At 39.1% G+C, this 72,089-nt stretch overlaps 1 protein-coding gene across 1 annotated transcript; it reads left to right on the top strand.

Moving 5' to 3' along the window:
• The first annotated feature begins 31,069 nt into the window (after window positions 1-31,069).
• On the top strand, window positions 31,070-62,940 carry LOC110694474 (U3 small nucleolar RNA-associated protein 21 homolog). The gene is made up of 18 exons (XM_021871650.1): window positions 31,070-31,490; window positions 31,597-31,624; window positions 33,815-33,915; window positions 34,672-34,875; window positions 36,348-36,591; window positions 40,254-40,429; window positions 43,515-43,597; window positions 47,091-47,163; window positions 48,267-48,332; window positions 50,536-50,578; window positions 51,419-51,558; window positions 56,590-56,802; window positions 58,692-58,776; window positions 58,886-59,180; window positions 60,400-60,658; window positions 60,795-61,014; window positions 61,591-61,808; window positions 62,490-62,940. The coding sequence occupies exons 1-18, from the start codon at window positions 31,326-31,328 to the stop codon at window positions 62,637-62,639; spliced, it is 2,763 nt and encodes a 920-aa protein (XP_021727342.1). The 5' UTR covers window positions 31,070-31,325; the 3' UTR covers window positions 62,640-62,940.
• Window positions 62,941-72,089: the final 9,149 nt, after the last annotated feature.

Below are 72,089 nucleotides of genomic sequence, written 5' to 3'. Positions count from 1 at the left end.
TGGAGTTAACGATCTCTGTGATTGTGAATGGGGTGTAATTTCACCTTCACACCCGTGAACGGTTTACAAGTTCCTAAAACTTGTTGGCGACTCTTTTATCTCTAGCTTCTTTCCCTTTGGACGCTACCATGCTTAAATGTATGATCACAGTGGGGCTCAAAGTTGATGTTTGAAATATTCCCAACAGCTTGCAAAACTTATTTTTATTTTCTAAATTTTCGAACCAAATAATACGATAAAATCAATTTTTATTATCTCAAAAATTCCAAAAATTACATATTAATTTTCGGTTTTATGAAAAAAATTAAATTAGGAAATAATTAATTAAAATCCGCCCAAAATAAATAATTAAAAATCAGATTTTTATTTTCTAGAAAATCCAAAAATTATTTACTAATTTTTGGTTTAATAAAATAAATAATTAAGGAAATTCTTTTAATAAAATCGGACCATATAATATATATAATATATTTATAAACGAAAATTTTAATATTCTTCGAAATATTCGAAAATATATACTTTAAATACATAAGTTTAGTTTTTCTAATTAATTAAATGGATAATTATTTAAATCCAAAATCAAATATAATAAATAAGACTGAAAATCTATTTGGCGCCAAAATTCAAATAATCTTTTGGCTCCAAAATTCAAATAAATAATTAAATTACCAAAATACACTTTTTAGAAAATAATTAATACTTAATTAATTAGAAAATACTTTTAAAAAATACGGGGTATTACATTTATCATCATCGCGGAGCAACAGGACTATCAAGCCACATCAGCTCCATCGCGCCGCGATGTGCCCTGGCACGCCGCAACAGGTCTATTGTCCTGTGATAAAACTTGTTTTATGCCGTTCCAAATTCTGATCTTTTTGATTGTCTAGACTCTCTTTTTTCCCTATAAATAGAGGTCGTTTTCCCCATTTTCAAATCACCAACAATCATCATCAATTCTTCATAATTTTTCTTAAAAACCTCATGTTCTTAGCCTTAGACTAAACACATCCTTGATATTCTTTCCAAATTAGTCACAATACCTCATTCACGAGATTCTAATACTCCAAGCCATCCTCGAAGTTGCGTACGACCTCGACGTAAAAGGTTAATAGTTTGTCGTTCTGAGGGTTTGGTCCCAAATCTATATTTCAATTCATATTTGATTTTTTCACTTTATTGATTTAACTTTCTTGAAATTTAATAACGTGTGTATTGTTTTGATAGGAAGAAGGTTGAGGCATTAAAGTGAGTCATTCAATTATCTCTTTAATTAATCATTCTTTTGATTCTGGAGTAGAAATCATGTTTACAATGTTATTTTAATTCCTAGTATTATGCTTAGGATGTTTTTATGATTTCTAGTATCATGTTTAGGATGTTTTATTATGATTTCTAGTATCATGTTTAGGATAAAGCTTTGATTGATGTTCTTATGATGATGATTATTGTATTGATCATATGTTGCTTGATTATTCGTGATTTATTGTTATTGCTTGATCACCCCCTTTTTGCAGGTTTAAAGGGAATTTGTACTTGAAATCACACCTAATAAGATAATTAATAATTTGATTTTGGCTAAACATGATTGTAATTCAAGTGATCACCAATAATAGATTTGATTGTGCATTAATAATCAACCAACGTAGAATAAACAGGTTTAGGATTAAGTTGATGTATATATGTTGATCAAAAAGCACACATGAATATCATAAGAATTAAGTAGAGGCCATTAGGGCGGGTTTAATCTCTTTTAGATTGAATACGTACCATCATCCCCGAACATCCAGTCATGGTTCTAGACCACTATGGAGTTAGCAATCTCCGTGATTGTGAATATGGTGTAACCTTCACACCCGTGAACGGTTTACAAGTTACTAATACTTTTTTACGACTCTTTTTCTCTAGCTTATTTTCCTTGGAACGCCGCCATGCCTAAAAGCATGAACCACAGGAGGGCTCAAAGATGAGTTGAAAAATTCCCTACATACACCGAGATAGTTTTAAAAGGGTTCAACATTGAATCAAATATCGTCACTATTATTCAAGAATTAAATTGGAATGTTTGATTATTTGAATGATTCATTGTAATCCCCCATATTTTTCTTAGTAAATAATAATTATATATTTTTATGTATACGAATATTTTGTAATAATTTTATACTTATGTAAATATTTTGGAAGGATTTGACAAGATAAAAACTATAACTTATATTTCAATAGAATTTTTACTCACTTTGGGCCATGACTACCATTCTAACTCTACAAAAAAAAAAAAAAAAAAAAAAAAAAAAAAAAAAAAAAAACTTAAGCCCATATTCCCATTTTAAATTAAGTAAACTCTCCTCTCAAAACCCTCCTATAAACTTCTACTGCTTCCCCCTTCATTCACGACTCACACACAAAAAAAAAAAAAAAAATTCGCTGCTGCCCTACACCGCCACTGCTACCGACCACCACCACCGGCGACCTTTCGCTGCTGCCACGGTTGCCTGCCCTCAGCCGAAACCTGCAGCCACCGCCGCCCAGCCGGTTTCCTTCCCCTTCTCTTTTATCTTTCTCTCTTTCTTGTTTAATCTTCTTTAAAGTTTCAATCTTTACAAGAATTTTTCAATGTTTAATAATTATTATAGTTTGATTATGTTTATGAGTTATGAAAGATTGCAAATTTATGAGTATACTTCATTTGATTTATGAAAAAAAAATTCAGATTTGGTTTATGAGGGAATTGGGGGTTTAAACGTTGTTTTTTTCATGATTTTTGGGTTTAAAACGTGATGATTAAGTTACTTAATTATCGTGTGTGTAAATTATGTTTAAATTCAATTATCTTGATTATAAATTAAATTTCAGATTTTGAATTATGTATATTTTAGGGTCTAAGTTGTAAAATTTGAAGGTTTAATTGGGTATTTATGAATATAATTGAGTTCTAATTACATATTCTAAGTTTAGATTTCTGTATTCCTATATTCTACTATTAAAATGAAATTTCAGATTTTAATCTTAACTTTAAAAAGCTTTAAATTATGGTTTTGTGATGGATTTTTAGGCTCTCAACATACTAACGTACTATATAATGATTGTTTCAATTGAATATGCTTATGAGATTGTTTTATATGCTTAAAATGAATTTTCAGATTTATAACACCACTTTGAAGTTGCTGAAATTTTTGCTATAAACCATATTTTTATGATTTTAACATATAAACTTATAGTTGAATTACTAAATTTCTAACTTTGGCTATTTGGAATAATTTAAGAGCATTATTTCAATGATTTAAAAGGATTTTAAAGTAATTTGGTATTGCTGTAAAATATATTGCTTGGGTATTAATTGAGCTATTGTTGTTTTGTTTAGGAGAGGACTTCGTAGAAGGTGACTTCTAGCCTTAAAGTGGCCAATCAATTTGTGTACTCAAGGTACGTACAAGAATATACAAGGAACCTTGATTTTAGGAGCATGCTTAGGGACTTGGAAAAACCTAGAATCATGCTAAGAACTGTGGATTGGTTGAAATTGTTTGGTAATGAGTTGATTGATGATAAATGTGATGATTGGTTTAATTCATGTATGAGAAATTTGCATTGATTTTTCCTTATGAGCATTATTTATGCAATACTTTGCAAAGTGAGCTTAGAAGCAAAGCTACAAGAATATATATGGAATGAATCATTTTAATTACTTATTCATTTGTATTGAAATAGAATGAGTAAAGGAAGAGTTAAAGTCTTATAAGACGAGATTAAGGATTTGAGGTGCCTTATGCACTTAAGGTGTTTATACACCGAGGTAGTTAAAGGATTCAATAATAAATGTTGTTTACCACTAATAAATTAAGAATTCAATTGGAAACTTGAATGATTTGAATGATTGATGTATGGTTGGTTGTGTTGTTTTGCATTCGAGTCATCACCAAGTTTAAACTGGTAAATCACATAAAGTGCAAGAAGGATGAGCAATAAAACTCTAGATTTGTGCACATCTAGATTAATGACAAACAGGGGTTGGGGTTCACGGGGTATTAGCCGTGCACTTTTCAGAGGTCGTCTGATCTAAGAGTCTCTTGTTTTAAATTCTTTTAAAATTATAATGAGTTAGATGAGATCTCATACTAGCTATGGCCACGGAGTCGCGCCCGTCTGCCATTGGATGTTTATTAATGTCTTTCGAAAGGAGGCATAGGGTTTTCTTATTTAATGTTCCAGAATGGAGCACGGGGGGACAACCTGGTCTATTGCTTAATCCAATCAAATTAATGAAGTGATCAATGCTATCTAGAGAAAACTTAGTAATAAGTAACAATTGAGTCATGTGTTTGAGTCAATGATTATATTGTGAGTGTATGGAATGCTTGTTAGTATCATGTTAAGACTCTTTACTATATTTCGTAGCTTGTATGTACTCAGCGTTGCTGATTGCGTGCTTTTGTGTGTTTCTCTTGGTCATGGCCTTCGCCATCAATGACCCTGTAATGATCCAATTCTTACACTTGTAATATTGGGGAGAAGATTAATCACAGGTTTTTGCATAAACTAACTTGCATCAGGGTGATGGGATTTGAGTGGAGCGTTGGTTAATCACTTAGCTTGTTTCATATCATAGATTGAATTTTATTTTGGTTCTAATTCCATTTACTTCCTATTTTACTGGATTTTGAATAAGGGTCGTTATGGTTCCAACTTGTAAGACTAAATTGAGTTTTGACTTTTAGTTTTGAAACTTATATTCTTTTTAAAACTAAGTAAGTTTTCCGCTGCTGATTTCTTAAACTAGCCTTAACGTTTGAACATGTGGCGGTAGCACGCCAATAATTCTCGTACAGGTTATAAAAAAAAGTATTTACAGGGGATTACAGGTCATTACAAGTTTTAAAAAGAGAATTATTGGGGTGTTACATTCATGTTGGTGGATTGTGTTGATTGATTGAGAGTCATCACCAAGTTTAAAATGTGTAAACAACGTAAAGTGATAGAGGTTACGCACCAAAACTCTTGGAACGTATATACCTTAAGTATGAACATATAGGGAGACTTATGGGGTTTTATAGTTAACCATGGCTTCTACTAGGGGTACAGGACACTGTGCTTTCCTTTTTATAATCATTTTGCGTAGGACGTTCGTCACTCACAAGTGACATCTATGCCTACCCGGTTAGCTTCCGGAGTAGTTTACCCTAATTCTTTGGAGCAGGGATTTGGTTGGAAACCCGTTTCATGGATAATCAAAGTAAATAAAGAAATGAGTATGTAAAACCCCATATTTTATACGGTTTGTAAATTAAAGTATTATTTTATAAACGTATTTAAATAATTTGAAATGCATTATTTATGGTGTTTTGATGTTTTGAAAGGTGTATTTAAATAAAAATCCACCAAATTAACTATTAAAATGGTTTTGGAAATATTATATTTTTATATATAGAAACTATGTGGCATATTTAATTTATAAGAGAATTTAAAAGTTAAAGAAACTTTAAATAAAGTCAAATGACTACTTTGGGTGGAAGTGGGAATCATTAAGGGTATAAAGTTAAAGTTAAAGTAAGAGGGTTTTTGAGAGGGAGTATAAATACCCACCTAAGATCAAATCTAGACTTTGCCCAAGGTGGAGAATATCCAAAGGTAAACTCTTTCTCTCTCTCCTCTTATTTTTCTCTCTTAATTTTCCCCTCTCGTTCACACACACACTCACACACCCACACGGTGGCCGGCCACCACTACCACGACCCACTAGCCCCTCCCCCTCTTGTGTGTGCGTGCAGTTTTGTTAAAAGAAAAAAAAAACTTGCTTTGATTTTTAATTAAGATTTGATGATTGATGATTTTGGGTATTATGTAATGGAATTATGATGTTTTTAAGGGTGTTTAATATATATAATTTTCAGATTTGATGTGGTTCTTACCATTAGAGTAGTTTTCATATTAAGATGGTTCTCATACGAAGTTCACCCTATATATATATATATATATATATATATATATATATATATATATATATATATATATATATATATATATATATATAATGAAAGATAGTAATAAGTACTTCGTATTTAATATTTTTCTTTCACTTATAAATATTGTTCAACATTAGCTTTCTTTAATTAATTTTAATCAAACTTATAAATTTGTGATGTATCGGGACATCTCCATGGCCAATAACTAGTTTACTTTAAACTGTTATAAAGCTTTAAACCGTTATAAGGCCCGCATTGTCCCATAATTGGACGATGTTATATAGGATTATTAGGTTAGGTCCCGTGCCATGTGTTTCGGGGTTTTCTGATGTCCTGCGGGAGAGTTACAATTCCGAGACTGGAACCGGACGCCTGTACCTGCAAAATAACGGAGACTCCTGGTGGTGGAAGCTCCGCCTCCAACGGTCAAGTTAGTACCTGATTAAGGAGTAATTAATGCGGAAATTAAAGTGATTGGGTCTCTCTAGGTGAGAGTGTTTAATGTAGGTAATCTGCTTTGTTAGCGAGATCAGCCGGGTATTACTGTGTGTAATTAATGTGTTTTTTTCGTTCTCCCCCTTAATGAGGATTAAGGGAGGTATTTATAACCTTGGGAAACGTGCCCATCCTAGGTTTAGGTTAACCTAGGGCCGATTGGGCTTCCCTCGGAAGTTGGGCCTGGGTGGCCGGTTTCTCCATTAGGCATGGAGTATGCCACATGTCATGACATAATAGGTCCAAGGTGGACGAATAAGCGCGTGCCACGTGGCAAGCCCTGACAGTTCCAACTGAGGGACACTTGGCAGGACCTCATTGGCCCACGTGGCACATTCCGATTGGTGGGAGCAAAATCCCCTAATCATTTGCCCCTCACAGGTGGCACGTGATTGGTCACGTGTTACCTGTGACAGGTGTCGCACTGTAACAGGCGGCGACCTTCTACAGGTGTCAGTCGGCGAAAGGCCGAGAGATTTTCACGCCCAAATTTTGAATTCTGAAAGTGACCCTTCGCCTTCTCACTTCGCCTATATAAGGGAGAGTTGTCTTGAGTCATTTTCACACTTTGAGAACTTTTTGAGAACATTCGGACCCCTGAACTTGCTCTGACATTTCGGACCTTTTCTGCCTACCGCCTGTTCTGACAAGCCGACTGCACAGGATTTTCAGAACTTCATCAACCGTCACTCGTTCAGGTAACTGTCGGTTCTCTTACTCTTAATTTTCTTTTTATTTTTTAAAATGGCACCACGGAAGCACACGACACGACCTAGGTTAGTGATCAGCCGGTCACCGGGGACGGCTGAATCTAGGACTAGGAGTGCCGCCTGCCCTTTTCCGGACCCATCTTTGCCCTTTATACAAAGTCCGACTGTATCTGTGTCTATGCAGAGCAGGATGGCCAGAACGAAAAAGACTGCTAGGATCTCAAATTCAGACGGCTCCTCCCACAGGGTGCCGCTTAGTGAAACATCTGACCAGGCGCCAGATGTGGAAGTGAAACAAGGCGGCCTGAATGCCGGCAATTCTGTGGGGGGAGTCATAGTGACCCCTTCCCATTTAACAGTTAACAATTCTGCTCCTTTTCAAAGAGAGGAGGCGGGCCCCTCCGGGAGAGGGGAGGAGTCGTCCTCTTCGGACTCATCAGAGGGCGATTCCGAGTCAAGCTCTTCTGGCCATGCTTCTTTGGACACAGAAGAGAAAAACAGCCGCCTGCAAGAGGCGAGACTTTCTCACGCAGTTGAGAAGGGGGACAATTGGGCGGAGCCATCCGCCTCTTACCGAGAGCTAAATACCCCTATTACTGCACGGTACCTCGGGGCCGGATCACAGCCATGCAAGAGAAAGTGGAGAGCTTTATTGCAAACCACACCATGGGCCCCGACTTTCTAGTGTTTGTGCTGGATCCAGAAGACACAGTCGTCTGGCCGGCTGGTTCCAGTTATGATGGCGCCTGCTTTGGCTGCTACGAGGCGGCCATCAAGGCAGGGCTTCGCTTCCCATTACATCCGGCTGTTCAGCGGATCTTGGATGGGTATGAGTTGGGGTTATGGCAGTTAGCCCCAAACTCCTGGGTCAACGTACTCGGCTATGTGGCCGGGTGCGAACTGCACGGGGTGGAGCCGAGCTTCGAGGCTTTCGCCCATATGAACTACCTCAGCCGGACCCCTAAGACAGGCGGTACCAGCTGGTATCAATTGACAAGCCACAGGGGCTACCTCATGACGAGAGGTAAAGCAAACAAGTGGAAGGACTGGCGGAGCACCTTCCTCATCATTGAGAGTTCAGACATTGAGCTGAACAAGCGCTTCAATAGGTGGAACAGGAATCCGCCCCTTCTTGCAGGCGGCCGTAGCATGCCACCTGTTCCCCCCAAGGCTAGGAAAGAGATCCTTGATAAAGGACTCTTTAAAGTAGAGTCGAGGGTCGACTCTACTTCAGGGGTACGAGAGACAGTACCCCTGCACTGCGTCCCGAGCTTCAAATGGCTCTACGACGAGTACTTTTTGGCCGCCTTTGGCCTCAGCAGTCGGTTCTCAAGAGGTAGTCGGCCTGTCGAATACTCTGTTGTTCCATACATTTCTTGTTATGACTTTTATTAACTTTGCCGTTTGTTTTTGCAGCTGACGCCATGAGCAAAATCACCGCCTCCAAGACTGTGGCGGCCATGTTGCGGGCCTCTATCATGCAACAAGCTTCAACCGACTCCCCCAAGAAGGGGGCACCCTTGGTGAGCTCCGAACCTTTCACCCTCTTTTTGGAGTTGTGTATATGCATATACTGACTTTTTTTCTTCTTTTTTTTTTAGACGGGTGCTCCAAGAGCTTCATCTTCCCAACAGCCGGACCCCAAGGCCCGGAAGACGACTGTTGGGAGCTCTCCTGGTTCTGCCAGGAAACATGTGGCGGCTGAGAAACAGCCGGCCACTTCTTCTAAAACTCCAACTGGACCGCCTAGAAGTAAGAAGTTGTCCTTGTAAATTTTAGACTCGCTCCCTTTTTTACTAGGTCTAATCCGTTTGTTTATGCTTGATGCAGCCGGCCCTCAGGAGCCTGACTTGGTAGAGATGGCCAAGTCTATGATCAGGGCAGTTCCTCCAGCTGAAAGGGAGGCGGTCAGGGGTGTCGGCACCCTTGACCTAGACGGGATTGCAGGGGTCCTTGCTGAGGTATACTTAGCATATTTTTGAGTATTTGAATTTCTGGACGCCTGTTTTCTTTTTGTTTGGAAACTGACGCCTGTTCCTTTGTACTTAGGCCCTGCTCCGAGTGAACGGCCTTCGCAAGCCGCTTGATCGGAAGAACAAAGAGGTAAAGGCTGCAAAAGCTATGGCCGCCTCTGACTGTGATAAGGCAATGTTTCAAATTGCCCAAAATGAAGTTCTGACCATTGATATTCTTTATTATCAGGCGCAGGCTACCGCCGCTGTTCGGGCTCAGTTAGAGGCGGCCCAGAAGAGGAATGACGAGCAAGAGGCGACCATCACCAATCTCAAGGCCGAGCTGAAACCTCTTCGCCTAAAAATGTACTCTTACGAAGCCTTGGAGAAATCCTTGGCCAGCGTAAAAGAACGCCTGGTGACCCAAGAGAAGAGTCTTACCCAAGAGCTCTCGGAAAAGGCCGAGCAAGAGAAGAAAGAGCTGGTCCGGGAGATGATGGAAGACTCCGCTCAAATCCAGCGCATGACATGGGGCCGCCTCTTCCCCAATGCCGACTTTGCCACATGGGAAAAAACGTACCGCCAGTGTTCGGATACATATAATCAAGAGATCCTGGCGGCTGCTGAGGAAGAGGCGTTGGAGGAAGCGTTGGAGGAGGAGGAGCCGGTAGTGGCGCTTGTGCCGCTTGGGGGTAAGGCATCAAAAAAGGATGCAGCTGAAGCCGAGTCCAGCAAGAAGAGTGCTGACCAGGCGGCAGCTGCTAATATTGAAGATCTGCCCCCTTCTTAAGCTTTATGTATTCTTTCCACGGCCTGCGTGTCGTTTGTTTTGTATTTACCCGGCCAGGGGGCCGGGGCTTTGGATATTTTGCTGGTCTTTAATGACCGGCTTATTTTTAATGAATTTTTGTTTTGCCTCAAATTTGTCTAAGTATTCCATATTCTAATATCCAATTGTTCACTAGACCGACTGTTTTACATGGCCGATAGTTGCAGACAGGTACGGATAGTTAGTCACGCCGCCTTATGCCCCTGGACGACTGATTGTCTGTTTCCAGGATAGACGATCAGTCGGCCATTTATCCAATCGACATTCGAACTATTTTGTCTGGATCCTTTTTAGGTAGGCGGTCCTGTCATTTGTAAATTTAACCAAGTAGGAAAGTGGTCTGACCAAGTAAACATGAGTGTTACCTAGTCGCCAAGGAACTGAGTAGTAGAGATAACAAGCAGCGGGTACCGGTTGTTTCCCTTTATTCGCCAATGTTTGTTGGCTTTTAACTCTTAATTTGTTAACCTAGCAGGAGTAGTGATTGAGAGCCCCTGTTTGCTAAAAACAGGCGGACGACTCATACCTTTTAGGCTCCATACTAAGTTTGAGGGAGTGACTATAAGTTAACATAGGAGTTACTTAGTCTCCGTCACACTCTAGATTGAGTAGTAGAGGTACCAGGCGGCGGAGGCCGGCTGATCCCCTTGATTCGCCAATGTTTGTTGGCTATTAACTCAATAGGTTACCTAGTAGGAATAGGGGTTTGAGTGCCCCTGTTTTCCAAAAAATAGGCGGTCTACTCAAACCTTTTAGGTTCCATACCAAATTTGAGGGAGTGACTATGAGTTAACGTTGGAGTTACTCAGTCGCCGTCACTCTTGCTTGAGAAGTAGAGGTACCAGGCGGCGGATGCCGGCTAGACCCCTTGATTCGCCAATGTTTGTTGGCTATTAACTCAAGAGGTACCCCCTGCATTTATCCCAAGTAATACAGGCGGTCATCTGACTCAGATGTCAACTGCTACCACTGGTTTGGTTAGTGATAGAGTTATCCTTGTCTCAAAAACGGCTACGTGGTTGCCTTGGGGACAGTCGTATAGGTGCCGTGTAATTAGTTTATAGAGCAATGTTCCACCCAAAAGGGAGCTGCTCTCTGCGACGAATTTCATCCGGAGGGATGCCGCCGGACGCCTGCTATGATGTTGGGACAGGTCGTATTAGTCTTGAAGATTTGATCAGTTGGCTTGGCGCCTGGTCTGATCATTCGGCATGTGGCCTTGGTTAGTTCTTGGTGAACGTAGGTGCTAAGTAAGAGGAGGGTAGCCGCCTGTTAGGAACAGGGTCGGCCAGGCCCTAATCTTTTTAGCTAAGTATAAGGGGGGTGGCTATGTGTTTGGAACCAGTCGGCCATCTTCTTATGGAGATTAGCCGACTATATGTCCAGACGACATGCCCCTATTGTGAGTAAAATACTCAATGGAGAGTAGCCGACTGTAAAGGTACAGACGGCATGCCCCTCTGAAGATAGAGTGAAAAACTCAATGGAGAGTAGCCGACTGTAAAGGTACAGACGACATGCCCCTCTGAAGAGAGTAAAAATACTCAATGGAGAGTAGCCGACTGTAAAGGTACAGACGGCATGCCCCTCTGAAAATAGAGTAAAATACTCAATGGAGAGTAGCCGACTGTTTGTTAGTAGGCGTGCCCCTCTTAGTACAAAATTGAATATTAAGTATGCAAACTTTTATTAAGTAGCTCTTGACTATTTACATCATTCAAAAGAAATATTTCTTAAGATTATCTACATTCCAAGTTCGAGGCAACGGTTGTCCGTCTGGTGTTTCCAGACGGTAGGTACCGTCCCTGACTTCCTCACAGATTCGGTAGGGTCCTTCCCAGTTGGGAGTTAGTTTGCCAGACTCATTAGCCCTACCAACTGCTTCTATTTTTCTAAGTACAAAGTCCCCTACTTTGAGTGGACGCCTGTGTACTTTTTTGTTGTATGATCTAGTCATTCTCAGGCGATAGATTTCATGGCGCAAGACAACATTGCCCCTCTTTTCAGGAAGTGAGTCTAATGCCAGGCGCATGACTTCCCAGTTTGCCTCTTCGTCATATAGCATTACTCGAAGAGTCGGCTCGTAGTGTTCTATTGGAAGAACAGCTTCCGCACCGTAAGTTAGGAGGAATGGAGTTTCTCCAGTCGCCCCTTTTTCAGTCGTCCTAATGGCCCAGAGAACATGTGGTAGTTCATCCGCCCATAGGCCGCCTGCTCGTTCAATCTTTTTCTTGAGACCGTCTGAGATGATTTTATTAAAGGCTTCTACCTGGCCGTTTGCTTGTGGACGGCCGACAGATGCAAAGTAGTTTGCAATTCCTTGGTCACCCAACCAGCTTTTGAGAACAGGCGTCTCAAATTGGGGACCATCATCAAAAACCATAGACATGGGAACCCCGAACCGAGTGATGACATTTTTCCAAATGAATGAAATTACATCTTTCGTCTTGATTCCCTTTACAGCCTCCGCCTCTACCCATTTAGTGAAGTAGTCAACGACAACAAGTATGTACCTCCTGCCGCCTGTAGCAGGCGTATATGGACCCAGAATGTCCATGCCCCACTTAGCAAACGGTAGTGGGCTATGAATGGTAGTGAGGTCAGTAGCCGGACGGTGAATTAGTTTGCCAAACCTTTGGCACTTGTTACATTTTTTCACCATCTCCATTGCATCTTCTTCCAAAGTAGGCCAAAAGTAGCCCTGCCGCCTTGCTCTTTGAGCAAGCGTCCTACCGCCTATATGAGAAGCACAGTACCCAGAGTGAAGATCGTCTAGTATCTCTCGTCCCTTTTCTGGAGTAACACACTTTAAGAAGGGTTGAAGGTACCCCCTTTTGTGAAGTTCTCCCTTTATCATTTCAAAACAGGTGGCTCGTTTTTTCAGTGCTGCCGCCTGTGGAGGATCATCCGGCAGTGTACCGTTTGTCAGATATGCCCTAATTGAATCCATCCAGGTTGAGCTTCTTTCTAGGATTCCAATAGGGTTTTCCTCGATGCTTCTCTTCACCATTACTTCCCAAAAAACAGTTCGAGGAGTATCAGAGGAGGCGGATGATGCTAATTGTGACAGTGCATCCGCCTGGTTGTTTTCTGATCTCGGCACTTGGATCAGATGGAAATCCTCAAGGGAGCCGACTGCTTGTCGGACCGCCTGTAAATACTTGATCATGGCCGGATGGGTTGCTTCGTATTCGCCATTGTACTAACTCACTATCAATTGTGAATCGGAACAGGCGTCTATTTTTCTTGCCTCTGCCGCCTTGCACATGCGGATCCCGGCTAGTAAAGCTTCGTATTCTGCCTCATTGTTTGAAGCCTGAAAACTAAAGCGTAGAGCATACTTGTACCTGTTGCCCTCTGGCGACTGACATATGACGCCTGCTCCACAACCATTTGAAGTAGAGCTTCCGTCCACATATACCTTCCATACTTGGTCTGGAACTTGAGAGTCAGGAGGACGAGTCATCTCTACAATAAAGTCAGCAAAGGCTTGCCCCTTCACTGCTTTTCTAGGCTCGAAAGTAACTGCGAGGCTCTGTATTTCTATGGCCCATTTGATCATTCGGCCTGACGAATCCATGATGGTAAGTGGCCGCTTGATAGGTTGGTCTGTATACACGACGACTGCATGTGCCAAAAAGTAGGGCTTCAATTTTTTAACAGCCATGAAGAGTGCAAGACCAAATTTCTCCACTAGGGGATACCTCAACTCGGCATTTTTCAGTACGTGACTGACAAAGTAGACCGGGAGCTGACAGCCGTCTCTTTCAGCAAGGAGAACAGCGCTTAACGCATGATCAGAGACGGCCAGGTACATGTAGAGTACTTCTTTGGGCAAAGGGCTGACCAACCTCGGCAAGGAATGCAAGTGAACTTTCAATTTCTGGAAGGCGGCCTCAGCATCCGGCCCCCATTCAAACCTTGCCTTTTTCTTAATTGCTTGGAAAAAATATAGGCATTTGTCGCCTGATCGGCTTAGAAATCTTCCCAAGGCCGCCAGACAACCTGTTAACTTCTGAACCTCTCGGATGGTACGAGGCGACTGCATGTCAATGACCGCCTGCACCTTCTCAGGGTTCGCCTCTATTCCTCTCTGATTGATAAGGAATCCGAGAAATTTCCCAGACTCAACTCCAAAGACACATTTCTTGGGATTGAGCATGACATGGTGCCGCCTGAGTGTGGCGAAAGTTTCTCGGAGGTCCGACAGATGATCTTTCTGAAGTTTAGTCTTGACAATCATATCATCAATGTATGACTCGACGTTTCTCCCAATCTGATCAAAGAACACAGTGTTTATCATTCGCTGGAAGGTAGTCGGGGCATTCTTAAGACCAAACGGCATGACCGTGTAACAGTATAACCCCTGATCAGTGACGAAGGCCGTCTTCTCCTGATCTTTCTCCCACAAAGGAATTTGATGGAAACCAGAATAGGCGTCCATAAAGCTCATCAAAGCATGGCCGGCTGTTGAGTCGACCAGGTTATCAATTTTAGGCAGAGGGTAACTGTCTTTGGGGCACGCCTTGTTTAAGTCTGTGTAGTCTACACACATTCGCCAGGTGCCATTCGGCTTTTTAACAAGCACCACATTTGCAACCCAGTCTGGGAAGTAACATTGCCGAATAAACCCTGCATCAAGTAATTTTTTAACTTCGGCAGCTCCCGCCTGACTTCTTTCTTCGCCATGGTTCCGCTTCTTTTGCCGTACCGGCTTCTTTTTCGGATCCACAGCCAGTTTATGTACCGCCAGATCAGGACTAATGCCTGGCATTTCATGGGCTTCGAATGCAAAGATGTCCTTGTATTCTTTCAATAGTTTGTGAAAGTCGTCACCAAGGTCTCTCAGAGCAGTCGTCCCAACTTTGACTGTTCGGTCAGGACGTGAGTCGTCTAAGATCAGGTCCGCATGTTCACCAGCCGGCTGAGGGCGGAACTCATCCGACCGCTCCTCTGCCAATGATTGCTATTTTCTTTCTTTTCTTGCGGCCCCTGTCTGGGATGTCTTTCTCTTCTTGCCGCCTGCTTCTTGAACAGGCGCACTCTCCTTGACATTGTCAAGGTCTGTTTTTTCACCGCTTGACCCAGTGGCCATAACAGTGGGCTTGACATCCGAGAGATAGCACTCTCGGGCCATCCTCTGATCTCCCCTTAGGGAGCCGACTGTTCCATTATCCCTCTCAAACTTGAGCAACATAAGAGATGGGATTATAACAGCCTTGGAATTATTCAGGGTTGGTCGACCCAGAATCATGTTGTAGGCCGAGAGTTCTTCTACTACAAGGAACCGGACTACCATGTGTCGTCCTTCCCCTTTTTCGCCCAGGCGGATGGGTAAATCCACTCGTCCCAGTGGGTGGACGACTCCTCCTCCAAACCCTAATAAAGGGTGGGAGGCCGGATGTATGCAATCAGTCTGATATTTTAGTTTCGACAGACATTTGCTACTGATGAGATCTGAGGAGCTTCCGGTATCTATGAGGATTCGGCCAACTCTCTGGTTGGCCACTTTACATTCAATAACGATAGGGTCGTCATGCGGCCCTCTTACCCCTCCTAGATCTTCTTCAGTGATGACAATCTCAGGAAATGAATATTTGGACGGCCGTTCTTGGTGAACGGAATTTACATCTAACCGCCTGATATTGTCTTTGTTGCCCCTAATAGTGGGGCCGCCTCCTCAGAAGCCGCCTGCAATGGTATAGACGACTGCATCATCTGTATCGGAGCTGTCGGCCTGTTGATTCTTTTTGTCCGACTGCTTTTTTGAGGAAGTTTTCCCCGTAGATTTCTTGACATAAGTGTCAAGATCACCTTGCTCAGCCAGGCGATCCAGATACCGCATGAGACTGATGCAATCATTGGTGTGATGACCAACATCATCATGATAAGCACATAATTTATCTTGGTTCCGGTTGTTTGCAGAACCCTTCATGGGGACCGGCTTCTCAATTGAGATCCGTCCTTGATTTCTTTTAGGATAAACTGGTTATCCTTGTTAAACGCATACTTTGGGGAGTATGGTTTGAATTCTTTTTTCTTTTTCTGGGTCGGCTGTTTAGAGGAATCAGCCGCCCAGACCTCTTTTCTCTTCTCATCTTTGTTTGACGACTGTTTCTGTCGTCCTTCTCTTTTGTCGAACCTTTTCCCGTCCGACTGTTTTACCGTGCAAAGATCAGTCGCCTGTATATAGGCTTCTGCTTCAATCAAGGCCTCTTGAAGAGTCGTCACCCTCTTTCGAACCAAATCAAATTTGAAGGTAGACCCGTCTTTGAGACCTTTTAAAAAGTCAGTATAGGCTACCTCATCCGGTAACCCTTGAATCTGTATTCTCATCAGGTTAAACCGCCTGATGTAAGAACGAAGCCCCTCCTTCTCGCCCTGCTGAATTGTTCCTAAATCAAGGGTCGTTTTCTTCGAAGGGATGTTCATAGCGAAGTTGGAGGTGAATAAGTAAGCAAGCGTCCTGAAGCTGTTTACACAACCAGTCGGCAGGTTGCCGAACCATTGTTGTGCGATTCCTTTGAGAGTCGCTGGAAAACACTTGCACCAAGTGGGATCATCCAACCCTTGAAGGTACATCAGGTTGGTGAATGCCATCAGATGGTCTTCTGGGTTAGTAGTGCCGTCATAGGCGCCTACTAGTACATTTTTCACTTTGGCCGGCTGAGCGGCTTCAGTAATTTCCTTGGAGAAGGCCGACGACTGTTCACCAAGTCTAAGCAACCGTAGCTGCCAGTCCATAGGTTGGACGTTTTTTGCTGCAGGTCCACCAAACGGAGGTGGCTGCAAAAAATACTGTTGCGGCACAAATGGTAAGTTTGGTACCGCCTGGTCGCTATGAAAGCCGGACTGACGGGAGGTGCCGCCTGACTGACTCTCATGATACGACTGAGTATGCCTCATCGAGGCATTTCGCAGACTATCTTGAAAGTTTGAAGTAGAGGTCGACTCTGACAATCCGTCACTCTTCTTCTGCTCTAGCAGTAGCCGAGCGTCTGTGAATGTTTGCTTCGACCCGTCCGCCTGAATATGACGAACAGGTTTCCTATTTCCTGTAGGAAAACAGAATTTTGTGAAATCAAGGGCAGGCGGCTCCCGCTTCTTAGATTTAGGATGAGGAGTCGCCTCTCGCCCTTGAACTGGCTTCCTTTTCAGTGAAGTGGATGGTTTCTTAGCCGACTGCTCCTTGACTGGAGCAGGCGGCTTCTTGTTGATCAACTCTTGAATCTCTCCCTTGAAGTTCCTCATGAAGGTCATGAGTTCGTTCCTTGTGATGGGAGCAGACCCATCAGTCGGCTGTTGCCGAACAGGCGGTGCGCCTGCTGGCTCACTTCCAGTTTGAAGATGTTCCCGTTCCCTCCTTTCGGTATGACGGGTACGTCGGGCCCTTAGGGTCCCGTCTGAAGCTGTGTGAGCTTCAACTTCAAATTCACTCTCGGTATCATGGTCCGACTGAACTTGAGGGTCGTCTAGGGGACGCCTCTCTTCAGGAGTCGGTACAGACTTGGATGCCATCTCAGAAGTACTCTCCCCACAGACGGCGCCAAATGTTTCGGGGTTTTCTAATGTCCTGCGGGAGAGTTACAATTCCGAGACTGGAACCGGACGCCTGTACCTGCAAAATAACGGAGACTCCTGGTGGTGGGAGCTCCGCCTCCAACGGTCAAGTTAGTACCTGATTAAGGAGTAATTAATGCGGAAATTAAAGCGATTGGGTCTCTCTAGGTGAGAGTGTTTAATGTAGGTAATCTGCTTTGTTAGCGAGATCAGCCGGGTATTACTGTGTGTAATTAATGTGTTTTTTTCGTTCTCCCCCTTAATGAGGATTAAGGGAGGTATTTATAACCTTGGGAAACGTGCCCATCCTAGGTTTAGGTTAACCTAGGGCCGATTGGGCTTCCCTCGGAAGTTGGGCCTGGGTGGCCGGTTTCTCCATTAGGCATGGAGTATGCCACATGTCATGACATAATAGGTCCAAGGTGGACGAATAAGCGCGTGCCACGTGGCAAGCCCTGACAGTTCCAACTGGGGGACACTTGGCAGGACCTCATTGGCCCACGTGGCACATTCCGATTGGTGGGAGCAAAATCCCCTAATCACCATGCACGATAATATTACTTATTCTTAGTTAAAACTACATTTAATTTAAGGGAAATTGTTCTGTATACCCCGAGGTTTTAGATAATGAACCACGTACCCCTGAAAACTTTCAAATGCACCTTGTACCCTTGATGTTTGTTAAAAATGCCCCAAATACCTTGATCATCTAACAAATGCACATATCATTGACTTATCAAACTAAAATCATGCCCACACACTTACTCCCTTATAGTACTTCATATTTATGCAGTGAAACTGCCTAAAAGCAAAAATTACATCCAAATTTGAACTCCATTGATCATTCTCAATCCTAAACTTTTGGGTGTTAAAATTTGATTTATTTACTAAGTCTATTTGATAATTAAATGGTTTAGCATTACACTGTAATAATTTAATAGAATTTGATGCTTAGGGGGTCTTAATCTAACAAAATTACCATTTGTTATGAGTCTAGGGGTATTTGGTGCATTTTTTTTGCATACCTCAGGGTACGCGATGCATTTGAAACTTTTCAAAGGTACACGGTCCATTTTTCAAAACCTTAAAAAAATAACAAATTTATTATGAAAGAACCTATTAGCCAGATAGGTTTTTTAATATACACATTTGACAATATCTATATATTTTTGTATATTTCACCAACAAATTGGAATATATATATTTTGTCTTATTGACCAAATGAATTCTTAAAACTATGTACTACGTATTTAACCCGTAAATAAATTTCTATTTTAATTTTTGTTAGAAAGTAAATTGGTGTTGTAATAAACGTAGTACATTACACTAATATGTCACATGTTAATAAGAATCCGATTTTTTTTTCCTTAAATTTATGCTCCGTAATTGTTAATATTTTTTGTGAAAAGTTATATCAAATCTTTTATGTTAAATAATTAATATTCTAATTACTTTCTTAGAGCTTCTAATATACAATATTATTTTATAAAAAACATTAAAAAAAATCAAATCGAGTTCCGCCAAAGTTAGGAAGCTTTGGGGGAAATTGTCAAACCATAGAAGCATCGTCTCACTATAATTATATCTAGCAACAAGATGTGCTAAAGTATTACCCACCCTACGAACATGACCACTGTTTGGGGTAAAAATTACCCCTGCCACGTGGCCCAATGAGGGCCTGACACGTGTCACCCTCATACAAGCCCAAAGGGATCCAATCAAAGGATGCCACGTGGCATTGAACCCCCCAATGGGGGAGTAAATTCTCATCTGCTATAAATATAGGAATCATCCTCATTTATTGACATTCATAAATACATACACAAAACCCAAGAAATATTAATTGCGGAATCTCTCTGAACCAGTGAGAAAACCCATTTACTTTCCGCACGTTTACCCATCCAGAATCATACTAACTTGATCGTCGGAGGCGAAACTCCACCCAACCGGAGTTTTGTGGTTTTGCAGGTACAGACGTCAGGCGCGCATACTCAGTATTGTTACTCTCCCGAGGGACTCCAAAAACACCCGAAAAATTTGGCGACGTCTGTGGGGAGAGTACTACTGAGATGACATCCGACACTGTACCGAATGCAGATGGCAACCGGCCTACGGCTGGCCCTGAGGTCCATACGGACCATGAAAGTGGCAGTGGTGACGACTACGACGTCAAAACCTACATGGCCCCAGACGGGTCATTTCGTTCTAGGCGCACCCATTCCTAGGAAACAAGGGAACGGGGCCAAGATAAAGCTGGTCCCAACAACCCAGGCGGCAAGCCTGCTGGACAACCCCAGGCAGTGGAGGGTGCTGCCCCCGTCACCAGAAACAAGCTCATGAAATTCTGACAAGTTTCAAAGGGGAAATAAAGGAAATCATCAAGAAGTCAACTGGCTCAAGCAAGGGTCAGTCGGTAAAGAAGCCTTCTCCCTCCGAGAAGAAGCAAATCAAAGACCGGGTGCCTACTCCACACCCCAAACCCAAGGGGACGGATGGGCCCCTAATTGACCTCTCAAAACTTCTTTTCCCTGAATCAGAGCAAAGGAAGGCCATCCGGCATACACAGCCGGATGGGTCAAAGAAGACTTTCTCTGACGCCCGGATGTTCATCCAGGAGAAGAGAAGTCAGAGCATGTCTCAGTCGGCCTCCACGTCGACCTACCTAGACAGTTTCCAAAATGCTTCAATGAAGCATTCGGAGACACAATAAGGGAGTCGGTCACGCGGCGTGTCCGCACGTACTGGCCCTCACATGATCCAACAGGCTCCGTATGTGCCCCAACAACAATACGCCCTGTATGGATCTCCATTCATGCAGTCGGCTCCCTTTGGGGGTCAGGTGGCATACCAAGTCCAGCCTATGGACTAGCAGCTCCGGCTACTAAACCTTGGGGAACAGCCTTCGGCTTTCTCCCGGGAAATAACCGAGGCGGCCCAGCCGGCTAAGGTTAAAAATGTGTTGGTAGGTACCTACGACGGCACCACCAACCCGGAAGATCATCTAATGGCATACACCAACCTCATGTACCTATAGGGGTTGGATGACGCCGCCTGGTGCAGATGCTTCCCGGCTACATTGAAGGGCATAGCCTATATAATTTCAAGACGCTTGCATACCTGTTTGTGTCCAACTTCTCCATGAATATCCCTGCCAAGAAGACAAGTCTTGACCTAGGGGCTATCCAACAGGGTGACAAGGAGGGACTTCGGTCTTATGTCAGGCGGTTCAATCTGATGAGAATTCAGATTCAGGGGCTGTCTGACGAAGTTGCATATACAGACTTCTTCAAGGGTCTAAAGGATGGGTCAACTTTTAAATTTGACTTGGTCCGCAAGAGGGTAGCTACCCTCCAGGAGGCGTTGATGGAGGCCGAAGCCTATATACAGGCGACGGAACTCTACGTCGTCAAGCACTCGTCGGAACCCAAGAGGTCCAACAAGAGAGACAGCCGGCCAACCCAGCCGGCCAGAAAGGAAGAAAAGAAAAGAAAAGAAGTCTGGGCAGCAGACCGCACTGGTCAGCCGTCCCAGAAGAAACAAAGAAAGTTGGAACCGTACGTCCCCAAGTACGAGTTCAACAAAGACTGCTCCTCCATCCTCATGGAGATAAAAAGACCGGTTGACAATTGAGAAACCGGCTGCAATGAAGGGCTATGTCAAGAATAGAGACAAGAGCAAATACTGTCAGTTCCATGAGGATGTCGGCCACGACACCAATGGTTGTTATAGCCTCAGGCGGCTATTGGACCGTCTGCTGATGAAGGGGATTTGAAACCCTACCTGGTGAAATCCAAGGGCAACCCCAAATCAAGCGGTGGACAACCGTCCAAAAAGCCGGCTGCTAGCTCTAAAACTGATGAAGAGCACATCTTCACCATCGCAGGCGGCTTCGCAGGGGGGGGTCCTACAATCCGGGGTACCAAGGATAACATCCGGAAGCTGTCCAACCCAGAGGATGAGGGTCAGGCATCGAAAGACACCTTCCCTGAGGTCTTCATCTCTGAGAAGGATCGAGGTACGATCAGGCGGCCCCACGATGACCCCATTGTCATAGAATGCAAGGTAGCCAACCAACGAGTTGGCCGGATCTTAATTGATACCGGGAGCTCGTCAGACCTGATCAGCTACCAGTGCTTGAAAAAGCTCAAGTACAATCCTAGCAGTATGCACAAGGCACCCCACCCCCTAGTCGGCTTTGGGGGAGGAGTGGTGCATCTAGTGGGAAGGATTGACCTACCCATTCGGCTAGGAGAGAAGGGGGAAGGGCGGCACATGGTCGTCAAATTTTTGGTGGTCGAGGAATTGACCGCCTACAATCTCATATTGGGTCGTCCTACCCTCAACGAGTCCAAGTTAGTCATCATCCCATCCCTCATGATGATTATGTTCGAGAGGGATGACGGGTCAGTCGGTGCCCTGCGTGGGGATCAAAAGACGGCTAGGGAGTGCTACCTCTCAGACGTCAGGACAACTGCCACGGTAGCCGGTCATAACGAGGAGCCCACTGACCTCAATGACAAGGAAGCCACGCCTGCTCCTAAGGCGACCGGCAAAAAGCGAAAGGCGGACCAATTGGCCCCCGCCAAAAAAACAAAATAGCAATCACTAGCCGAGGAAAGGCCGGATGACTCCTGACCCCAGCCGGCTGGTGAGAGCATTAATGTCGTCCTGGATTACAGCCGTCCTGACAGAACAGTCAAGGTTAGGACGGTCGCTTTTGAAAAGTTAGGGGCAGACTTGCTCCAACTTCTGAGAGAGTTCAAAGACATATTTGCCTTTTAAGTGGAGGAGATTCCAGGCGTCAGCCCGGATCTAGCTGTCCACAAGTTAGCCGTCAATCCTAAAATGAAGCCGGTCAGGCAAAAGAAGCGGGATCATGGCAAGGAGAGGTCTTAGGCGGCAGCCGCCGAGGTCAAAAAGCTCCTGGATGCGGGGTTCATTCGGCAATGCTACTACCCGGATTAGGTAGTAGATGTTGTTCTTGTTAAGAAGCCGAACAACACTTGGCAGATGTGTGTAGATTACACAGATCTGAACAAGGCATGTCTGAAAGATAGCTACCCGCTTCCTAGGATCGACAGTCTGGTCGACTCTACAGCCGGCCATGCCTTGATGAGTTTCATGGACGCCTACTCAAGCTTCCATCAGATCCCCCTATGGAAGAAGGATCAGGAGAAGACGGCCTTCGTCACTGATCAGGGGTTGTACAGCTACACGGTGATGTCGTTTGGGTTGAGAAATGCGCCTGCTACCTTCCAACGAATGATCAACACGGTTTTCATCAATCAATTCGGAAGGAATGTAGAGGCGTAATATTGATGACATGATAGTCAAATCCAAGCTACAGGCGGATCACCTAGCCGACCTCCAAGAAACCTTCACCACCCTTAGGCGGCACAAGGTCATGCTTAATCCTAAGAAGTGTGTTTTTGGTGTTGAGTCTGGGAAGTTTCTCGAATTTCTAATTGATCAAAGATGCATAGAGGCCAATCCGGAAAAGGTACAGGCAGTGATTGACATGAAGTCACCCCGCACTATCAAGGAGGCTCAGAAGCTAACCGGTTGCCTGGCGCCGGTTAGGCAACAAGTGCCTTTACTTCTTCCAAGCAATCAGGAAGAGGTCTAGATTTGAATGGGGAAAAGAAGCTGAGGCGGCATTTCAGAGGTTAAAGCAACATTTGCACTCTTTGCCAAGGCTAGTGAGTTCCCTGCCTAAGGAGGTTCTTTACATGTACCTAGCCGTCTCAGATCACTCCCTTAGTGTTGTTCTCCTTGCCGAGAGAGACGACAAACAGCTCCCGATGTATTTCATCAGCCATATACTCAGAAATGCTGAGCTTCGGTACCCAATGATTGAAAATTTTGGGCTGGCTCTTTACAATGCAGTCAAGCGGTTGAAGCCCTACTTCTTGGCTCATCCGGTGATTGTCTATACTGATCAGCCACTCAAGCGTCCAATGACTACTATAGAGTCATCCGGCAGAATGATCAAGTGGGTTGTCGAAATGCAAAGCCAGGAGATAACTTTCGAGCCTAGGCGGGCAGTGAAAGGTCAGGCGTTTGCCGACTTCATTGTCGAAATGACTAGGCCGGCTCACCCGGAGAATACCGATCAGGTTTGGAAGTTATTTGTAGACGGAAGCTCTACCTTGAACGGCTGTGGTGCAGGCGTGATTTGTAAATCTCCGGAAGGGGATACTTATGAATATGCACTGCGGTTCAAGTTTCAAGCTTCAAACAATGAAGCTGAGTATGAGGCCCTGCTAACCGGTTTGCGCATGTGTAAGGCAGCAGGGGAAAGAAAAGTTGACGCCTGTTCTGATTCTTAATTGATTGTTAGCCAATTCAATGGTGACTATGACGCCACCCATCCGGCAATGATCAAATACCTTCAGGCGGTCAAAGATGAGGCGGGGACATTTGATGAATTCCATCTAAGTCAGGTGCCCCTGTCAGAAAATAATCAGGCGGATGCTTTGTCCAAACTAGCCTCATCCGCCACTTGCAATACGCCTAGGTCAGTCTTCTGGGAGGTCATGGAAAAAAGAAGTATTGAACATGACCCCGTTGGAATTCTTGACCGAAGCTCTACCTGGATGGACCCCATCTGGGATTATTTGGTAGACGACACTCTGCCGGATGCCTTTTCAGAAGCGACTGCACTTAAAAAACGAGCTTTGAGCTTTGAAATGTACAAGGGAGAACTCTTCAAAAAGGGTTACCTCCAGCCGTTGCTGAAGTGTGTTACCCTAGAAAGGGGAAAAGAGGTGCTAGAGGACCTGCATGCGGGCTTTTGTGCATCACATATAGACGGCAGGTCTCTAGCAAAGAGGGCAAGGCGGTAAGGCTACTTTTAGCCCACCCTTGAGGCAGACGCCATGGAATTGGTAAAGAAATGTGACAAGTGCCAGAGGTTTGGCTGGCTCATACACCGCTCGGCAACAGACCTAACGGCTATCTACAGCCCAATTCCATTTGCAAAATGGGGCATGGACATCTTGGGTCCTTATACGCCTATCACAGGCGGCAGAAGATTTATTCTGGTGGCTTTAGACTACTTCACCAAATGGGTTGAGGCAGAGGCGGTCAAAGGCATCAAGACAAAGGACATCATCTCCTTCATTTGGAGAAACATCATACCTGGTTTGGGGTTCCAATGTCTATGGTTTTTGACAATGGTCCTTAGTTTGAGACGTTTTCCCTCAAGGATTAGTTGGGAGATCAGGGGATCTCACATTGCTTCGCATCTGTTGGCCGGCCCCAAGCAAACGATCAAGTTGAAGCCTTTAACAAGCTCATCTCAGACGGCATAAAAAAGAAGATTGAAAGAGTCGGTGGTCTTTGGGCGGATGAGTTATCTCACGTCCTTTGGGCCATCAGAACAACTGAAAAGGGGGCAACCGGTGAAACCCCGTTTCTCATGACATATGGCACTGAGGCTGTCCTGCCAATTGAACTTTATGAGCCAACACTCCGAGTCATGCTCTATGACGAAGAGGCTAATTGGAAGGACATGCGTCTTGCATTGGATTCACTCCCGGAGCGCAGGGGCAATGCCGCCTTGCGTCATGAGATATACCGTCTGAGAATGACAAGGACTTACAACAAAAGGGTACACAAGAGGCCCCTCAAAGTGGGGGACTTTGTGCTACGAAAAATGGAAGCAATCGGTAGGGCAAATAAACAAGGAAAGCTAACCCCTAATTGGGAAGGCCCCTACCGGATTTTTGAAGAAGTTAGAGGCGACACCTACCGCCTGGAAACACCAGATGGCAGGCAGTTAGCCAGAACCTGGAATGTAGATAACTTGAAAAAGTACTACTACTTCTAAGGAAATTGTAAATATTTTTGTAAAAAAAGTAAATAAATGAAAAGAATACTTTATTTCGATTTTTTCTATCAAGTCACATGTGCAATGCACTTTTAAGTCCCATGCGTAAAGCACAATCGGGCACCTAATAAGACCCAATTGTGTCATGCACAACCGGGCACCCATTTTCTCAAAATGAGTAAAAAGCTAAGTACCTAACTTAGCTATTTAAAAGGCCCAAAGCCAACAAATTTTAAGCCGCCTGTTCTAACCTTGAACAGGCATCCGGCGAAGCCCATCTGGGTGAATTCGTCGAAGAGAACATCTTCCTTCCGGGTGGTACATTGTTCTATGCGTCAAAAACTCAAACGGCTTTAACCAGTTAGGTTAAATTCTTGACCGTTCGAATGACCCTTTGCAAACAAGATATACCGTTATTGCCCCAAGGCGATACAAATGGTAAATTAAATCTTGTTACCCAGCCGGCTTTTGCCCAAAAGCAATAAAGCCGGCCCCTGCTTCTATGTTGAAGTTCAACCCTGATTGACTTCAAGGTTATCTCAATAATGGTAACCGGCTATTGCCCCAAGGCAATACAGCCGGGAAATTACATCATAGGTTGCAACCAGTTATTGCCCCAACGCACTACAGACGGTGATATCGACCTTGATCAGCAGTCGGCTTTTGCCCAAAAGCACCCTAGCCGACTCAAGCCCGCCCGTGCTTAAGGTCAGACCCTATTGACCTCAGTACCCGCCTGGCTATTGCCTCAAGGCAATACAGGTGGCAATCTATACTTCAATGCGCAACCGGCTTTTGCAAGAAAGCGCTGCAGCCGGCAACGATGTTAGTAACAAGGCCAGAACCTTGTCTCATACCTAGCAAAGGTTTAAAAAAGCATACATCCGATCCTAGGTCGCCTGTATTTAGTCGGGCAGGCTTAGCCGGCACAGCTGGCAATCCTGTTGAAAAATGGTCAAGGACCTCAAACTCGTCCGACCGGATGCTTATGGACGGCTGCCTGCTTAGAGTTGGTAACTTTAAGCAAGCAACCATCCAGGGGCAGGCAGAGGAAATGCATCTGGAATTCTCCAAGATTTCATGTAAAAATTAAAGAATTGCAGAAATTTAAAAATTGCAAAAATGAAGTGACAAAGCAAACCAACCCAATCGACATATATATATATAAAAATAAATTTGTTCAAATGTTAGATGGACCCCTGTTCGGAGAAAGTGACATGAAATACACGGCACACAGGCTGAAAAAGTTGAATAATATAAAAGCTTAAGGCTGAGCTGGGTCCTTGGAGGCGGCCTCCGAGGCGGGAAGGGGGGCAATCTCTCCTTGTGCTTCAGTTTGGGGCTCATCCCCTCCGTCTGAGCCGATCTCCGCCTGCATGGCTTCGATCTGCTTCTGCGCCCACTCCTCATAAGGCTCCAAAGTCGGCTGGTTCGACTCTTGGGCCTTAATGGCAAGATCAGCGTACTTGTAAGCAAGCTCCCAGACGGCATATTCCGTGTCCGGATGTACCAGGGACCAAGCCATATGCATACGGTTGGCGCAATATTACTCATTCTCCTCAATGAGCCGGCTCTGTTCTGCTTCCAGGGTGGTTTGGAAGTTCTGACTAGCTGAAGCCGCCTCCTTCTTCAGGCAGACGTTCTCAGTCAGCAGCGAAGAATTCTCCTTCCTGGTTAGTTCCAGGAGTTTAAGAGAATTCGACGCCTTCTTCACCTCCGCTTCAGCATTTTCCTTCTCCGCCTGGAGGTTGTAAATCTTGGTATGGTCTTCATTGAGGGATTTCTGAAGAGTTTTGATGGAATCCGCCTGTTGCATGATTATGCCTTTAGTTTTTAATTCATGCATAATCATGGAATATTGGGCAACGTTATGAGCATTGGACGCATCTCGTTTAACCTGTCTTACCTCCTCTTACTTGCGGGTGTATGCCTTCTTGAGCCCTTCCACGCGAAGCATTGACTGCAAAGATCCAAACGGTATTAGAAGAGTCAAATGGTACAATATCATGGAAATATTCAGTTGAAGGAATTCATACCTCAGCTAGGCTGACCATGACCCGGTCAACATTGAAGGTATTGATCCTTAGGATCGCCTCCTTCTCCTCTCTAGGAATGGCCTTCAGCATGGCCCGGGCGTACTGCTGTACATCCGGCCAGCGAGGGGAGAGATCTGCACCAGAAAGAGATGGTGAGAAAGCAACATAATTCCCTCCTACGGATTGCCGGCTGCCAAAAGAGTCTTCTGGCTGGAGCTGGGAGTGCGACTTGACCCTCATGGGCTTGCCAAGCAAAGAAGGGTTGAAGGGATCTATTGTACCTTGTGATATAGGGTGAGGGTCATGACTACCCTCAGCCGGTACTGAGGCGCCTGCTGCCCTAGGCGGCGCCGCCCCCTTGGATGCCTCTAGGACATCCGGTTGCCTGTAGGAAAAATCGAACCCCAGGCCTGTATTTTTGACAGTTTTCCCCCCAACTGTCAGCCGGCTGGGAACTGTTTGGGAGGAGGTCTTCCTCGCCTTATTTTGAGTAGCCGGCTCCTCCCCGGCCAGGGTCTGATTAGCTTTGTAAGGGAGCGGGGCACCTTGCCCCCATCTTGAAATAACAAACACACAAAAGTCAGCCAGTAAGAAAGTTAAGTGGAAGTTAAACAAGGGAAAAGAGAGGAAAAGCAGAAGTATACCTTATTTTTTGCCGCCTGCGCGGCAAGTTTCTTCTCCGCATTTGCTTTGCGAATTTTAGCGGCAGAATTAGCCGGTGTTTTGTCAGTAGGCAACATGGCTAAGGCTCGCACTGCAAAAAAGAACCCATCCGGTTAGCCGAATGATAGTTAAAGCATAAATTATTGACAAACGGCAAACAGGATCAAGCACTAGCGTGACCTACGTTTCTTAAACTGAGTGCTAAGTTTACAGGCGGACAAAAACTCCTCATCACGAAGAAATTCGTGCTTTGGTACCCAATTCCTAGGCACGCTTATTAATTCTCCGTTAGAGAGGGCGGTTGTAGTCTGTTCAAGAAACTTCGCCTCTATTATTCTCTCATAATCCTCATCCGAGATACGAGGCTTTTTACATTTGTGACCCAGAAGGTCTGGTTTCCGGTTGTATGTCCTATACTCTCGGTTTTCCTCCTTGGTGGGAGCAGAAACCAAATAAAACCGGTTTTTCCAGTCTGACCACTTGGAGGACTTGTCCAGGGTCATTAGGTACTGAGGGTAGGTGGTCAGCGAATACCAGGCTCTCCACTCGCCTGGGCTTCTACTCAAGTAATGCATATGGGCAAAGGCCTCCCAACCGGGGTTAATCTCCTGCATCTTGCAGGCGGCAATGTAGCCCAAAATGTTAACCCAAGAATTAGGGGTTAACTGTCAAATGCCCAGACCATACCCTCGAAGGATGGCCTTGATGGTGTTGTGTAAAGGGAAGCGGAGACCGGCTAGAAACGTCGCCTCGTAGCAGCCGAATTATCCGTTTGCATTTGGCTGATTATCTTCCCAAACTATGGTGCCCATCTCAGGCGGCATGATGATTTTCCAATCTGCTCCAAGAGGACGTATTTTGATGAAGTCCTCTAAGTTTCTAGCCATGCTAGCCCTATCTTTGGCAGAGATGGCGATAAGGAAAGGGTCGCCCTTATTATTCCATGTGGGCCTCTCCTCCTCCTCGCTATCTACATCCGGCGTAAGAAGGCTGCTGCTACTGCTGCTGCTGCCTTGCTCTGACCCGGATGAAGAGGCGGTATCTTCACCGCTCGCGTTCTCAGAAGGGTCCTTTTCAACCATAGATGGAGAGGCGGCATCTTCACCGCCTTCCTGATCAAACCCCAGTATTCCATCACTAGGAGTGCTTGGGGTGCCATGCGGAGATCTCCTTGTCATCTCAGCCTGATTAGAGTCAGGCGGCAATTCTTCAGAGGTTTCCCCTCTGTATTCTGGATCAACGGCTGTTTTCCTAGTTCGAGCCATTGCGTCCTGCACAGAGACAGAGACAGTCGATTTTGGAGATGAATAAGGAGAGTCCCAGTACCCAAAGGCGGCACCCCCGGTCCTAGACTCAGCCGTACCAGGAGACCGGCTGACCTCTAAATCGTGGTGTGTCGTGTGTGTGTTGGGTGAACCCATTATTCTAACAATATACACAGCTGGGAAAATTTAAAAACCTCCAAAAAGCAAGGAGCAGAGGCGTTACCTTGTAGTTGAAAGAAGAAGTTGGCGAAGGAGGTTGGAGATTGTTGACCAAAGATACCCCAGACGGTATCACTTTGAACAGACTGCAAATTGGCAAAAGAAAGCAAGGTTAATTACCAATGTTGCCCAAAGATACCACAGGCGGAAGAAACCGGCTGTGGTAGTACTGAAGTTGTACAGAATAAGTAGTCTGGAGTATTTATGGAAAGTTGTTCAAAGACCCCCCAGGCGGTGCCATACCGGCTGAGGACTATTATAGGCAATTTATGAAGAAAATTGTACGGAGCTACCCCAGATGGTATAAGACCGGCTGAGGTGTCAACAAAGCAATTCAAAAGATAAATTTCATTGAAGATACCCCAGACGGTGTAAACCAGCTGAGGGTCTATTGAATGCAACTCACAATGAGATTGCTTGAAGATACCCCAGACGGTGTAAACCGGCTAAGGGTCTATTGAATGCAACTCACAATGAGATTGCTTGAAGATACCCCAGACGGGGTAAACTGGCTGTGGGTCTATTGGATGCAATACATCATGAGATTGCTTAAAGAAGCTCCAGACGGCATAAGACCGGCTGAAGCTTTACCAAAAATCAAGATGAAGAAACTGACAAGGTCAAAAGGATACCTTAGTGAGACGGGCAAAGAAATACTCAACCGGTATCCGGATGTGGTGAAGTTGAAGGCTGTTTGCAAGAAAGAGCAGCCGGGATCAGGAATTCTCTTTTTCTCTCAATGAATTCTCTCTCTGAATATTGGCAAAGTGAGGAATGAGAGGAGGGAGGTTCCTATTTATAGGAAATCCCAGAAGGTGAACCGTCACCTTCCCCCCTCCAGCTTCAAATTAAAAAAATGGAAGGAAGAACCGTCGCCTTCCCGCATGGTGACAAGTGTCACAGGTGCCACGTGGCAAGCCACGTCACACCTGTGAGGGGCAAATGTTTGGGGTAAAAGTACCCCTGCCACGTAGCCCAATGAGGGCCTGACACATGTCACCCTCATACAAGCCCAAAGGGATCCATTCAGAGGATGCCACGTGGCATTGAACCCCCAATGGGGGAGCAGATTCCCATCTGCTATAAATATAGGAATCATCCTCATTTATTGACATTCATAAATACATACACAAAACCCGAGCAATATTAATTGCGGAATCTCTCTGAATCAGTGAGAAAAACCCATTTACTTTCTGCACGTTTACCCATCTGGAATTATACGAACTTGATCGTTGGAGGCGGAACTCCACCTAACCGGAGTTTCGTGGTTTTGTAGGTACAGACGTCAGGCGCGCATACTCAGTATTGTAACTCTCCCGAGGGACTCCAAGAACACCCGAAACAACTAAACTTAAAAGAAGAAAAACCATGCTTGAATCGCTTAATATCTTCATAATAAAACATCAATTGCTTGTTCAATGTTATACACAACATCGTATGCGTCGCTTTCCAATTCAATCATGGTCAAACCCATTTTTTACTTGAGTGATATAGTTGTCAACTTTAAGATTTGTTTCCTAAAGAGAATTAAAAAAAAAAAAAAAGTGTTACTGTGTTTTTTAGTATATAGTTTAATTGATTGATTGATAATAGAACTCGCCCTATTGATTTATCATAGACGGATCTAACCCATTTATAATCGGGCGGGTCATGGGTTTTAATAGTTGATAATTGAATCAAATATCCCCCATTGAATCCAAGGCCTCCAACCCTACCTGTGTCTCTCAGTTCTCCATTGAAGCGCACTCAACGTTCTCCACTGAAACGCAGTTGAAGCCATTGAAGCGCACCCAACATCGCACTTGATGAAATCAGACCTCAGAGACGGGCCTGCTGCCCTTTCTCAAGGAATTTTTGAACCCTTGAGAGCAATTGGCTACATCACTTGCTCTGTTCCTTTCTCTGTTCAAAGGCTTGGCACTGAAACTTTCGTCACTGTTAGCGTCGGAAAAGCTTGGCAAATTTACAACGTACTCACTTTCCCCCCTTTTGTTTTTTATCTTCTTTTTTTGTTAATGTTATTCAATGAAGAACTAATTTTCCTTTTTTTTTTTTTTTCTTTTTTTTGGTGGCCAGTGTGCTAAGCTTAATTTGGTCCTAGTTGGTAAGTGGACATCTTTTCTATCATTACTTCTCTTTTTCTTTTGGGTTATTATATAGCTATTGGAATTATTGATTATATAAATATAGTTTTTTTCTCATTCTTTTGTGAAAATTGGTGTATTTGAAATTTTCGGTTTTATGTGTATATGATTGTAAGGGGTGAAGGATAAATGAAATGAATTAAGAGGTCTTTTTTTTTTTTTTTTTTTTTTTTTTTTGTGAATTGTTCAGAATAAGGTGCTCATGTAATTCTTGCAAAGGTCTTAATTTGTTGGTTTTTTTTTAATTAATAATTTTATTTATTTTTTTGCTAATTCCTGAATGGCTGAATACATGAATATCATATTATGTGTCGCATCTTTGATTTCTTGCAGTAAGGCATAAAGCTAATCTGTCATATGTAACACCTGAAATTGAAGTGTTGTGTTTTATTTGCTCTTGGAAGATATAAATTGTTAGCGGGCTTATACATAATTGTTGATGCTAATACTTGTTTTTTTGGTGATTCATAAAACAAATGACGAATTTACAATGTGAAACAACCGACTTTATTTATTGTAGCTTTTTTTCTTTTTTTTTTGGCAATTAAAGTGACATTTTGTTGGTTTTTACTCTCTAGGCTTGCTGAAATGTTTTGGTGAGGAAAATTGTATTGTTTAGTTGCTTAGAGTTTGAGTACAGTAGTGGGGAGGTAAGGAGCGAAATTTTCTCTTCTTGTTTAAATTAATTGAAACTTGCATACTTTAAATGCTGAATAAAAAGTTTAATTACTGCAGTTAACTGCATCTAATAATAAAAGCTTGGTGATAATGCACCTTCTTTTTATTAGTTCACATTCCAATTGCTTTTCATTCTAAGAAAGTTAGGGTTTCTTTAATTAGTTGGAACAAAGTCAGTAGAAATAAATTGAAGCCAGGTTGAAGAGTGCAAATGACGACTAGGCCCTTATATGAATAAAGACCTTTGGATCGTAGACCAAGATATGCACTTTTTTTTTCTTCTTCTCTTCTTTGGGTGTGCCTCATTACATCTCCTATATAAGCACCAGTACTGCCAATAATATGACTCCAACAGCTACAAGATCTGTTTGTAGTGGTTCCAGTTGTTGTTTGGGGTTATAATAATTGGCATACACATCCAAGAACTATGTAAATTTGTGTTAACTCTATGGTATTGGCCTCCACCTCTACTTTGTGCTCACCTGATTTTAATTTGTTACTACAATATACACGTGTTGGTGCTCTTTGTCCTAACAACCTTGATTCCCTAAATCTTACACCTTACTACCTTAGTATATATATTTGATGATCGGAAAAAAAATAATTAAAATAACGAGTAATGTACTGGGTGCCAGTCTGATTTAATTTGATTTGAGACTCAATTGGTTTAGGATTCAGTCAAATTGTGTTCTAGCTATGTTTAAACAGTGTGTGACTAAGGCTCACCAAGCTGGCATGCCTTAGTTCGAACTCTACATGTGTTTTTTGGCATCTTGCTCAGATCTATATGTAGTATTGGATTTTACATGAGCTGACTACTATTACTGTATGAAATTATCCAAAAAGAAATAAAAACTATTACTGCATGAACTGTAGGGTTTAGTTGATTTGACCGTGTGAGAGAACTCGTGTTTTGCTTGGTAATATGAGCTGATTATTGTTAGTCTATTACTCTCGTGTGGATGAGTAGTTGAGCACCTTTGTTTCCCAACACCCCGCTGTATGTCGGGTGTCGCGTGTTGGATCTTTTGACAATTCGACACGACATGACACCCAAATGTGGTAATGTTGGTGGTATTGTAGTGGGGATTTTCTAGCGCCTCTCTGATAAAAGTACCAAGTAAGCATATTTTTGTACCAAAATCACATATTTTAGTACAATTTGTACCGATTTTGGTAGTTATTTGGTACTATGTGAGATTAATACAGTGAGTCGCCTCAACTGACTCTTATTGTGGCCAGATAAATGTTGTGAAAAACTCAAATGTGTAATAATGGAACTAATTAGCTTTTTAAAAGAGATTAGGCCCTAGATTGAATGTGGTAAAGCTGTCCACAATCCTTAGTATGCCATACTCTCTTAGTACCTTTGAATCTTTGATGCTCTTGTTGGTTGCTGTCACTTTGCTGAGCACTGGTTTTCTAATGCTTTTCTTATCTTATTTATTTTATTTTTTTCAAAATTACTGAAGGTCCTCAACTTCCAAAGAAAATCCGGGCTCTTGCTTCCTACCGTGATTATACTTTTGCAGCTTATGGGAATGAAATTGCAGTGTTTAAGCGTGCTCATCAGGTTTGTATTTTGAGGCTCTGTATTAAGTGTGTCCTTTATTATGATTCCATTTCTATATTAGTAATACTGTCTGGTAGTTCTTAGTTTATTGTTGATGTAAGAATTAAATATGCCCTTATAGCATAAGCATACACTATGTTATGTGTATAGAACTGTCAATTCGTGTAATCAGGCTAGGTTCAAGTTGGGTCAATGTCTCCAAATCAAGTTCTGGTTTGGGTTATGACAAGTTATTTACCCTTTCAGTTGTAGTTCGGGTACGATTCAATTCAAATTCAGGTTCGTTTGGTTCAATTCGGGTTTAATGCGGATTATGACAGATAAATTCAGGTTTTGTTAGGGTTGGTTAATTATTGGGTTAGATTAATTTCAGTCAGTTCATTCATAGGCTTGGGTCAACTTTGAATCTGATTATTTTTAGGGGAGTCAAGTTTGGATCGATTTATACCACCATTAGGTAAGTTAAGTTTGGGAAACAAGTGTGGGTTAAGTTATCAAAATACTCCACACTTTTTTATTGGAAGCATAAAGATTATTAAACTCTCTTTTTTATTTTAAAAAATCTATCCAAAATTCTTTACTATCATTAGTGTCATAATAATAATAATAATTATTTTACGCCAACGGCGAAAAGTTGGAGCGCCAAGTGTCGCTGCCTCATGACTTAACATCTTTATATATTAGTGATTAGTTATATGATGTGATATACCAAGAGTTAATTAATGTTCAATTGATTTTATTATTTATGATTGGTAGGTTGCAACTTGGAGCTCTCATACGGCAAAGGTCCAATTATTGTATCTGTTTGGTGATCACATCTTGAGTGTTGATGTTGATCATCATTTGTTTATATGGGCCTTTAAAGGAATTGAGCAAAATTTAGAGCCACTTAGCCATATTGTTTTGGAAGGAAATTTTTCTCCTACTTGTATTGTTCATCCCGATACTTACTTGAATAAGGTACGTACATCCTCTGTCATTGCCTCTCCTTTATCCTTGTTGATTTATTTGATATAGTAAGGGGCTTTTAGTATGGGGTAATTGTTGTTTGTAATGCTATTTCTATTCACCCCTTTACCTTCTTATAATCCCTAACTCCTCTATTTTAATACCCCACACCCCCAATGATATTTGCATTCCCTTTCACACCCATTAACACCAATGCATGTCCACCATCGCACCACCATCACCTCTAGGGCTGTTAATGAGCAGCCCGAGCTCGTGAGTTCGGGTTCAAGGCTCGGCTTGAGCTCGTGGCCCGTTGAGACTTGAAAATTGAGCTCGGCTCCAGCTCGTGATTGGCTTGAGTTCGAAATCAGACTCGTTATAAGCTCGATTTTGAAATTAGGCTCATTTTGGCCCATAAATGCATAATCTATGTCACGTAACTTACCCAAACTACCCAAGTATAATAGTGGGTTGTTGTTATTATGCTTATTAACTAATTAACTCTATTTAAATGTAAAAAAACATATAATATTTATTTAAAAAAAATAATTTGAGCCTCTTGCGAGCTTTTCGAGCCGAGCTTAGCATGGCTCGTGTATCGTCTCGTTTAGTCTCGAGCCGAATCCGAACTGACTCTTATTCAAGCTTTGACCGAGCTGAGCATGATCAGTTCACGAGCACCTTGGCTCATTATCAGCTCTAATCACCACCACCGTCCCCCAAATTGACGCCACCTTTGCTTACACCAAATCACAAGCACCACCGCCACCCTCACCCGCCACCCCTACCCTTATCGATCTCCCCAAGCCACCACTGCCCATCCAAAAACCACCCTTACAAACCTCAAAGTCACCCCTCCCACCCACTTGAGATTGTCCTACCCCTCATAACCACCCCACACCCGGATTCCACAATCCATCCATCCACCCACCCATAACCCACCCCAAACCATCGGAAATAAGCCCCATCACTACTCAAAGCAACCAACATTCACCCAAAAAGTAATAACCCTAAAAATTCGAAAAAAATTTATAAGTAAAAATAAAAACAAACCTGTTCATGTCATCAATTATAGTTTTAAACGACCAACCTTTCAAACTCAAATATAACCATGGTGGTGATGGAGAAGAAAGAGAGAAGGAATGGCGGTGTGGCGGCAGGGAGGGTCGGTGACGATGGTGGGGAGTGAATGTGAAGGAGGGAAGGCAGTGAGGGAAGGAGGGAGAGAGACAGGAGGGAGATGCCGGTTAGTGAGGGAGGTTGGTGGTGACCGGTGAGAGGAAAAATGATGATGTTTAAGGAAAAATAAGTATCCAAAACAACACATGATATTAAAGGCAATTGTTTTCAATTCTCCTTGATTCCCTTTTTTAAACTCTTACCCTTTCCCTTTTACGAACCAAATGGTACTTGGACAATATCTTTTATTACTCATGTCTTAGTTCTGTTGGAGAGCTTTTGAAGTTCTGTTTTTTTTTTCCCAGATTATTTTTGGTAGCCAAGAAGGAAATTTGCAGATTTGGAATGTTAACACTAAGAAAAAGCTTTATGATTTTAAGGGATGGGATTCTCCCATATCTTGTTGTGTCTCATCTCCAGCACTAGATGTTGTTGCTGTGGGTTGTGCTGATGGGAAGATCCATGTCCATAATATACGTTATGACGAAGAGCTTGTCACATTCACACATTCTATGCGAGGTGCTGTGACTGCACTATCTTTTAGCACAGGTAAGAGTTATGGAATATTTGGTTAATTTTTTTTATGTGAATGCAGCTTAAAAAAATTTATAAGGTCATCTTGAATTTTTATGATCATCTATATCTTATAAGGAAACCTTTTTAGCAGCTCATTCATAGTTACGTGATTGTGTGAATTCTTTAGTCATCATTTTTTTTTCTGGGAAGTTGTCTTGAGCTTCTTTGACATGCTCTCTCTCTTTGGTAAAGGTGGCCAATGCTACATTAAATTTCCAGTTTAATTTAAGCTGTTGGCCTTTGGCTTGACAAGATGCATCAATCTCGATGTCTCACTTATGTTTAGTTTGGTTAACTTGTGAAGCGCTTTTACAACTTTTGGTAGGTATTTGCTGCTGAAGTTATGTCATCTTATTGTCATGATTGAAACCAAACTTGTATTCATTGTTGTGGATACTAATTTGTTTTTCAATCGTAAGAAATCATGATTGTGGTTGCAGTGTCATTCAATGTTGTGGAAGTGTTATATTGTAGGTGTCCTGTTGTGCATTGTTGCTGCCTGCTGTTGAGGCATCATTTTACTAATTGGAAATATTTGCTTTATATTATTGTAATCTAGAGAGAAAAGTACACCACCACTTTTGTCTTGTCTCTCTTTAGGGATAAGAAAGCAAATAGAATAATCCAGTATTGGAACCTTTTTTAATTTACACCTTGAAAACATATGTTTACTGATTTTAATTTCTTAACAATATGAGCAATTTATAACATTTCCGAATGACAAAATATGAATCTATATTTGTCTTATGTGTATATTTCTTCATTACTGAGTATATATTTGTACAACTCTTAATGGGTTGGTGACTGTTGTGATTTTTTTATGGATGCTGTCTTGTGAATTTAGAACATGGTGGCTTATTAAGAAAAGATATTTACATAACCTAGTGTGAAAGTGACTATCCTTCTATTTATTAATCCATTTTTACTGTCCAAAATGGTAATTAGATGATCTCAATGCTAAGTCTTGCATTTTATTGCTCCTATTGTACCAAAACACTATTGGTTAAATCCTCTATTAGATGACTTATGAGTTAAACTTGCTAGCATGCATGGTAGTCTATGATTAGTCTCTTTAGGACATCTGAACATGAGCATTTTTATTCGTCAAAACCACAAGTAAGGTAATACCTTGACTTTGTAAATTAAGTAGGCCTTACTATTCTTTGTGTTTTATGGCTCAAGTAGATTGATAGATTTTCTGCTATAGATGAACATGATTTGAGCTTTAGAGTGGCTTTCCTCCTTTCATTATGGTACCACTTTATTGTTGGGGGGGGGGGGGTTGTTCTTGGTCTTCCCTTGATGATGTAACTCGTAGTTGGCATTGCCATTTTCTTGTATTGAATATTTTTTGAGGATCACTTGTCTTCTATGGATGTACTATATACTTTTTTTTTTTTTTTGTTTGTTAACATTTCCCCTTATCTAAGAAAAGGGCAACTGGCCTAGTGATCTAGATTGCTAGTGAAAGGGATATATGTATGAGATGGATGGAGCCCATGGAGGATCTTTGTAATGTGTTGTTGGGTGGGGTTAGAAGTTGTGTTTACTTTATTGAATATACACTATTCGGATGTGCCTCTCCTAAATATTGAAATAGACATTGGCTAGCATATACTAGGAATGTAAGAAGAATTGGATGCATAAATATGGCTCATGGGTAGTTAGAATGTATATCTTTTATATATACACCAGTGGGGGATGCCAATATGTGAAGTGGATGCATGGTATGGTTGAAGTGTGTGTTTTCATCTCTGGGAGTATGAACGGAAGTTCAAAATCATGTGAGTGGCTGCAAAAGAAATGATAAAGTTCAAGTTATTTTTTTTTAGAATATGATTGTCCAGATGGGGCGACATCATCAAGCAAGCTGATTATTGATCGTGTTAGTCACTGAAAAAGAATGTTGGATGTGTGGGAATACTCTAAGAGATAGAATCAGAAATGAGGTTATTCGCAAGAAAGCAGGTGTGACAGACATTCAGACAAACTAAGGGAAAATTGCCTGCGTGGTTTGGGCATGTAAGACGGAGACCCGAGGGTGCACCGGTGCAAAGAGTGGAGGAGTGGGATCATGGAGGGGTTAAATGAGGGAAAGGGAGACCGAAAATGATTTGGTTGGAAGGAGTTAGGAAGGATATGAAATATATGGATTTGCATGAGGATGAGGCATTTGATCGGTGAGTTAGGGAGAAGGAAGATTTTTGTCAATGACTACACAGAATAATCACTTTTGGTTTATGTAGCTGACCCCACTTATGGGATTAAGGCTTTGATTGATAGTCACTGAAGAAGAATGTTGTGGTTTTATAATATTAAGATTTACATGTTTGTCCAAAACTCGTAAAAATCTTTGATATCTTCACATGGATGTGTTTAACCTTTTCTGCTTTTACATTTTTTCTAAATCTCAAAATTCTGTTGTTCCTCTTTGTGGGGTTTTTATTTATTTATTTATTTATTTATTTTCTGTGCTGGTAAAGTGCCCACACTTATTGACTGTTGACTGAACTAATAACTTGGTCTCCCCACCTTTTCTCTAACTTATTTTGACTTTTTAAAAAAGTTATTCTCATATATTAAGACTTGTTTTATGGAAGGCATGTGTCTTTGCCTCATACCTAGGCTTCGAGGACCTTTTGCACCTTTTTGCTTTTACAACTAAGGTGCTTTATTTGTGCATGTGTGTAATTTATAAGCCCTTGCTTTCAGCTCATGTCATGCATGGAAGAAAATCCTCCAAGTAACTAATGTCTTGTACTTGGTTGATTATTTCTGAATATTTTGCATTTGTACTTTTATGCAGAACTGAAATGATTATGGTGCCAAAGAATATGCGGTGATTGTAACCAACCTCTTATAAATTGTGATGAATAAATGAACTATATCATTTTTGCCCTGTTGAAATTTCTTTGTAGGGCTTGCAGAAATGAATTGACAACTGCTCTAGAACTGTAATTTAATCCCTTTTAATAAGCAATCAACTACGCGATTGCATACTTCTTGTAGAAGTCTTCTTTAATAACATGTTTGCAAGCAACACCTTTTGTTTCGTGCATTTCTTTGTTTTTATTTTAATATTACCTCATAGTAACATATTTTGTAATGTTTTCACGTAAACATTGCATCATGAAAAAAATTGCACTATCACAAGCCTCTTTTATGCAAAAGCTTTACAGACTTATATCTGTTTGTTTAAGGGCCTTTACAGACCTTGAAATGATTGATAATTATGCAATTTTTTTTATAGTGTCATCTGTTGTAGTTACACTGGGTAGTTAAGGAAATATAGCTGTATATTTGAAGAGGCTAGTTGGTGTACTACTCAACATATTATAGGTAACAAAGGGTACTCATATATTATCATTTTTTTTTTGATGTTAATATACCGCATCCTGTAGATTGTCCATTTAGGAAGTTGGGAAGATCCGACTGAGTTTCTTGATCTTGAAATTTGGGAGAACATGTATCATCAAACTAATTGGTATAATCTTCCGTAGGCTCTCAAAGTTTTAGTTATCTGCTGGGAATAAAAAGCTTTATAATTAGAAGCTATCTGTTTTATCAAGGATTATACAAGTTCATTTTCTGTTATCTTTCTGCGTCATTAGCTAAAAAAAAAAATTGTGTTACAGATGGACAGCCTCTTTTAGCTTCTGGAGGCTCTTCTGGTGTCATTAGCATATGGAATCTTGAGAAAAGAAGGCTTCAGTCAGTTATAAAAGATGCTCATGACGGTGCAATTATTTCACTCCACTTCTTTGCAAATGAGCCTGTGCTGATGAGTGCTTCAGCTGACAACTCGATAAAAGTAAGGCAATTTTCTAAATTTTTTGACTTCTCTACACCTGGCTTTGCGTGGCTTCTTTGACTTCTTTATACATCTATTATTGGCTTGTCAAATGTCAAAATACATGGAAATGGTTATGTGTAAAGAACTAGGGTCTTAAATAAAAGGACTCTTGGATATTTGTAGAGATCTAGGTCGTGGTCAGTCAAAGGAGCAATATTCAAGCCCCTTGAACTTGATGTGCCTTATTTGTGTGTGTGTGTGTGTGTGTATGCTGAGGTTATGTGAAACTGACTTAGGCCCTTCTTGAGTCTTTTTCATGTTGGCACCTGAATTGTATTGAAATTTAATGTGTCAATCCTACTTTTCCCAATATTTTTAGATACTGCCCTAGTTTCCTTTCAATAATTTCCTCGCTCTAACATTTTTTGTTCTGTTTTAACTTTGCAAGGTATTGGCTGTCAACCTGATGGAATGTTAGATCTCTATTTAAAATATAACAATGATTAAGATTATATGTAAAATCTTGAGGTTGCTGTTAGAAGAACCTTTAATATCTGATCCTGCCTATGTGTTTTGGATTCCGGCATTTAAATTTCGTATAATCATCATTTTTAGGAAAAATTATCAAAAATAATACAAACTTTGGGCGGTCCGCCAAAAACAAGTCAAACTTTTAATTATATTTGAATAATACAAATTTTGGGGAGCATCCGCTTTAAATGGGATATTTTACCTACAACCTATATAACCGGTTAACTTTTTTTATTTTTTTTTTATATAAATTCGTTTCAGAATTTAATTAACTCCTAAGTAAAGATTTAATCATAGTTGATTAACAATTAAAATAATTTTAAAAAATAATTATAAAAAAAAAACATCCCTTCTTCACCACCAGCCACCCCTCCTCCACCGGCGACTCCACCAATAACTCCCCTCCCCTCGCGGCGCCAGCCCAGCTACCCAACCTGGTCGCCGGCCGCCGCCTATTCCTACCTTGTCGTCGCCCTCCCTCGCCCTCGAACCACCATCATCGAAACCCATTTCCCCTCCCCCGAACCACCATCAACGAAATCCCTCTCCCTCCCCACTAAAACCCACAAACCTCCTGTTCCCCACCATCGAAACCCCCAAACGCTCCTTCCCCATCTGTCGACAACCCTAGCCGCTAGGATTTTGGGGGTGGGGGAAGAGGCGGTTGGGGGTTTTGATGGGGGATTTGTGGGTTTTTGTGGTGGCTGGCAGTCGGGGATGGTATATTATTAATAATAATAATAAATATTATTTTATATCTTTTAAAAATTATAAACATTAATTAAATTAAAATAAATTCAAGTTAAATTGTCAAACCAATAAAATTATGACACGTGTCCCATATACCTGATACTCAAGTCGCCAACCGGTTATAACTTGTTTAAAGCGGATACTCCCCAAATTTTGTATTATTTAGAAATAATCAAAAGATTGACTTGTTTTTTGAAGACCGCTCAAAGTTTTTATTATTTTTGACAATTTTTCCTCATTTTTAACGGTACATGGATTTTTTTTTTTGTTTGAATCAATTACCTCTACTTAAGCTCTACCCATGCTACCTCTCCCTAATCGTTGACACTCCACAAGACTAGAATTGGCTAGAAATGCTGTAATTACCTTGATGATTTATTTAGCTGAGAACAATCATCTTATTTTGATAATATGTTTCAAATGTCATAATTTGACTTACTAGGTTTAAAGAGTGGCCTATTTTTTTATGTGTCAAAATAGAAATGTGGCCTATCAGAGTGTGAAAGAGGGAATACCTGTTGGATATATTTTTGCCTCATCTTCCTCTGCATTCAAAGGTATTTGGCTGTCATATCAACAGGGTGGTTATTGATTACAATTGTTATAGGCTCGTAGGAATGTATCATGTTATGTGAAATAAATGCATTAGGTTGGTGCTAGATGAACGTGTAGTCAATGAGATCAATTAATTTTGTAGTGTGGAATATAGTGGATGTTGATCTTTCTGTTTAACGTATTCTCTTATAACCTCTGTCTCATGAATATTGTTGAAATCATTGATTTTTTTTCCTTATAGCTCCACACATTGATCTAATTTTGAGGACGTAAAAGCAGTTTATATTTGACAAATGGCCCATTTTAACCACTATCTCTGTTTTCTTTTCTTTCTTTTTTTTCTTTTTTTTTCAACTCACTGTAGATTCGTAAACCGAAGAATTTTTGAAAGAGGTGGATGGTGCAAGATAAATGTGGTTAAAATAAGAGAGATGGATTCAAAAGGTGACTGGTTGTGAGAAAAAGATAGGTAGAGTAAGAGAGTTTAAAGGTTGATAGATTGTGGGGTAAGAGGGGTAAGTCGGTAAAGGATTCTTTTTTTTTTTTTTTTTTTTTTTTTTTGTTTTATCTAAAAGGAGAAAGTAATATTGGGTAGAACATAAAAAAAAATCACCCTAATATGAAAAATGTATAACCTTTTATATACACCCAATTGCACATAGTTTTTTTTTTTTTTTTTTTTTTTTTTTTTTTTTTTTTTTTTGTTGTTTAGAAAGGTGCGCATTGAGGTAGGTGCACTCAAAGGTGTTTTTCTTGCTCTTTTTAAATTTTGAAATGAGCAAAAAATTAATAATTAAATGAGCTGAATTACCCTTGGGTGCACCTTGCAACCAGGTGTATATAAAATTTTCATGAAAAGTGGGTATAACAAAAGAAAGAGGAGGTAGTATTTCTTCTATTTACTGTTATACCTCTTTTGTAGAAATCCTTCTTTACCTTTGTAAGAATTATTCTTCATTTTAATTAATCCAAGATGCCCGTTGGCGTCACTATGTTCTTTGGCTAATGTATACAAAGATTGAGTCATTGTAGAAGTTTTAAAAAGTCTTGCTTGAAATTTTACTGAAAATGGACAATAAAGTGTTATTGTGGAATAATATTGTGGGTGTTGTGGCATGAACCTGATAACATTCTATGCTGATGTTGGGCAGGGTGCAATTAAGATCTGCTTTTGATTTTCATGCTTCATTTTGAACATATAAAAGCTGTTTCTTGATTTACAGACTGTTTATTCTGCTTTAAATTCTCCCTTTCTCTCATTTGCCAGATGTGGATATTCGATACTAGCGATGGGGATCCTCGTCTTTTACGATTACGAAATGGACATAGTGCACCTCCACTTTGTATAAGGTAGAGTGTTATATATAATAAAAATTTTAGATGTTTGCAGAACTTTTCTAGATCATTGATTTTGCACTTTATCATACGCTATTTATTTTTTGCACGCTGTAATGTAGTTGTTACTTTAAAAATTCATATTGCCCTTCACTTAGAGAATTAAAGGGTGTAGTAAATTTCAATGTAACATTTATGTAAAACTGTAAGAGAGTAATTGTAAAAAACTACCTCTTTCACATCAGAGAATTACTTTATAATTACCAAGTATGAGGTTTGTGTAAATTATGCCGCCAATCTCTCTTATGATTTAAAAATTTCCAAGTATACCCTTTGGTTAAGAGGGTAACTCAAACTCCCTTAGAGAAGGCCTTATTTAGGAGAGGAAGCTATTTCTATTTGTTCTATGGCAATGGAGAAAATGTTCAGACGATGTTAATTGTGCCTGTAAAACTAGCTCCTCCACCCATGTTCTTCTGGGTTGGGATAACTAGCAGGTAGGGTATCACACTTAAAGAGAAGTAGAAAAGCTTCAATACAAACTTGGTCTTGGTTTTGTCCCTCTTTTGTTTTAAGAATAAATCTGAAAGTCCATTGTAGAGATTAAGGATTTCAAAAAATTTCTTTTGGGGACTTCCAAGTGGGTTAATATAGATTTCGAGGCTAAATTGCAAGCAAAGAATCAGAGGGCTTCTACTCAATTCTTGGAACTTGTTAAAAGTTAAAACTAGGAAGAGCTGATCTTTATTCATTTGATAAGAGCTGATCATATCTCTTTAGATGATAGTCAAATAGATTTTTTTGGGTTATGGTCGCTTGATATAATTGATTTTTTATAGGGGAAGGCTCTCGTGAGAACCCCTCTTATATGTGAGAACTCTTTCATATGTGAGAACACTCATGTTCCAAATTTTTACTCGTATGTTCTAAATTATTACTCACATGTTCTAAATCTTAAGTTATTTGTTCTAAATTTAACTTATATGATTCAAAAATTGTGTTCTAAATTATTACTCATATGTTTTAAATTTTACTCATATGTTCTAAATGTTTACTCGTACGTTCTAAATTTTAAATCAGTTATTCTAAAATTTTACTCACATGTTCTAAATCTTAAATCAAATGTTCTATATTTTTACTCACATGTTCTAAATCTTAAATAAGATTTTAAAAATTTTATAACAATAACTGAATTTGAAATTAGATGTTCTAAATTATTAATTGCGCAGATGTTCTAAAGTTTTATTCATATGTTCTAAATATTTAATCATGTGTTCTAAATTTTTACTCATATGTTCTAAATTTTAGATCCGTTCTCATATAAGTATGAGTTCTCACATATGAATCCATTCTCATCGGATCCCTCCCATATATATGAAAGGGATCGAGAGAGGAGTATGAAAGAAATGTGCAAAATTAATTGTTTCTTAAATATTATCTTATTAAGGGTGTATTCTATTCACTTGATGTTCACACATTTGAACTTATGATATGGTTATAAACCTAATTATTTCTCCTTTAACATCAAATATAAACATATCTTCCTTTGCAAGGGTACAAAATGTACCATAAATTAGGGAAAGTTTCCCCCTTTCACTCATACTTTATCGTTGCATTGTTGTATTTGAAAAAAAAAATCAACTAGACCACTTTTATGTGGATGTGTTGTTGCTATTTATTTCAAGTTGTGTTTCGTTTTCTTTTAAAGATCAGATTGGGTTTAGGAACTACTTGGTTTACAGGTTGGGGAAAAATTTTTCACCAAGAATGAGACAGGGAAGAAAAGCCTTTTTATTTATTATAGAGGAAATAGGGATTTAAATTTAGGAAATTCTCAATGGTAGTCCTCTACAAATTGCGTAATTCCAATGATAGCCATTTTTTAATTCGATTCTCAATGGTAGCCCTCTACTTTCATTGTTTTACAATCATAACCTTAATGACGATTTTTCTAGTTGCATTTCCGTGAAATCTAATTAAGGTCAACTATTTAAATTGAATAATTAAAAGAAAAATTATTTAAAAAATAAAATAAAATACCCCAACCCCTAACCTCCATCGACAACCCATTGACAAGCACTGTAACCCCTTACCTCCATTGACAACCGCTGCTGGCCACCTTCAATCAACACCACCGTTGGCCACCATCGACCGACACCCCCTTCCATTCGTTCACCTTCGACCAACCTTCACATTGGCAATTCAAATCAAACCCCACGACCTGTCCCCCAACCCGACTCTCTCTCTCCCCAAAACCCTACCCCAACCCGGCTCCTACCCCCACCGCCGACCAACACCCTACCGGCTCCTTCCCCATCGTCGTTCTTGAAAGGGGCGACTCATGGGTCAAGTCTTGCTTGCTGGATGTGGGTTTGATTATTGGGAAATGGGTCGATGAGAAGATGGGTTTGTTTTTCATGGGTTGCCAGTTTCGTGGGTGGGTTTTGGTTGGTGGTGGACTGGTGGTTTTCGTAGATTGGGGGGTTTTGTGGGTGGTAGGAGAGGACTTTTCATGGTTTATTTTGAGGTGGGTGGTGGCAGATTTCGTGGTGGGTTTTGGGGTGGGTGGTGGCCGATTTCGGGAGAGGTTGTTGCGATGGAGTGGAGGGGTGACGGAGAGGGGTGACTGCAGAAGGAGGGAAAAGGGTGGCTGGGCTAATGGTGGGGGAGTGATAGTTTTAATTTTATATATATTTTATAGATTACTATTTTTTTAAAGTTTACCTTGGTTTATAATAAGGTTAGATTTAACAGAAATTTAACAGAAAACATAATTTAGGTTACAGTTGAGAATTTTTGAAAGTATAGGGCTACCATTGAAAATCGAAATAAAAATTGGCTATACCATTGGAATTACGCAATAGTAGAAGGCTACCATTGAGAATTTCCCTTTAAATTTTAATGGATGGTCTATGATTTTAATTTTAATCCCACAACCTATAATCTCTTTCTTGCGCATATTCTAACTGAAAACCCCCTATTGCTCATATAGCCCAACCCTTATTGTGGTTCATCATTATTCCATAAATTGATCTCTGTCCATATCCTAACTTAAAATGCCCTATTGCTCCTATAGTCCAATCCTGATTGTGGTTCATCTTTATTTCTTTAACTGATCTCTACTATGTTGTACGCTACAGTATCTTACAACCCATTCTCTATTAGTCAACTACTACAGGACAGTGGCTACTAGATATCTCTACCGCTGCTTAGCTGTTCTACTTCGTTGAGAAGTTGGGTGGGGAGTGTATGGAAAATTGATGACCGGGTTGCCTATATCCCTTACATTAAAGTGTTGGAGATCCAGATCTAGTGAAACCCTATGGGTTGATCAGTTGATGTAGATTTTGGAGTCAGCACAATGGTCATATTCATTTTATTTTCCAATTTTTAAAAAAGTAAAATATGGCATTATGACTAATTTAAACTTTTATGACTTTTATTTATTGGTATGCCCAGTCTATTGTATTATTGTGCTTTACAAATTCAAACATATCTCTTATTGCAGGTTTTATGCAAATGGGAGGCACATTTTATCTGCTGGCCAGGACCGAGCTTTCAGGCTTTTTTCTGTAGTCCAGGTTGATTGCTTCTTAATTTTTATAAGCCTGTCATGTATTCTCTAGGGTTGTACTTGACTGCAGTTCCGTATTTTATTATAATGCCATCCTAAGGATGGTGCTATCATCTTCATTAAAGTAGATTAGCAATATTCTTTACAGCTGTTAGTTCATCAGTTGTCGCTGTGTACAACAAGCAGTTAGTCGTGGGTACTGAGTTCTTGGTAGGTTCAAAAGGACATGACAAAGCTTTACGCTGTTTTTTTTTCCAATTTATTATGCTTTAGACAGACAATAAGTGACAGAGGAGCACTCATAGGTGGAGTTGCTAATTATTAAAATTGTTTTTCTTGCAACTCAGAGTGGATGCTCTGGTTGGCATTTTGTGGGTAAAGTTGATGCTAGGTTTTTCTTTTGTTGTCTTAGGTCTTATGACAGTAGCTTTGAGGGTAAACATGCAGCAGATGTATTCATCTTGGCTTCAATTGAGTGGATTTTATCCATTCATAGACGTGAAATATAATAGTTGGTAGTGAGCCCATTAAAAACTTTCCTTGTAGAACTGAGTGATTGGGACTTCATCTCTGTTAGATCTCTTCTATTAAGTTGGTGATTTATGTTCCAAATTTATTAGATTTCAATTGGATGTATTAACTGAAATTGCAGCCCATCTATCATTGATTGATAAATTATTCCCAGTTTGATTCTGGTATTGTACATAAGATTGATATGAACAATCATAGATTTTCCAATGTCTGTTTAGTAAAGTCTGATCAAGACTGTTTTCTAGCATATTAAGTTGGGTAGTGCTTCTCTTTTATAAAGTATAACAATAATAATTTGTAGGAGCTTTTCTGGAAATATGTATGTTGGGGCCTAGTTTTGAACTCTCTGTTTTGTTTTTCTGTCTGTATATCCTTCTTCATAATCCCCATCTTGGTGACATTTTTTTTTTTTAATTTATATAACTTAATAGCTATATTTTTGAAATGTTGATTTGGTAATGTGAAGGAGTAATTGGGTGTTATGTAATTGACTGCATATTTATGTTTTGAAAAGTCTTTCTGAAAGAGTTAGTGGTTGTCACCATCTATATTATGGATTAACGTTTTGGCTATGATCAGGATCAACAAAGTAGGGAGCTTTCACAGCGTCATGTGGCTAAAAGAGCCAAGAAACTCAGGATAAAGGTATAAATGCTATTCATTTATTTTGGCTTGTTTCAATTCTTCAGAATTGTCTACATAATCTTGTCTTGACTCCTATATGCTTGTTTTTTCTTTTTAATTTCTTGTTTTTAATGTTGGCTGGGGAAGAAATATGGGAGAATGTTTTCTAAGATGAATATTTGAACATTAAAATAATCAACAATAACAGTGACTGTAGCAACCCATTGAAGATCTTGCCAAGGGCAATGTTTAGGGAGTTTAAGATGTATATAGCCTTTGATCATCAAAAATGGCTTTCTGGGAGAGACCCTCAAATACAATAAATATAAAAGTAGATTTTTGAAAGATAATTGGTAGCAATTGGGCATTTCATGATGATCTGTAACATTATTAAAACTCTAAAAGAAAACATGCTACCGCCATGTGTCACGTTCCTTCAATATGATTTGGCGCCACATGAACGTTATGTGTCACCTTATGTGTCATCACTTATTACCCTAAAGCTCTTCATATGTGTAACCTTCGTATTTAATTCTCCCATAGAATGTAACTCCTAAGTAATTGCACAATAATCTACAATTTAATTTGTAAGACATTAATCACACACTAATGGTTGTTGATTCCTTGGATGCTACTTTTTTAGATTTAATACCAATCAAGCAATTATACAAAGTAATATTTAAATAAGTTGTTATTTTATCATGTAAAGTGAAATGAATAAAAACTAGCACTCATTAATCTTAAATTTATTTTTATATTTTTTTATTCACCTATAATTCGGGGCATCGCCGAGGCCAATAAGTAGTTATAAATTTATAATATGATTTGATGCTATGGACATTTACATTTGCTAAACACTATGAGCCTGTTATCACAATCCCTTATTTTGATGGTTAGAATGTGTGGGCAGTAATTGTTTCTTTGTAGCTAGAGAACAAGCCTCGGATGGTTATTTTGAGGGTGCCTGGTTGGCACAAATGTGAGTAAATGAGCAGGGTATCAAATTGAACTTCTACAAGAATCTCAAGTTTGAATAGATTGAAATAAACAATTACTACAAATTTGTGTTAAAATAACACTAGGGACAGATCAAAAGATTAATTCCTTGCTGACTATAGTGCTAATGAATTTTCAAACTAGCTGGGAAGGCTTTTCATTGTCAATACTTAATACCCTTGCAAAGAGACTGATAGGTGTTTGCTATGTTATCTTGTTGCATACCTATCATACTTCAAGAAGATATGAATTTTGTCTTGTTCTAGGATCAACAAGAAAGAAGTGCTTAACATGCGTGAGTGCATGACTCTAAATACAATGCAAAATAGGGTGGATTTTAACACTTATTTAACATAACATGTAATCTCCTGCCCCTCTCTGCAGTTGTACATCTTGTAGAAATTAGCAGGTCATATCTGCAAGGGCTGCCCCTTTTACAAGTCTGCCCATCTAATTTTGATTGGTTGATGTGTGAATAATTTATTCCACTCCTTGTTGATATTACGTTTGTTTAAGTGAATACTACATTGGAAAAGTTTGTAATGGAAGAGTTTACCATGTTTGTCCAATGTTCATGTATGCATTTAAATTACCCAATCTAGTTCAGGTGCCGACGCAGGATATGGGTTAGACCCGGCATGAGGAAAACTAACTTGCAACAAATCAAGAGGAAGGTCTGAGAATCTGTCATTGGTTTTGAAAACCTTGAAATCTGAAATTTTGTGGGAGAGAGAGAGAGAGAGAGGGAGAGAGAGAGAGAGAGAGAGAGGGAGAGAGAGAGAGAGAGAGAGAGAGAAGAGAGAGAGAGAGAGAGAGAGAAAGAGAAGGAGGGAGGGAGAGAGAGAGAGAGAGAGAGAGAGAGAGAGAGAGAGAGAGAGAGATGTGCTTGTATTCATCTTGGAACACATTTCTTTTGATAAAAAAAATCCTCCTTTTTCTCTCTTTAATTGTTTGTGTGTTTTTTATGTTCTATAGTAGCTTTTGTGTAATGCAAGTTTTAAATACTCCAGTAAATTTGGAAGTCTACTAATCGTGTTCCGAATCCTCAATTCTAGAATGTCTGACCCTCGGATCCACACCCAAGTTCGACATCCAAAGTTCATTTCCTTCAAATTTAAAGATTTTATTTTTGCTTTAATTATTGATCTTGATTATCTGCTTGCATCTGATATATAATGTATATTGCGTTCACCTTGTCGCTTCATTTTTCTTTGTACTGTCTTGGTAGGAGGAGGATATAAAGCTGAAGCCTGTTGTTGCATTTGATTGTGGTAAGTTGCTCTCTCTCTCTCTCATACAAAATCAATACATGCATCTCTTTTCATGTCCAACTTACTATACAGATTAGTGAAGATGGGATTGATTCTATTTTCTGATATTTTTTCACTAATTGGCCCCTTATTACTTTCTGCCCTCATCGGGCTACAGGTTTCTGATGTTAGTAAAATATGATTAAAGGCTTAAAGCTAGTGTATGAATAATCTAAGTTGCAACTAATAAAATTCGAGGAACTATATAGATCTTGCTTTCTGTTATTTATTAATTAAAGTTGTTAATTTAGAAGCTTGCTGCTCTTCAAATCTCAAATGTGTTAATAAGATACATTGTTCCATGCCCCTTGTCTTTTAAATGATTAAGAAACTTGTTTGCTAATTTTGCTTGGTTTGAGTCGTAATAATTACTGGGTACAAGGAACTGGTTTGAGTCTATAAAATGCTGGGTACAAGGAATTGCCTGTGGATGAATCCTTTTTTGACAAATGACTAATACAGTATATATTAATTTGGCAAAATATGATTAATTTGTTCATTTTTAGACAATAACTTATTGGCGCAACTATTGTGTGATTGTCAATAATTTGTAACAGGTAGTTTTAAAATCATTACTTTACGTAACTGGTTACTTTTTTGTATTTGGATCAAAGAGTATGTTTGAGTATATGAGATTTGATATTTGTTAATTGTCATAGTGTTTTATATCTTTTGTCTATCTACTGGTGTATCTGAAGATTCTGAACTCCCCATGCCTTTATAATCGTGGTGTCCACACTGGCTTGTTTGTATTACTGCTATGTTCACATTGTTATTCATATTGCTAAAACCACTGTTCAGCTGAAATTAGGGAGCGTGATTGGTGCAATGTGGTTACTTGTCATGTGGACACATCTGAGGCATATGTGTGGAGACTGCAGAATTTTGTGCTTGGAGAGCACATACTGAATCCTTCTGAAGAAAATCGTACTCCAGTCAAGGTAATGAGATTGTGCTCCCCTCATCTCTCTCTCTCTCTCTCTCTCTCTCACACACACACACACACACACACACACAAGCACACACACACACACACACGCACGCACGCACACTCGCGCGCACACACACACACACAATCACAATCACATATTGAAAAGTGGATTGCATAACAAGAGGGTAAATAAATCCAGTGATGTTGAATCTTGGACCATATCACTATTGAGTTTATACTCTCTCTGTGTTTTTTTGTAAGATGCATCACTTGCTACTTTTTTGGGTTTTTGGGATTTTTAATTTTATTTTAACTTTTATTATTATTTTTTTATTCACTTATATATTTGGTAACTTTATACCATATTTTATTATTTCTCTGTCTTCCCTAAACCCCACTGAAAATATTTTATTATTTTTCTTTCTTTCAATGTCCTTAAATAAAAAAAAAAAAAAAATCTGCTCTCTCTCACATACTATCTCTTTTATGGTCCCTATTATACTTTCAATGAAATTAATTAATCATTCATTTGCCCACTTGCATAATATAATATTAGAGCAAATCAACTCTCCTAAAAATTTGTGTAAATGCAAGTGATGCACTTTTTATAGTAGTATTTATTTATTTATTAATTTAGTTTGTTTTAAAGCTTGCGACCCACTTTTGGGTGTCATTGACCTTCTTCAGTTTACATGGAAAGTTTGACAAAAGTTAATGAGTAAGTAATTGTTGTTTGGGGGGGTGGGGGGTGGGGGGGCTTGTTTCAGTCATAATTGAAAAATTTGTGGATGTTGTTTCTTTCATTTGTTGTATTTCCAAGTGATGCTTGAAAGTCTTCTGTTGTTCCTGATGGAGACAAGGGTATTACAGAAAACTGAGAAGAGTTAATTTTAGCATATCATACACCTGTGTAGGCTTTGTTAGGGGTGAAAGTTCGGTTTTCGGTTTGGTTTATGGCCCAAACCGAAACCAAACCACTCTAATTCGGTTTCGAGATTTTAGAAACCAAACCACAGCACTTTACTTTAGAAACCGAACCAAACCAAACCATATAAATTTCGGTTTCAAAACAAAAAACAGAACCAAACCGAATTTTTTTTGGGCCTTGTTTATTTGGGCTTTAATCTGCCATTTTTGTGGGCTTAAACAGCAAAGAGCAACTGTAACAAGCTGTAGCATAATAGATTAATAGCAACAAGAACATTAACATAAATAGAGCAAGGCAGTAGGCCCATTAGCATGTCAACATCAAAACATTCACAACAATACAACATTAAAAGTTTTGAAACTTGGTAAGTTCTAATTCAAAGTTCTAAGAATTCAACACTTCATCCAAAAAAAAAAAAAAAGTGTTCAACATTACAACTTTAAAGTTCAAACAGCAGTAGCATAACAGATTAACAGCAGGGAGCAGCAGTAGCAGAAGCAGGTCGTACAGAGGCAAGTCAGCAGGCAGCAGCAGCAGCATAGAGGAAGGCAGTAGCAATTAGCAACAGCAAATCAGCAATGAGCAAAGAGCCACATCAGTCTATTATTTGCACTTCATCAATACCAGCTTCACCAATTGCCATATTCTTCAAGTCTATCATAATTCATAACAAAAATAACCAAGTTAATATATACATACATAAATGAAATTATGAAAATATGTAAATTTTGATTAGATGTTCTTATATATTACCTTCTTCAAGAAGCTCAACTTCCTCTAAACATTCTTCAGTACTTGGAAATGGTGAAGCACGTAACCAATTTTGAGCACAAACAAGACCTTCTACAACTCGGGGAGTTAATGAGCTCCTAAACTGATCTAGAACTCTGCCACTAGTGCTGAATGCACTCTCAGAAGCTACTGTCGAAATAGGGACAGCTAGAACATCATGGGCAATTCTCCCCACAGTAGGAAACCTCGAACAATTGAACTTCCACCAGCTCAAAATATCAAATTCATCTATATCATCCGCCGTATCCTCCAAATATTTGTCCAACTCTATTTTTGCATCTCCATCTTTCTCTCACTTGTGTTTCTTATACTTACTCTTTAAGACTTCAATCTTCTTATGTTTGGGAGACTGGAGTTTTGTCATCCTTACTTGAAGACACTTCCTCCCTATTCACATCATTAGATGAAGAAACACGATACTCCTCATACAAAGCATTCAAAGTTACCTTCACATTATCAACCAACTTTGATGCAACAATAGGATCATAAATTTCAGTTATCATCCACTGAACATAATCAAGCTTATAACGAGGATCAAGGACAACGACAATAAAAATCAAGAGGTTTATTTTTTCTGGATCACCCCAATACTTTTCATATTTTTCTTTCATTCTACAAGCCATAAGACACATATCCGGATCATCACTTGAAACCAAATCTTTCAAAAGTACAACACTCACCAATTCATGAAAAAACAAATTCGATGTGACATATAAAGAGCCAGAGACATGCAAGGTCATATCATAAAAGGCTTGTAGAAATTCAGAAAATCTTCTCACATTATTCCAATCATGAGAATCAGGGCTACCCTTACCATCCCTCTCATTCAAATCAACTACATAGTGGGGGTCTTCCTCAGAATACCTCTCAAAAGCATCCTCAAGTTCAATAGCAGCATTCAACATCAATTAGGTGGAGTTCCACCTAGTAGGCACATCAAGGCACAATCCCTTTTTTGTGTTGATTTTTTCATCTAAGACACATTTTTTAAACCTTTGTAACCTAGCAGGAGATTGTTTGATAAACCTAACAGCATGCCTAACACGTTGAACCGACTCATTAACAGTTTTCAAACCATCAGAAACAACCAAATTGACAATGTGTGCAACACAACGCATGTGAATGAAACGACCCTTAAGAACCCCAGTTTTCCATCCATTTATTTTTCTTCTCATATACCCAATTGCAGTATCATTTGAGTTTTCCATCCATTTATTTTCCTTCTCATATACCCAATTGCAGTATCATTTGAGCTAGCATTGTCAACAGTTATGCACATGACATTTTCAAGCCCCCAATCAAGCAAACACTTTTCAATTTCTTTGCCAATATCATCACCCTTATGACTAGAAATAGGACAAAAATTCAGAATTTTTTTGTGTAATTTCCAATCATTATCAATAAAGTGGACAGTCAAGCACATGTAATTGATTTGTTGTATAGAGGTCCATGTATAAATGGTTAAAGAAACTCTTGAATTACACCTCCTTAACACATTTTTCAACTTTCGTATTTCGGTTAAATATGTTTGAAAACAATCTTTGGGTACTGTAATTCGAGAAGAAACATTAAATCTAGGTTCCATTACACCACAAAAGTGTCTAAAACCTATACCTTCTACAAACTTAAATGGAAGTTCATCAACAATCACCATAAATGACAAAGCTTTTCTAATACTACCAGCATCAAATTTGTGGTATGTCAACCCACTAGTACCACCACTTGGTACTTTAGCACTTTTGAATGAAAGCAAACTTTGTTTTGAATCTTTAGGGGTGTTAAAGGGATACTTACGACATCGCGAAATATGAGCCCATAACACACTTGTGCCGTTTTTCTTTGCCCCACACTTGTAGCTCATCCCACAATACTTGCAAGTTGTGTGCCTTCCAGAAGCCAACTCTTCTTTAATAAAGTGCTCCCAAACTTCAGAGCGCTCTTTCATCCTCTTCCTTTTTGCTCCCTGTTCTTTATTCTGATTTTATGAGACTTGGTCAGTCTCATGTTTGGATTGAGGCTGGTCAAGAACACCAACCACATTGGTTGCCATTGGCCTAGGACATAAAAAAAAACCAAATTAATAGAGCAGAATGCATAATGCATTAGAAAATCAGTCTCATGCAGAATGCATATACATTAGAAAATCAGAACAACCTATATACAACTTAAACCCATAAACTAAATCAATCCATTATACTTGACACCAACACAGCAGCATGCAAAGAAGCAGAACAATATCAATACATTAAACCCAGAGACTAAATCACAACAACACAGCAGCAGAACAACAAATTGTTCTGATTTTCTGACCAAGACACTTATCCACACCAACACAGCAGTCAGCAGCAGAACAACAACATCACAATTCACAACATATCAAAGTAAAACAACAGATCGAGTGTATATTCTTCTTCAATAATATGATTAGGCAAAAAAAACATAAGTTAAAACGAAAGGAAAGAAGCACAATCAACAATCGAGTGTATATTCACCCAAAGATACTAGAGAATTCAAGGGAAGGAACAGATCTGAATGTTTAACTAAATTGTACATGTAATTTCTAATTTTATCATGATTCAAACTCATCTTTAATAATCATTTTCGTAATTAACACTACTCATAATTAAAACCTTAAACCTTAAGAAATTAACTTTCGTTTTTTCAGATTTGAACCAAATAAATGCATAATCGCAAATATTAAAAATTACCTTTGGAGTTTGGACGGTGGACGACTGGACGGTGGATGCTGGACGGTGAACGGTGGTCGACTGGACGGCGGTGGTCAACGAGCAAGAGGAGAGTGAGAGTGTGAGACTGAGTAGGGGTGAGAAGTTGAGAACGAGTCTGAGAAAGTGAGAAGTGCCTGAGAGGCTGAGAGGAAAACGCAAAAATAGATTAGGGTTTTTTTTTTTTGGCTTTATATACTTAGGGTAAATTTGGCCCAAAATTTCGGTTTTCGGTTTTTAATTTTCTCGAACCGAAAACCGATTTTTTTTTTTTTTTTTAAAAACCAAATCGAACCACTTTAGGAAAAAAAACCGAACCATATTTCTTATTCGGTTCGGTTTTCGGTTCGGTTTGGTTTTAACCCGAATTTGTTTCACCCCTAGGCTTTGTGAATGGATTTTGCTATGAAAATGCTGGTGTTATGGTATTTTATGAGCTGTGCTGAATTACTGTTAGTGTTCTTGGATAAACTATGTACGCTTTCTTCATTTTTCTTAAAATATTTCTAATTTTCAACTAGCACTTTGTCTTCCATCCTTTGCATCTCGCTTGTTCTTTGGAAGTATCCGGTGACATTTTAAAAATAATCTTCAGGCTTGCACTATCAGTGCATGTGGAAACTTTGCTGTTCTTGGGACAGCAGGTGGTTGGATTGAGCGATTTAATCTCCAATCTGGGCTGAGCCGAGGTAGTTACTTGGATAAGTCTGAAAGAAGGAGCTGTGGCCATTATGGAGAAGTTGTTGGAGTAGCCTGTGATTCAACAAATACATTGATGATAAGTGCAGGATATCATGGTGATATAAAGGTATATATACTTCTTCAATTGTAGTTTTTTTATATAACTTCCAATAGGCACCAGATTATGCCGAAAAAGTACCTTTACCTGAAACTGATAAGGTTGGTCCTATTTGATAAATTTTGGTCATTCCTTGTTTGTAAAATTTTCCTTTTTAAAAAACTGAAGAACTTTTCATAGTGGTTGGCTATGCATGATATTAGCAACCATATTTCTTTGGTAGAGTTTTTCTAAGAACTCATATTTCTATGCCTGATTTATTCCTTATATTGTGCACTGGTTTTGTTATCTTAACTGTTTCTAAGCTTCCAATACTAGGCGTTCACCCATGTTCTGGCCTTGTAATTAAAGTTAACATCATCTTCTTATCTATCTAAGTTAAAAAAAATTAAATAAAATAAAAAAAAATCGTATTGAATTCAGAATCTGGATACAATTGTTATAGAGGGGTCAGGGAGACTGAATGATTCAATTGCAAAAAAATGGCCGTGATAGGCAATGGTCTAGAAGTGAAATTTGATGCCTTTAGAAGTGATATGATCATCATGTTTATGAATGGCTAGCCTTTAAACCCCATGTGATGTATGGGGCTTAATCTATGGAGAATAAGAATATAAATCTATGTTCGGCTTAAGGTATCCTTTTTCCTGGCTGTACTGGTTACATGACGTATGGATCTATTAAAACGATATATGGCCAAAATTTATTGATTATAATTTAATCCCGGATATGACCAAAGTTATGCTCTCTTCAATCCTATTTCTTCTTATTTAGAATCGGGAAGTAAATAAGGAAATAGAATCTTTATGAGAGAGATAAATATATAATATCAATCAATTAAAGCCTTAATCCCATAAGTGGGGTCGGCTACATGAACCAAATTTGATTATTCCGTGTGGTCATCCATAAAAATCTTTCTCCTCTATCCCTTACGATCCAATGCTTCATCCTCATGCAAATCCATATACTTCATATCCTTCCTAACTCCTTCCAACCAAGTCATTTTCAGTCTCCCTTCTCCCGTTTAACCCTTCCACTGTCCCACTCTTCCACTCTTCGAACCGGTGTACCCTCGGGTCTCCGTCTTACATGCCCGAACCAATGCAGGCGATTTTCCCTTATTTTGTCTGCAATGCCTGCCACACCTACTTTCTTGCAAATAACCTCATTTTTAGTCCTATCTCTTAGAGTGTTCCCGCACATCCACCTTAACATGCGCATTTCCGTAACCTCCATCTTTTTAATGTGCTCCTTCTACAGGATTGCCATAAGACAAATATATAATAGTGATTCTAAATTTTACATTAAATAATCTCACTTTTCAAAACAAAAAAAAAAATTAAGAAAGAAAAAAGACAAGGTAATTAATGTGGCAATTGGGAAAAAGAATGATGATTAATTTCGAGAGATAGGTGGCGTATGTTTTGATTGATGTGGAACAATAGTGAACGAACTAATAAGAACAAGAAAACAGTGAAGAAGATAAACAAAGAACACCAAGATTTATGTGGTTCGGTCAACTAGACCTACTCCTTTAGCGGGGGATTTGAGAGCTTTTTTTTACTATAATGGAGAAAACAAGAGGAACATACAAGGAATCCTAATAATTAAATGGCTTAAAGATGTAAAGGTGTTAACAATATGATCATTCAATGGTATAATTTGTGTTAAAAATATGATCATTCAATGGTATAATGTTAGGCATCCTTGAAACAGAGCTATTTGCCTCAAAGGTTCCCCTCGATCATATTTGTCATACTTCACATCATTTTTCATATTTGTGTTGGCTATTGATATGCGGAAAGATTTTCTTCATAAATGATACGTATGCTATTTTCTTGCTTCCTACTGTGATGATTTGGGTTCTGCTTAAATTTTCTTAAAGGATTGTGTTGCAGGTATGGAATTTCAGGGGACGTGAGCTGAACTCCAGATGGGAAGTGGGATGTCCCGTGGTGAAGATAGTGTATCATAGACCCAACGGTAAGTGTACATTTGTTTCTTTTAGATAATTATACTAACTGTTATTTTTGTCTTTCATTCCTCTACGTGTATTCCATTGAATTTGATTGCAGCATTCCAATTCTTTCAGGGTTGTTAGCTACTGTTGCTGATGATCTAGTGATCCGTATATATGATGTTGTGGCTCTAAGGATGGTCCGGAAATTTGAAGGCCATAATGACCGTGTTACTGATTTGTGCTTTAGTGAGGATGGGAAATGGCTTTTATCGTCTAGCATGGATGGAACACTTAGAATTTGGGATGTTATTCTAGCTAGACAAATAGACGCAGTTCGGGTTGATGTGGCTATCACGGCACTGTCTTTGTCACCCAATATGGATGTTCTAGCAACTACTCATGTTGATCAAAATGGAGTCTACCTGTGGTAAGAGGAGATGGCTTCCTTTTATATATCCACGTATGAAACTAACTGTGAAGAATTATGGCCTTGCTATACTGTTTACTGGTTTACTTGGCCTGTTTGATCAGCTTGTGATATTGACTTAGAAATAACTTTTAAAGATCTTCAGTAAAATATAGCTATCGGCTTAGCTGTTAATAGTAATACAATCTCCGATATTAAGGCTTGATTAGTAAATTATAGAGTGTGATTACTAGGTGGAAAAAAGAGCGGGGATGATTACTAATCCACCATATCACCACCCCCATCCACCCCACCACCCTCTAGTTGCCCACTTGTACCCCACCCTAACCACCGAAACAACTTGAAACCCCAATTACACCCACCACACCTCCACCGAGATCCCAAAACCCACTTCTTACTCAATCGAAACCCCAGTAGAAATCCCAAAACCCACCATCCCACCCACCGCACACCAACCAGAAATAATGAGATCATTGTCTTGCATCTTGAATTCGAACATTTTCAGTCAAAAATTAGCCCTAATTTTTTCCCCACTTTGATATTTTAGATGTAAAACTCAGAGTTTAATTTGATTGAAATTAAACACTAAAAAATTCTATGAGAATTGTCGAAAATAGCTGGAGTGTGAATTTCTGGCGACAAAAGACCTCCGTTAGCTGATTACTGCGTCCATGTGCGTTGACAGTGCGGAGGTAGTATGACCAATGTGCTGCTCCAGTGTGCGCTACCATTTTTTTCTCAACCAATTGAAAAGCCATTTACAAATCATTTATTTTGGTTGTTTGACAAAGTTAAAAGCTAAAAGCCAAATTCAGTCTAAAAGCTTCTTAAAAACTGTTAGTAAATGAGACTTTTACTGTTCAGCAGTCAGTGAAGCAATCAGTGAATTAACTTGAATGTGCTTGAGTTATTAGGAGTAGTTGAAATGCCAAAAGTTGTGACTCTTCATTGCATCACAATAATGTAGAAGGCATCCCTCACCCCTATATAAAGTACTCTTGTACATATCAAAATAATATAAGAAATCTTCCTACTTTCTTTCTACATACACTGTCCAGCTTTGCTCTAACAAAAGCATTTGCGAAAAAAGGTCTATGGGAATGCAAGGTCTACTAAGAACATTGTGGAAAGCAGGGGATGTTATTGTACAGTTTGCATTAACAATTGCAGGTCATGGCCAATCATTTGTTTTGGTGACATTTTTCTATGTGTGTTACAGGGTGAATCAGGCAATGTTCACAGGTTCATCTAGTATTGATTCTTATGCTAGTGGGAATGACATTCGACACGTCAATTTGCCATCTGTTAGTGCAGCTGAGGGAAATAAAGTGACTGATTTTGAGAAAAGAGATACAGACTATTTACATGTTAAAGAGACTGGCATAATACAATTCGATCAGAAAATTCCTGATTTGATTACACTTTCGCTCTTGCCTAAGACCCAGTGGCAAAGCCTGATCAATCTGGACATTATAAAGGTTCGTTTTCTCCCTTCTGATTAACACTACTAATAAATAATTCTGGAAATACTTAAAAGAGATGTTGATTTGTCATGATGCTTATTATATGATTACTTAGTATCTTGTGCTAATGTAAATCATTTGCGATTTCCAGGTTCGAAATAAGCCCATTGAACCTCCTAAGAAGCCTGAAAAAGCACCATTCTTTTTACCTTCAGTTCCATCTCTTTCAGGAGACATAATGTTTAAGCCTAGTGAGGAGACAAATGAAGAGTTAAAGGATGGAGATGCTGAGAAAAATTCTGATTATATGACTAATATACTAGCATCGCCATTTTTGCAAGTGCTTCAGTCTGCAGTAGAATCCAAAAATTGTAAGTTTATACTTTTAATTGGCCTATTGCAGTACAAAGGTTGCTTTTATACCTCCGAGGAAGAGAGGAAACAAAGTACACCCTTAAAATATTTTATCGTCTATAACTGCTCTTTCCAAATACAAAGAAATTGTACAGTACTGTTTTCACCCAAGATTTAGCAGTTAACGCCTTCATATGATGCATGGATCCAGCTTCAAATAAAAGTGAAGTTTTTAATGCATTGATGGCCACTTCCAGGCATTTTGTTTCTTTTTTTGGTCTAAGTTGATTGTCGTGCCTGTATACAACAACCCCTCTCTTAGGCTAAAAAGCTGAGATGGGAAGTAAAAAAGATAGTTACCCAGAAAATAAAAATATACGAAGTAAAAAAGGGGATCTTGTGCAATTTTATTCCTGGTCTAACAAGGAAACTAAAAATTCATTCGAGCCGTCTAGCTATTTTGCTAAATGTCTTTCATGACATGCAGAGTATATCTAGATATCTAGTTACATATCTATGTGAGTGTGCTTGGGTAGAATCAAATTATTAATATCCTTGGAAGACTTTGACGTCTAATCAGGATATTCTTGCAGTTTCAGCATTCACCGATTATATTAAAGGTCTGTCTCCATCTTCTTTGGACATGGAGCTTCGGATGATTCAAATTATAGATGATGATGATGAGTCCTCAGGGCTCAGTAAAAGACCAGAAATGCTCTCACTTGACATGCTTTTGGATTACTTCATTTACGAAATATCTTGCAGAAACAACTTTGAGTTTGTGCAGGCAGTTGTGAGATTGTTTCTAAAGGTTTGTTCCTGTCTTGGCTAATTTTATTTATCCTTGCATCCTATGTGTTATACTGTTATTTATGAGGACCGTATATGTGAATCCTTAGCAACTAGCACTTCTAATGTCTCAGCAATATATTGACGACGTAGTGTGTAGTAATGGCCATGATCACTTCAGCTGTTGTCCTCAGCTGTTTATGTTGATTTAACTTAATTTTGCTGAAAGTTGTTTAAATAGGCTGAGAACAGAGCCAAAGTATTCCCCCCCACCCCCACACTCACACACATGTTTCAGCAATATATTGACGTAATTTGGAGCAAATAGCCATGATCATCTTGTTGTCCGCAGATAATTAATGTAGAACTTAACTTATTTTTGATGACAATAAACCTATTTTTGCTGATGGATATAGCCAAAGCATCCCCAACACCCCCAACCCCACAATTTTTTATTTTAATCATTTTTACGAAAAAAAGAGAGAAAAGTATATATTTATGGCAACATCGTTTGATGTTCTAGTTTGTTTTGAAGGAAGAACCTAAATTTTTTGATTTACAGGGAAATCCAATAGAAAACCTTAAAATAGTAGCAACACTTCAATATGTTTGTTTCAGTTTTCTTGTCATCTATAGTGATGGGAGATAAAAGGCTTGTTGATGTAGATTTGGTTTGAAAGTTTTCATGAAATTTTATTTGCAGATTCATGGGGAAACAGTGAGATGTCAGTCACAACTACAGGAGAAAGCACAAAAGCTGTTAGAAACTCAGTGTGCAGTGTGGCAGCGAGTAGATAAATTGTTTCAGAATGCTCGATGTATGGTTGCATTCCTTGGCAATTCACAGTTTTGAGGTTACTAGAATCAGGTCATTTTTCAGTCTACAATTTTGAGGCTAACAGAATTAGAGTATTTAGTTCTTCTGTGGTTTAAGGCTTGTATTTAGGTGGAAGTCAACTGCCATAATATGTCCATAGAAGGGTGGCAATTTCATAGCAATCTCATTGTCTCGGAAACTCTTCTTGTATTATGTAAGATATGACTGAGAAATCTGCTTTGTAGTGGCAACTAGATGTATGTAAAAGCTAATTTGCTTTAGCAATTTTGAATATGCAAATTTTGTGCTATTGTAATACTCTTAACGTTTTTAAATACTTGCTCCACTTTTCATTTCTGGCCGTTTTTAAATACTTACTCCATTTCTTTATTTGGAAAACTTTTACAATATTTAATTCACTTCTCTCAACTAGTGGACTTAACATATTTTATTAATTTCATATTCTCTTTCCAATTATCTCAACTACTTTTGCTTTATACAATTTTTATTCTTTCACCTACCCCAATACCTCCATATTTCATTACTTTCTCCAATTTTTTCTAAAACTTCGCACATGTAGAAATGAAACAAGTATTTAAAAACGGAAGGAGTATGTTAGAAGCTCTTTAGTTAATTCGATTTTAGTTGAAGTGCCTTCTACCTCCTTACCCCCAACCCCCCCCCCCTCTTCCAGCAACAACAAAGTCTTAATCTTAAAATGATTTAAATATATATTGTCATAAACAACTGTACAAAAAAAAAAAGAAAAAAAAAAGCATATCAAGATAAAAAGAATGAATAAAAATTTGGGAGAAAAGGAGAAAAAGGTGTGTAAAGTTAGAAATAGAAAACAGTACGAATATAAATTTTAAGAGTTAGAAACAAAACACTAAGGGTAGGATCATACAACTATATATAATTTTAAGCTGCTCGTCGGTGACCCAAGACAAGTGGTGCTGCTCAAGCCACCGGCGTTAGAGCAGGAGATTGTCTATAACTTCATTCTCGGTCTTCACATCTTCTTCACGCTTCAAAAATTGCAATGACCAATTCTTCATAACTGGAAACCATTTCCTCAACATTAAGTGAAGATAGCATTCTTAGTTTCTCTTAAACTCCATCTAAAAGCTCAATGGAACAAAATTCAAATTGGGAAGGAGGTTCAAAATGCAAACTCTCTTGGGCAACATCCATCTCTACTCTCTTTTCCTCGCTCATATGCTCTCTAACATCCTCACATACTTTTTGAGCTTTCAAAACAATCATCATCATCATCATCTTCCATATCTACAAAAGTTTTAGAAACTTCTTTTATACTCAATATTGATGACAATTGACTTTTCATCTCCTCATTTTTCTTACAAGTTTCTTCATTTTTCGCTTCCATCTTTTTCATCATTTCCATTTGGCTTCTCATAATCTCCAAACATCTTATCTCATATGACTCCAAATTAGAATTCATTTCCAATTCTTTCATTCCAATTTGATTATAAAGAGACTCAAAGCTAGGCTCCAAAGATTGAAAAGATGAAGAACATTGAGGATCATCATGGGAAGAGGAATCATATGCAAGCATGTGGGGATTAACATTAGAGATATGAGTGGCATCATCAAAATAGGGAGTAGGGCATAATTAGACATGCAAGATTCATCATACATGGAACATGGACCATCACAGTTATCAATAGAAGAATTTGAATAACCATGACCATGATCATAAGTATCCCTAGCAAACCACACATAAAAATCCCAAGCATCATCAATTGACAATGCTCGAAATTCACCATTAAACATACTCTCAATAATGTCTCTAGTTTGCTCATTTAACTCATGATAACAAATCTCACAAGCCTCATAAAGTTCAACCATGGCAACTTATGAAGTTCTCTTGCCTATTAAAGTACACCCAAAACGAATCATCTTCAAATTGAGGAACGAGCTACTTGCCATTTCTAAAAAAATAAACAAAAATCAAATATAAGAAAAGTATAAACAAAGACCCAGACTCAAGCAATCAAAAATACTCAAGCATAGACACCGTTCCCTTGCAACGACGCCATTTTGACGTAGGGAAAACTAGGTCGTTGACTAATCCTCCCTAAGATCAAACAAATTTATAATCATTTAACAAACCTAAATACAAGTATAGAGGTAGGTCAAGGGTCGAACCACTAGTAACGGTTATGCTTAATTGCTTTCAATCTATGCCTAAGCTAGGTCGAAGTCTAAGGTATGGGAAAAGGATATTAACGCTAATCAACTACTAAAACTAAGCAATCAAATGAAACACTAGGGAATAGGGATCCACATGCATTCATGATAGTGATGCTAATTAGGGAATCAAGTAACTCATGCAATGTAAAGACAAATAGTTGAAACTATCAATAGGAATTGAAGAGTTGTCTCCTAATAATGAAACTAGGTTTCCTCTAAGATTGACAAATTAAGAGAATCACCAAACAAACCAATCAATAATTGCAAATTCTAAATCTAGTGGCCATGTCAAAAGGATTCACACTGCAATCTAGTTTAGTCATCAGAGCCTAATCAAACTAAACACATGTAAAACTCTATCAATCAATTTAAATACAATACAAGAACTTTTCAATTTCCCAAATCAATCTCAATAATCAATCAACCATGCTTTACCCAAACCCTAGCAAGAAGATCTACTCACTAATCATCAACATTCATCTAAACAAGCAATTAAAAGCGTGAATTAATCAAATATGAAGATAAACTAAACTAATCAAAGCTTCAATCAATAAAACTAAATCAAACAAGTAATTAAGAAAACAATAAAGATGAGATAGAGTAAGAAAGACTCATTGAATTATTGAGAAGATTTTCAAAGCAATTGTCACACTTTATTCTTCAATTTCTAAATTCTCCATTGAAATTCCTCACTCTCTCTCTAAAATTACTCATAATCTAACCCTAATCTAGAGAGAGAAGCTCTCTGTAACACCCCAATAATTCTCCCATTAAACCTGTAAATACCTTCAACAACATGTAAGAGAATTACTGACGTACTACCATCACGTGTTCAAACATTAAGGCTAATTCAGAATTTAGCAGCGGAAAATTAGCTCAATTAAAATAAAGTTTCAAAACCAACCATTAAAATCAAATTAAGTCTTACAAGTTGGAACCATTAAGGCCTTTATTCAAAACCCAATTAATAAAGTAGCAAATAAATCAAACCAGAATTTAAGAAAGTTTAATGTTTATGCAAGAAATAAAACACTAGTAAGAACCAACTCTCCACTCAATTTCTCATCACTTGATGCAAGTCCCACTATGCAAATACCTGTGATTAATCTGCTCCCCAATATTACAAGTGTAAAAATTGGATCATTACAGGGTCATTGAAAGGCGAAGACCATGACCAGGAAAAGTCACACAAAAGCACGTCATCAGCAACACTGAGTACATACAAGCTACGAAAATATTACAATAAATTCCTAGCATGCTTCTAAATATCAAACAACACACATAATTTAATTACTAACTCAAACACATAAATCAACTATCAACGTCACTGAGATTTTACTTATTTAATAATAAATAATTCATTTCATTTTATTCATTGGATTAAGCAATGGACAAGGTTGTCTCCCCATGCTCCAATTTGGAACATCATTAAAAGAAAAACCCCATGCCTCTTTTCGGAAACATCAATAAACATCCAATGGCAGATGTGCGCGACTCTGTGGCCATAACTAGTATCATATCTCATCTAAATCCTTATAGTTTTAAAAAGCATTTGAAAACAAGAGACTTGTAAATCAGACGACCTCTAGAAAAGTGCACGGCTAATACCCCGTGTACCCCAACCCCTGTTTGTCAATATTCTAGATGTGCACATATCCAGAGTTTTATTGCTCATCCATCTTGCACTTTACGTGATTTACAAGTTTAAACTTGGTGATGACTCAAATGCAAAACAATGCAACCAATCAAACATTAATCATTCAAGCAATTCAAATTTCCAATTCAATTCTTGATTTATTAGTGACAAACAAATTTTATTATTGAATCGTTTAACTACCTCGGTGTATAAACACCTTAAGTGCATAAGGCACCTCAAATCCTTAAAACTCGTCTTATAAGACTTTAATTCTCCCTTTACGCATTCCATTTCAATAAACATGAACGAGTAATAAGATAATTCATTCCACATATTACGTATCTTTGCCTCTTAGCTCATCTTGCAAGTTAATGCATAAGTAATACTTACAAGATAAATCAATACGCATTTCTCATACATGAATTAAACCAATCATCATATTAATCACCAATCAAGCTTACTACCATACAATTTTAACCAATCCACAAGTTCCCTAACATGATTCTAAATTTTCCAAGTCCTTAAACATGCTCCTAAAGTCAAGGTTTTTCGTATCATTGTACATATCTTGAGTAAACGAATTAGTTGGCCACTTTACCAACTAGAAATCACCTTCTATAAAGTCCTCTCCTAAACCAAACAACAATAATTCAATCAATACCCAAGCAATTAAATTTACAGCAATACTTATGTACTTAAAAACCTTCTAAACATCATTAAAACGAAATTTTTAAGCTTCCCAAACTTCTATGTTAATGGTATGGAAGTATTATTACAAGTTCTTATCAACAAACCTTAATAATTTAAACACCTTAACTTACAAAATTCCAGCAATTTTAAAACCTTATAAAAATCAGAAAATTTATTTTACACATGAAATCTTGAAATTATAGAAATCTTTATCACTACATATATTATAGGAAAAATTGCGAGGAAGGTTCTTTTAAGGAATCAACCTTTTGAGGAAGGTCGTTTTATGAAAAAGGTGGCACAAAAGATCCTTTTATGGACTTTGGGTGGTAAGGAGGGTCCTTTGACCAAACTCCGGCGTTGACTTCCAAATTTCGGCCAAAAAAAGTCACGTGCACAGCACGTAACTACTTTAGAATTTTTTTTTCTTTTTTCCCCTTTCCCTATTCTTCTGCCGGAATAACCAGACTCAGCCGGAACCACCGTCTGAAACCCGCAACTGACAGGATCTAGTCGTATCACCTAATCAAAAGTAATTCCTAAGTCCTCTAACTAAAGTAGATAGGGAAGTAGGGTCGAATCCACAGGGAAACAATGTTCTTTTATTCCTAATAAGTTATTATAATCTAAATTATAGAGTAACCAATTTATATTTGAAGGAATTAAACTAATAATTAAAGCTAAGCAAATTAAACAAAGGAATAATCAATAATAAAAAGCTCTAGGGTATAGGTTCACCAATAAATAATACTCCAGGATAAAACATATGATCAATTATCAATGCATAAATTAACCAGACTATAAAGGGCTGTCGCTACGTATTATAATCACATAATTAATCTACTGGTATTAAATCTCATCTCTCGAATCTCGACCTAACCATTAATAGATTAACATGTCCATTGAAACTAAGCCTAAATATCAATTCTCATCTCTCGAATCTCGAATCAATATTGCAAAACTCATACAATTAAACCAGGCCTAATCTAATTGCATAGCATTAAATCGATCAATAGGAAATTAACCAATTATCAATAATCAACAACAATAAATTACCCCTTCGTATTATTCATGGATCCCCAAGAACCCTAGAATTAAACTACTCGTGCATAATTAAAACTAAACTAATCAAAGCGATTAAAATAGACATAAACATAGCAAGAATAAAATAAACTAGTATTGAAATTAAATAACAAAAATTAAGTAAAGCAACAATAAATAAATAAAAGTAAAACTATATTATAATCATGAAATCTCGTGGAAAACGGAAGCAACACCAAACAAAAGAAACAAAGTCAACTAACCCCATTTTCGAAGCTACTGAAATTCAATTAAAACAAGTTTACGGAAAACAAAAACTAAAACAAAAAAAACAAAGAAAAGGAAATAAAATCTAACCTCCCCTACATTACGCACTACTACTCCTATTTATCAAGGAAATCCTAAGCTAAACAAGTCCACCGACAAAACAAGAATCAAGTGGGCCTAAATAATTAGCCCACTGATGAAGCAAAACAGCTCGTGAACAAGGTCGTTGATTGGGCCCGATCAGCCGAGCAATGTGTTGTGCTGCTTCAATACTTGGATTTGTAACTTGTGCTTTTATATAATTGACCCAATTTCCTTCTTCTTGATATCAAATTATCAGACTAATAAAATTAGTACTCCAAACAAACTGAGCCCTTAATCGCCGAACTAAATTTAATTTGCTCAATCTTGGGCTTTAAATATACGGTCATAAAATACGATCCAACTCCAATATCTTCGTAGTGGCATAATCCGGAAATTGTCATGACTCTGCAAATTCCTACAAAATAATACCAACTCTACAAAACACTAGAAAACGTATATTAGTAATAAAAATAGCTCCGTAGAGATCGAATAAACACAAATATGACCGTGGGACGGGGAATAAAAATATATATATAATAGACTTATCAAACTCCCCCAAGCCAAACCTTTGCTTGTCCCTAAGCAAAGCAATGAATAAATAAACCAAAACTTCACCCCAAAAATAATTTAAATCAAACTCAATCGATCCAAGGAAAATCCAACAAATATGCATCAAAGTCAACCAATCAAATCCATCTAACTACTTATCCTCCCTAACAATCATCAAATAGAGCAATCCACAAGTGTATATGGAATTCAAGACTAGTGCTCACGCACTCTGCACTCTTTATGTGGCGGAAATAAAATGTATTCGATCGCTCTCCATCCAACCCCTTTAATGTGAACAATGCCCTCCCAAACTCACAACACTCGTGTGTTTAAGAAAACAAGCACTCAACCTAGTAGTCGACTTGGAATATGTCAAATCATTCTTTGCATTGATAACAATTACTTTCACATCCATACAACTCTATGCACAAAGGTCAGAAGGTTTTCAAAGCTTGTAATGTAAGGCTAGGGTAAAAGGTAAGATAAATTTGGGAAAATGTGAGAGTAAAGCCATGCTAAAGGGAGTCAAATCCTAAATAATAAAACCAAGGTCAAAATTAAATAATGACCAAATCATCTCCAACACAACTCAACTCTACCAAAAATTCACCAAACATCCAATTATATTAATAATTCCTTCCAACAAACTTACAATTTTCACTCATATATACATATAATATAACACTATAAAACTTTGAGTGAACAAACTTTGAACTCTCTCTCTCTCTCTCTCTCTTTTTTTTTTTTCCTTTTTTTTTCTTTTAGAAACCTTCTATTGAACATTTGAACATCAACCAATTTTTTTCTTTTTCACCCATTGGTATTTTTTTCTTTTGAACACATTATATATATATATATATATATATATATATATATATATATATATATATATATATATATATATATATATATATTCCAATCTATGTATATAAGAACAACCATACAACTTTTGAAAACCCACCCATTGTGCAAATAATATGCACACTACAAACTCCCTCACCTAACTCACTAATAGCTCCCTCAAGCCAAGCTTGGGACTAGTAACCAATGGGGCTAGTAAGCTTGTAAGGTGGCTAATAAACGATAAAAAGGGCACAAGCAACAACATGGGTAGCAAGAAGGGAACAGATGTATCTAATAATTCTGAAGGTTACCTAAGAGAAAAAATGCCTTCGTCCTCCCCAATGTGCATAATAATGAGTCATACAAACAATACTCAAAGTTAAAAACCAATACTCAAATTCATTGACATACCAGGAACTAACACACATTCCTCACCAAATCAATTAGTCAAGCACCAAATCCACAAATAGTTGGGCAAAATTGACTCATATTAAGGATTCCGAACAATCAAACATCAAATCATGGCTAACCTATCCACAATACTCATCATCATATACCAAGAATCCAAACAATGTACATGTGTGGGGCACAGGGAAGCATGATTTATTATTCATTGGATCGTATTTTTGTATTTTTTTAATTTTTAAACGAAAGCAGTAAATCTACCCTAAAAAGCAATAAAACTATACTAGAAAGCAAGAAATTTATACTAAGCACACCAAAGAAAATAAATTCAAAAGAAAAGGGAAGAAAGATTACTTGTATATACAAGAAATTTCCCCCAAGCCAAACCAGACAATGTCCTCATTGACTTAAAGGGAGGAAAGTAACCCAGAAGACTACCCCTCATCATTAAAATCGTATCCACCACCATCCCAAGAATTGCAATGCAGCACCTTGGTACAGTTCTGGACAAGAAAGAAACAAAGTGTTAGTAGGTAAAGAGGTAAAAATGAGTCAGGCTCACTATTTCGTTCATAACTTTTTTTTATACAAATAATAATGCAGTGATTCCAATTGCATTGGAAAGTAGACTTGAAAATCTTTCCAACGATAGGTCACACGAAAAATTCTGTAAAGAAACGCAAAAGTTATGGCGTTTTGAAGTTGGCCAGTTTCGCTCTCGCGCTCTCGCGCCCGGTCGGGCGAGGCTCCGCCCGGCCGGGCGCGCCTTCGGGCGAGTTTAACACTTTTCTCGACCTTTGGGAGAATTTTGGGCGAAAATCCTCTTTTCTCTCGCGCCCGGTCGGGCGAGATTGCTCGTATACGGACTTCCTCTCGTGCCCGGTCGGGCGAGTGCTCGCCTGGTTGGGCGCCTTACAGCACTTTGAGTCCGATTTTTCTCAATTTATTCCTTTTTCTCCACTTGTTCATCTTCAAACCCAAGCCCTACACAATTCATAGCCCTTTCTATAGCATCCACTTCATCCTTCCATGTAGTGGTTTTTCCTGTGGAAGATGCAACACACAATACCGCCTCCAAGGGATCTCTAACGAGAGCTTGGGGATTATTAAAAAAATTATTTACATCAACCACATCAATACTATAGCACTTTTCTTCCAACATGGGGCTTTTAGGGGCATTATGTAGATTAAAAATAATTTTTTCATCCCTACACATAACGTTAGCTTACCACTTTTCACATCTATTATTGCCCCTGCAGTATGAAGGAATGGTCTACCCAATATAATTGGAATTTACAAATTTTCCTCCATATCAAGGACAACAAAATCAACAGGTATATAAAATTTACCTACTCTAACAGGTATGTCCTCTAAAACACCTAAGGGATATTTAATAGAATGATTAGCCATTTGCAGAGTAATATTGATAGCTTTTAATTTACCCATATTTAATTTAGAGCTCACGGATAATGGCATAACACTTACACTAGCACCCAAATCACATAGAGCTTTATCTATCATCAAATTTCCAACGTGACAAGGAATAGAAAAACTACCCAGATCTTTTAGCTTAGGTGGAGATTTATTCTGTAGTATAGCACTACATTCCTTAGTAAAAGCAACTGTCTCTACTTCACTAATAGATCTTTTTCTGGTCAAAATTTCTTTCATGAATTTAGAATATGCAGGAACTTGAGTAATTAATTCTGTGAAAGGAACCGTTACTTGCAAATTCTTGACGACTTCCAGAAACTTAA

Source organism: Chenopodium quinoa, unplaced genomic scaffold, assembly GCF_001683475.1.
Source record: "Chenopodium quinoa cultivar QQ74 unplaced genomic scaffold, ASM168347v1, whole genome shotgun sequence".
In the NCBI taxonomy this organism is placed as follows: Eukaryota; Viridiplantae; Streptophyta; class Magnoliopsida; order Caryophyllales; family Amaranthaceae; genus Chenopodium; species Chenopodium quinoa.
Note: the sequence above shows the minus strand (reverse complement) of the source record. Positions and strands in the feature narration are given on the sequence as shown.

Excerpts from the sequence above, each read along its gene's own strand:
- LOC110694474 (XM_021871650.1), top strand. The coding sequence starts at position 31,326 with ATGAAATCAGACCTCAGAGACGGGCCTGCTGCCCTTTCTCAAGGAATT. Across the intron at positions 36,592-40,253 it reads TGCACTATCTTTTAGCACAG|ATGGACAGCCTCTTTTAGCT; the intron begins GTAAGAGTTATG and ends ATTGTGTTACAG. Across the intron at positions 47,164-48,266 it reads GGCTTTTTTCTGTAGTCCAG|GATCAACAAAGTAGGGAGCT; the intron begins GTTGATTGCTTC and ends GGCTATGATCAG.